We start from the raw sequence: 72,089 nt of genomic DNA, 5'->3' as shown, positions 1-72,089 counted from the left end.
ATTTATTTAAATATAACAAATACATTGCAAATATATATTCAACACGTACATTTACATTTACATTTATTTTTGCACCACAACAGGCCAGGAGGCCCAATTACAGCGGTGAATTACATCACGGAACACCCAGGCTTGAGAAAAATCACATATTAATTTTTGTGTTCTCACCGGGAATCGAACCCGGAACCTTCTGTGCGTGAGTCAAGCGTCTTGACCACTACACCACAGAGGCCGCATACATATTATAAAAGATACACGAAAGAGACTCATGTCAAAGTACTAGGAGAATCCTGCTCCGGAAAACCCCTTCGGATACATGGAACAAATCAATATCCAGAGCGATGTTGTTCAGCATAGCGGTTACCCTTCAAACAGGCTCCTGATTCCATAAGCTCCTGCCGTCACTGCAACCTGAGTAAATCTATTGTGACGGGTCGCCATAAGTTATTTCTCGCCCTTTGAGCTTAGATCTTTGAAGATCCTGGCTGCTGATTAGAGGGCGAATAATTTTTAAATCTCCTCCCAAGCCCAAGCCCAAGTATAGCCGGCCTAACCGCAAATGTGATTTTTTAAATTCTCGAGTGGCATTACCTCTCAACATTCAATTTGATGGGTCGTGTTTGATAAGAATAGCTTCTATAGTGAATTCCTAACTCGCACCAAACAAACGAATTTTACTATTTAATCTGTATTTTTGTCTATCATAAAACTTTCCAATTTCTGTTTTAGTTCATTTCTTACTTATTGAGATTTCTGTTAAGCGATAATTCTAGCATTTTATCTAGAATGTGCGAAAAAATTGTATGCATTTATTTTTAATGTTGTTTGTACGATTTAAAATAATACCAATAATTATTAATTATTTTTAATTCTTATTTTAATTTCAAAATTATTCATTATCATCCTAAAATTGCTGAGTTTTTTTCAATTTAGAAGTTTTTTGATTTTGATTTCAATTAAAACATGCGAACAAAATTAAAATGTGTTCAGAATAAACTGTGCATTTTTAATCATGATTTAATGGGTTTAAACTTAAAAGCACCTTGATTCATTTATTACAACCGAGATGTAAAACATTTTAAGAAGGAGATATAGAAGTCTAGGCATTAACATTATGACATGTTATTGGCTGGTTTCAGGGGCCATGATAACATACCCCTTAAAGGGGCCACTTTAAGCACTGTGAAACATTCACCATTCTGCCTATATTTGAACATCCATATTACTTTAATTCTTCCATCTGTTGATCTTTGGGAGAGCTCTCACCTTTATTGATATTCCCTTCTATTAAATGTTTTTCATCTCTGTTAGATCTTAATGTTTTAATTGATTTATTTTAATCTTAAGAACTCCCTAGGGCGTTGAATTTTCTTTGATTTTTAAAATTGACATAACGCAGTTATAAAGGACCATAGAAGTTTGGGCTTTTACAGGGTTTATGTCCCGCCGTAGGCTTCCATATTCCTTGAAATATTCCACCTGTTGATTTTTTAATCTGTCTTTATTTTAGATCTAATTATGCATGTTTGTCTCTTGAATTTTTCAAAGTTAAGTTTTTATATCATTTGATTATGTGTTTTTAATAAATATGAAACACTTATTTATGAATTTCATGTTTTTATATTACTATTTACATTGTATTGTGAAATTTAATGTTTTTTTTTAAATGAGGAAGTCTAGTAACTGAAATAATATTTTATAACTGTTTTTTTGGACAAATTAGTAATATATTTATGTAATTATTTATTAATTTGTTCATTACAACAGTATACAGTCAAACTCGGTTTTAACGATCGCAGAAATAGCGTGATCTCGGATGTGACGAGGAAACATTAGTTGACATTTTAGTTCATGGTTTTCTCCATACAATTATTCACTGTTATAATGAGCTACTTCTCGGACATACCGAACAAAAATATCGTCAAAAATTACACAAAAAATCTTCAATTGTTAAAATCATCATTCTCGAAATAAGAACCCAAGTAATAAAATCCAAACGGTCGGCTAAGGTAAAAGTTAAATAGTGCCGGGCGTTGGGATCGGATTATGTTTATGATAGCTATGTAAGTGTCTAAGTTACCTAATTGGATGTTTCGCCCACAATATTGAAAAATGAATACACATGGTTTTTAAAAAATCCAATCTTTGTGAACTTAGTAAGTGCCGGTTCGGCACATTGTTACAATTTACAGTTGCTTTTGTAGTTTATGAATAACATGCTTGTTTCGGGGGTTTTTACGGGGTTTCTTTTAAATTTTTAATGTTCTATGCTTATTTTAATACACAATAAACATATGTGGGTGATGTCAAATGAGTTCTAGACCAGATCGGTTAAAACCGAACCCCTGAATTATAAACATGTCTACTAACAAGAGGAAGTGTCTCTTAATTCGTGAAAAAGAGGCAATTTTCCCTAAATTTTTTTAAAAATTTTCTGTATGAATTATATGTACACATATGTATTTACTTGTTTACTTAGTGACAATGTGCTAAAGCGATTGTATAAAAAACCTTTCTCTGGTATAACGAGTAACGTTCATAACGAGCAAATTCAATCGGTCCCATCTTCCTCGTAATAACCAAGTTCGACTGACAAACTCAATGAGACTCTGAAGAAGAAGATCGGTGTTGTAACATAGTGGAAAATGAAAGCGTACGTTCTTAAAAATAAACACTCTTTTAATAAAATACTTTTATTATTATTTATTACAATAAGTATTATTTAATAATAAATTATTTACCGATACGTAAATTTATAAAGGAGGAATACCTAAATTTTAAAATATTAAAGTTATTAAATGCAATGTGTACTGGCTACACATCACCGGAAAGGAAGGGTTAGTAAATATTTTTATATTTTAAACACTAGACTTCCTCATATTGTTAAAAAAAAAACAATATTCTCTCATAAACATCGAATATTCATAATATTTAGAATGTAATTTTTCTCATATTTGAAAATTAGATTTATAAAAACAAAAAATGTTTGAATATTGTCTCATTCAAATTTGAAAACCATAGATTTTTTACTGTTTAGTGTTGCAAGGTGCATACATTTATAATTCGCAATTTATTTAAGTACTTAACCTGATACAATTTTTCTTTAATTCACAAGGCCCAATTTTTATACATAATTTGAACATTTAATGAATTACTATAATAAGTTCAAATATTATTTAACTGTATTTGAAGCTGATCTAGAACAATTTATATTAATTTATAATACCAGTTTAAACATTTAACTACAATCTGAAAATAGGGAAATATCACTCATTTCAAGTAATAGGGATCTTTGAAATACTGACGAAAAAAAAAATCCTACTTATTTGTAGCGTAATTTTTTTTTAAATTTACAATTTTGAATTCCCGCAAAAACGGCCCTAATACGTCACGATTCATGTGGTTTTGAACTTTGTTCGAATCCGTTAAAATTTTTATAGAACATCATCACGAATCTTGACGTCAATTATCAATGCCAATCATGCTGCGTTTTTATAGAGACATATTTTTTTTATAATTTATTTTTTAAAATGCAATTAATTATTCTAAATCCATTTCATATATATTATGTATCTTTTTTGGGTGATACCGTGTATGTTGGATTTGATCCGACGTTTCGGCTACCATTGCAGGAGCCATCTTCAGAGAAAACTGTGAAACGTCGGATCAAATCCAACATACACGGTATCACCCAAAAAAGATACATAATATTGATAACAGTGACCGTGAAAACCTTCGCACCCATTTCATATATTTTGTATCAGTATTTGTAGTATGTGATATTCCCCTATTATGGTTTTGGCATATATAATATTTGGTTTTAAATAAATACGAAATTTCCCAATGACATTTTGTTGTTTTTTTTTTTTAACTGAATCATCTTAACATTAACATTATATTATTCTGTTGATTTTAATAATTTGTATTTCAAGGGCAAATGGAAACATCTCTTGCCAGGTTGCAACATAGATAAAAAACATTTTTGAGAAGGAATTTGGACAGAGCCGGACCCTACCATATATTAAGTTGGCAAAAAAAAACTATTCACTTACTTTCAAGGGAAGAGAGAATAATATGCCTCTGTAATTTTATAATATGTATATTCCCGTCCCCATTTCAGTAAGTGATGGGGCCCTAGATCCTGTTATTCTTTTATTTATCCTTTACTCTTTTTTTGCATAAAAACAATAAAAATAATGTGTCCCCACAGGAGTAACCCGTGCCGAGGACGCTCACAACCTGTTTTTTATTTTACATGTGAGAATATATTAAGTGTTATATGCTAACATAATTTGTGTCTGTTTTTTTCTAAGTGAAAAGAACAAAAGATAAAAAAAATAGTCAATAATGTATTCTCCTCCGTTATTTTATCACAAATTAGTCAAAAATGTATTCTCCTCCATTATTTTTTTACAACAAATTAGTCGATAATTCATAACATCTTTACCGTACACTGTGCAAATATCTTATTTTCCTTCATTCCCTTTCTGCAGCTAATGATGCATAGAACACTGCATTGGTACACCAATTGCAGCGTATCTTAATCATTTTTGTTACATGAAGGTAAGATGATCAGTCTTACGCTTCAGGTGCCAGTCCAGGGACTAAGAAATATTCTATTGTAAAAACACCTTTTTAAATAAATATTTTACATCAACCATGTCAGGAATCGAACCCGAGACCTCTTGCATGGCAGGCAAACGCGCTGACCACCACACGGCGAGGCTGACAAATATCTAAAGCAGCTTCCTCGATTGAACGCGAAAAGAAGGTTTCGAAAATGCGTTCGAAATTTTCAAAATACTTAATGCTATAAGTCATGTCCCATCTCTGTTGCAGTCAATTTCTTTTCGTGTTCCCAACCGTGTCACCGGAAGTCAAAATCTGCTATTTATTAAATCTTCTAAGAGCAACTTTTGTTTTTATGCCCCAATGTCCAGAATGTGTAGATTAGTCAATTCATCACACGACTTGGAATTCTTTGGGATAGATCTTCCGGCTTTTCGTAGATCTCTTCGCGACTAAACAGTGCGGGATGAAGTTGGATTGGCGTGGTTTAACTCGAAGTCTTATGTCTTTCGTTTTTGTGAATATATTGTATACCATTATTGTTTTGCCCTTGTTTGTCTTTGCTACATAGTTTTATGTTCTTTTTTTTTCTTTCTTGCATTTATGTTTCTTCATGTAACTGTTGTAATTGGCTTAGGCCGTATATATATTATAAATAAATTAGATCCGGCACTGAATATGAAGATCTGTCATCGGCTGATTTCAGACTTCAGAATGCCCTTCTCAAAAATGTTCTGCATCTCTGTTCATTCTCATATTGTAATGAGGAGTATCTGACTGGGAAATCTCCGACTCCGCCCCCAGAACCTGTATAATATTGTAAACATTTATTGTATTAAAATAGTACTTAACATTGTCCATTCTGTATAATTACCTTTGTCATAACTCGTAAAAACCTTCCATAAAACATAGGCGTAAGTAAATTAATTGGAAATATTTTTGTACAATCTTTAAAAGAGAAAAAAGTTTCATTTGCACCCTTTACTATATAAAATCTCATCAGCACACTTCCTTTTTATAAATTAGCCATAGAGTTACAAAACTTAAGAGCTGGACCTACCATCCAGTTGTCACAAGGAACTAGACACTTATTAAAAAGGGGAGAATATTATGCTCCTGTTAGTTTTGAAAAATAAAAATATTAAACTTTCTCATTTAAATTAAATCTTATTTTAACATTTAAATGTTCAGTTTTTCCTTTTAATCTGATAATCATTGAGACTCTTACCAACGTACGAAGGTTGATTGACATGCTTTGCTCCTGACCTCTTTCAAGGTGGATGAGAATTTTTTTTCATGTAATATTTTTCAATTTTGTCCCCCTGGACTTGTATGCACTTTTTCCAGCGATGCTCCGACATGTGCACAGCTCCCAGTAGCTCAATCACAAATAACTATGGACGTGCTAATAAGCGACGTGATAACAATTTCTCACCATGGTTGTTTATCGTATTCGCGATCACAATGCAACATCCGCAAACACCTAATATTAAATGACAAAATATTTACGTTTCGCGATGTATGATCCTGCTGCACAATCACATATTTGAATTTCACCAGTGTAAATATGGAAAATATTCCAAAACTGCCATTTCTTTATATTTTTTTATTATTTATCATGATATTCATTGCATTTATCTGGCGTTTGGCAAGCCAAATGTCAAGAGAAGCAGTCGCCATAGAAATTTAAATTTAATTTTCACCTTTTTGTATAAGATACTCCTTACTATTTTGCAAATGCAATATATTGTATTATTTTTTTATAGTAAATGCCGATTTTTTGCCAGTGAACTGTATTTATTTACGATGAAAACAAAAAACAAACCAATATTTAGAGATTACACACGCGTTGACTTATGACTGCGATAACTTAAGCATGTTCATTATTGTTTGTTGTGATCGCTCAAATTCTTAGCGTGTTTTTAAGCACGTCGATAGTTATTTGTGATTGAGCTACAGGGGTGCAATTATGAATCTTCTCTGTCCTCTTGAGTTTGGTTAATTTGGGGATATTTATATTTTCCATGCGGCTAATTTTTGCTTCTTATATGGCCACACTGATGATTAAATGAAATCAAACATGATGATTTTCATTTAGAACATTATTGCGATCTTAAGCATTACCCAAAACACTTAATTAGGCTGAATTGACCAAACCATTTTTTTTTCCAGTTTTTAAAGCAGCTTTATACACCATTTGACGTTTAATCATCGGTGTGGCCACTATATGAAGCAGAGTGTTGTCGCATTAATAAAATAATAATCTTCAAATAAATCACTCCCTAGGGGGTAGAGAAGATTCAGAATATTACCCCAGTGGTTGATTTAGGTTTTTTTTCAAATGTTACTACACTTTGCTTTATATAATGGCCACACTGATGATTAAACGTCAAATGATGTACAAAACTGTTTAATAAATGGAAAATAAAATAGTGGAAATGGAAATAAGTGTTTTGGGTCAACCTAAATGCTTATGGCGGCAATAATTTTCTAAATTAAAATCATTATGTTTTATTTCATGTTTTCAAATTTATTTGAATTTTAATCATCAGTGTGGCCATATATAAAGCAAAATGTAAACACATGCAAAAAAATAAAATCCCTAAATAAATCACTCCCCAGGGGAGAGGAGATTCAGAATACCAGCCCTGGGGTGGTATTCTGAACGCGAAAGCGCTTGTAGAAAACACATTTTTAACGCGTATTTATCTACTAAATACACGCTAACATACCAATCTCTTCGCGCGCAATTCCGCTCAGAATACCAGCCCAGGTAGAACATTTGTCCGACCCCTGCTAACCACTCATTTACACAGCACATGACCTCATTGTTGTTTAAAAATTTCTTTCCACGGAAATGTTCCTTGACTTTGAAGCCTAGTCGGTAGTCACTGAGAGCTAGAACAGGTGAATATGAGGGTCAATTCGAATCCAGCTTCATAAATAGTAGCCGTTGACACTAAAGTCTTATGTGCTGGAGCATTGTTTAGCATTTTGCAGTGGTCAGCGACCTGTTGTAACTGAACTGTTGCAGGTTTAAACTTGTCGCTCGGTACTTAAGACGTAGCCATATTAGGCTACATAATGCATACACGTCAGCTTGACTGGTCAACTTAAAGCAGGTCAGTGTGGAGCATATCTTTTATATTTATAATCAGATATTAATTACATGTAACTTGCAAAAAGTGCCATTATATTTGTTATGTAAGAACTGTTATTAATTATCTTGATTCTTAATTTAAAATAACAGGGCCAAAACAAAAGCAAAAAAATGTTTTGTTGATAAATTAAGGGGGGTCAGTGCTTAATAAGGTCTTTCAATTCAATTAAATTTTTCAATTCAATTAATTTGTTTAAAATATAACATATACATTACAAACATATATTCAATACGTACATATTATAAAAAAGAAAAAATACATAAAAGAGACTCATGTCAAAGTAGTAGGAGAATCCTGCTCCGGAAAACCCCTTCGGATACATGGAACAGATCAACATCCAGAGCGATGTTGTTCAGCGTAGCGGTAGCCCTTCCAACGGCAGGGTGGTCCTGTATATCGGAATATTAAACAATCTATGCTGACGCTGTCTTAGGTAATTATCAGGAACATACAAACCAATGCTCATCATAATCTCAGAATTATCGATCATACCGCGCAACAATGGATAAAAATGTGTAGTCAAATACACATTCCTTCTAGTCTCTAAACTGTTGTAGCCGAGCATACCCTGGAGAAACTCGGTCGGGTAGAGCCAAGGATAATAGATGAAGATATCTCAGAAACTTCTTTTGGATTTTCTCTATCATAAGAAAAAAAAGACTCGAAATGTTTACTGTCAATATAAACTACTTATAAAATATTTTATCCGCTTTTGTTTGGGCCTATATGATTCACAATTTATTTGTTAAGTAGTTTAAGGAAAAATATAATATTTAAGAATTTAAAAATTTCACATTTCAATCAATGTCAAATTTACAATATGAAAAAACACCAGTTTTTTAAATCATGTAGGTACAGTTTAGTACTATTTCGGTAAATTAACTAAAATTGATTATTAACTTGACAAATTAAAATTTTATGAATTGTTAGTATTCCTAGTCATCAAAAGAACAAATTTTCAAATAATTAAAAAAATATTTTTTTTTGTCTATGGAATTCAATCTAGTAAAATAAATAATCTGTCAAATTTAAGTCTGAACAGATTGTATTGTAAGGGGGTCCATGCACCTCTTGAAATTAAAATGCCTTTGAGTGATAAAATCGCACCTCAGGAATATTAGTGGCACATCTCATAAAACTCATTTTTTACATGAGTGCAGTTACACACGCACCTGCACGATCAGTAAACTAATATTAATTCTCAAAAACATAGGCACAATTCAAAGTTATAGATATAAACAAGTTATAGATGTAGATTATAGATATATACAAGAAATATCAATGGCAAAATATTCAAGATTTTGCTTCTAAGACCACATAAATATTTTAAAGAATTATGCCGTTAATTATGTAGATAGAAGATATACTAAAAACTACAATTTTGGACTTGTGCCACTATTATCGCCCAGGTGCGAAATAAATAGTCGTAAAAGTTAACATTTCAACAAAATTTAATTTGTACTTTGTTTAATGAAAATATTCAGCATTCATTGATCACTATAATAATAAAGCAAACATTTGTAAATAGAGTTATTGTTACCCACGGTCAAAACTCATTCGCGCTGTGACGTCTGGCTAGTATGTTTTCTCAGAAATTTGAGGCTCCATTACTTTCTGAAACGATATTAATTTACCCCAAATTCAACCTTATGTAAATTAAAAGAAAGATGTGATGAAAAAATTGTATTTTGGACAAAGAAATGGGTTGTATTTGTTGATATATTTTTATTAACATAATACAACAGAGAGTCTAGGCATCCACAGGGCTTATGACCTGTCATTGGTTGGTTTAAGTGGCCACTTTACACACTGTAACGTTCACCATTCTGCTTCTATTTGAACCATATCTATAATCTAAATTCCTTCGATTCTTCCATCTGTTGACGTTCTAAGACAGTTTTAAAAACTATGTATTTAAGTTTATATTTAATTTATATACACCTATATTATTTATATCATAAAACACACAACAAAAGAACAAAAACAACATAAACTGTACATTTGTGGAACAGTTGATTCATTATTGGTTTGGGCGAATGAAACAATCTCTCTCCTAATTAATTTTTCCCGATGATTTTAATGACATAGCTCAGTGTTCGGCAGTTCTCAGTGGACTCTTAAAGTTAATATTATAAACCGCCTTAAAGCATTTGAAATGTGGATCCACCGTAGAATGTTAAGAACATCTTAGACTGATATGATAACCAACAATGAAGTATTACGTAGAGCCAATACGAATAGAGAACTTTTCACCTCCGTTAAGCTCCGTAAGAATTCATATTTTGGCCATGCGTTGAGAGGTGATAAATATGCCATACTTCAGCTTGTCACGAAGGGGAAGATCGAGGGACATAGAAGTGTTGGGAGAAAACAGCTTTCTTGGCTTTGAAACATCCGAGCATGGACCAGGATTAGAACTGTTGAGCTGTTTCGCACCGCTCAGGATAGGGAAGCTTTTTTCCAAGTGATCATCAACATCGCGGGGACCCTACAAACAGCAAACTCACCAGTCAAAAGAGCCAAACATCAGCAGTACGACGATTTAGATTTCTTTTAAAAGCCAGATTTCTTTATATAAGCCCTGTTTTTAGAACTCAGATAAAGCTAGATGTCCACACTCACTGCATTAAATTGATGGAACCGGTCACTGGTTATTACAAATTTGTGGATTCAAGAGGAAACGTGGTCTGACTTTTCTTCATACCAACGCATTCCCATATTTTCTCCCTGGATTATGGCACTAGAGCAATAATTATTTAATTATTTATTAACGGACATTGTCCATTTATACAGTTTAAATATTACAATAAAAGAATACTTAAAAACATTTTAAAAAAGGAAAAGAAGCATTGACAAACATAAGGGATGTCAAGACAAGATCTGGACTATTTATTTAGTGCTTGTTTAAATCACTGTAAACTTAAACCAAAAAATTCCAGATGATCTTGTCTCGAGTTAACAATATGACAAAGACGGGTCATTGGAGAATTAAGGCCATAGTTTTTTCTATGATGATCGATGAACAGTACTTCATCGTTTCTCAACCTACAAATCGGAATATATAATTTTACTGTCCCAGTAATGATGGCACATCAATTATACCTATGCCGAACATGGAATCAATATTAGTTCTACGTTTTTGTAGACTAGAAATATTTAACATTGACTATATTTCAGCATAAGAATAATTACCTCTCTCTAGTCCAAGCATCCACGCTACTTTTCGAAGCAAGCGATGTTGGACTGATTCAATGTGATTTATGCAATTGACATAGAATGGAGACCAGACCACGGAGGCATATTCTAGAAGAGGGTGAAAATTTTTACACATAGATGTTTACCATTGGCGTGTCCTTGTCGTTTGTTTTTTGTTTTTGTTGATAAACTGTTTTTTATTGGAGCTAGTACCATCCAAAACCCTTAAAAGCGCCCAGTTTTATCTGCTGTCTTACACAAATATGATAAATATTTTTGAAAAACGCAAAAGGTACCTACAAAAAAAATGACATTCTGATATTCTTTTTTTAAAAAAAAAACATAATTGGTTCAGTTTTGTGGTGTGAAAATCGGGAAAATGAGAACTTATTTTTGCACAGTATCGGCACCTGCTTGAAAGTGACAGAAAAACTATGTTTAGATACACATTATTCAAATTGCTCTACCTCTGCATGTCCTCTTAAGTATCACTCGTCTTTTATTTCTATAACAAATCACGATGAACTTCAACCTTGAATTACAATGTTTGTTCTGTTATTATTATTATGATCTTCGTGTATGTGAAATATTACATTTTCCATTAGGGAATGAAAATAGGGTAACCAAATTAATATTAATAATATTTAAAGCATTAACTTTGTGGTCAAACATTTTAATAAATATTATTAAATATCTGTATATAAAACCACCTACCGACTTTTCTATGTCTTCCAGGTTCAAGACGTCCCAATCGTTCGTTCAAATCGGCATGTTGGTTTTCATATTTTTGTGCAACTATGGTGAAGGTGTATAATGTGTTTTGCATGTTAGTTTAATTGGTGTCCTGACGAAAAGAGGGGTACGTCTCAAAACCGAAGACATAGAAAAGTCGGCGTGGTTATATACAAATATTTAATAACATTAAGTAACCAAATTAAAGCTTCAGATAGCCAAACCAAATAATGTTTTGTACAAAGAATCTTCCCATATATTATAAATACATTAACGTAGCATTATCGGTTAATTACATACATAACTAACATAACCACATTTGTATATTAAGGTATTGTACTGTTTGTGTATTGGTATTGTTATCAAAGAATATGTAATAAACAAATATTATTAATATTTCAACGAAAATATGTCTTATTATTCAACCTATATATTTATTTGTAAACGCCCAGAGGGCTCTTACAATATTTGGTTAAGAAGTACATAAAGTATTATAGTAATCGACACAAAATATAATCAGAATTATTTCACTAACATGTTAATTATAAAAATTAAAAGTAAAAGGAAATGAGCAAAGATGAATAGAAATCAAAAAGAGGAGAATTGAGGGGATGGCCGTTCAATGGAAAGGATAGCTAACTTAATCAGGTTACAGCGGGAGTGGTGTGGAGCCAGCCAGGAGTCCAACAGCTTGGCATAATTATTCGCTGTTCTGTGGATGCTCACTGGGGGAGAGGAGAATGGTGGGTGAAGTTTGTCCTATTGTACTCCCACTGGAACATGTGTCGGAGTCTGGTGGTCCTTGTGGGTACACGAAAGTTTATCAGGGACAATAATTTTGGGCAATTGTCCTTCTGGTGGAGAGCAATGGTAACCTCAACTCAATATATCGGTCTTTCCTTATTTATTTATTTTAAAAATATATAAAACATAAGAAAATAATGATTCCTCACCGGTGCCGAGGTCACTTTCCAATAGTATAGGAATCATGCCTGAGGATACATGGAAGCTCCTTCCCAGTTGTGCTTAGACAGAAGAAAATGATGTTGATACTTCGAATGCGTTTATTATAGCACACCTCAAGTGTAAAACCATAGTATGTGCAAATTCCTCATTATTCCCAAACTAAGGACCACATCGGCCCAATGCTGTAGTGGAATAAAACTATACATATTCTTGTAAATATATGTATTACAAAAAAAACACATATCCCTAACTCTATGAGGCCAAGAGTCCTGTGTTGAGTTGGGATATAATAAATGACGTCATCAATTAGAGATATAAAATCACTACAGAGGTCTTCAAGAGCTGTGGCGATGTGGCTCTTGAACATGACATAATGCCCTTAAAAACGTCGTATATTATTTGTGTATCATTCTTATTTTTACTGCAGATATGTATATTTGTTTATGTACTTATGGATAGCTGTGATAGCGGGGTGGTCCACTGTCATTCGTTTAAATATAAAAATATTTGAGCAAGTGATCATGGACCGCCTTACTGTGTTGCCTACGGGTGCGATACCCTACCAATACCACACCATACACATACAACTTGCGTCTATCTTGGTACGGGTTTACCTACATAGATAGATGCAACTAAAACTAATTTTGGAAAATATACTATTGTACTGCACTATTAAGGCTGTAGTCTGGTAAAACGAACGCAAAATTAGGAAATCATACGATTTTGCCATTTTAAAACGAATGTTTGTTAAAAATCGCGCAATAAAAAAAATTAAAAATTATATATGAGATAAAAACAATACTTTTTATAGGTATTTCTATCAAAAAATGTACTTCAAAGTTTCATATAACTAAAATATAATTACTTTTAGACCGGCAGATTACGCCATTTCAAATTTAGACTAAGCTTATTAATCTGGGATCTCAATAAAGACTAAGTATTGAACTGATTTTTCTTAAAATGATTTAAAGATAATAAATTTAAAAAGGAGATGGCCGCGGCAGAATTTTATTTTTTTGTTTTTGAAAAGAAATATAAGCATTTTAAAGCACATAAATTTTTGTAAAATTTTCCTTTATTTCTACGTAAATTATGCAATCAGTAATACCATAAAAAATTTAAAAATATTGAAATAGTTTAGTTAAAACCTTTTTTTAACAATAAATGTTTTTTCTAACGTATACAGTGAATATTATATTATTTTGTGCTATGTAAATGTGATGTTTTTTTAAATGCCAATTAAATACATTATCATTAAATACTGTAGTTTAGAGATACGGGAGTTTGAAATTTTCACTATGCTTGAAAAGTTGAGGTTTAAAAATGTTTTTTTTAATCTGTTAATGGCTTCAAAGTATGGTGTTCATTTTTTTATGTATTTTTATTTTCTTAAACTTTGTTTTTAATTGTTGTTTAAAATTGTAAGATTCAATATGTCCATGTACCTACTTGTAATTTTCTCAAACTGACCGGTTTGGGTAGGTAGGAAGAAATTGCCTTAAGGCAATATGCCCGCCCTTATATGTATATAAAGTGTTAAAATAAATAATGTTTTAATTTAAATGTACTTCCTTTTTACATTTTAAAGCTTATGAAAAATGTGATTGTTTTGCATTTAAACCTCAAAAATGAGAAATTTACACTTTGGTTACACTCACAGTGCGACATGTTGTATAAACAGGGTGACGGAGAGGTAGATGTTCTACTTGTGCAACAAAGGAAATAAGGACTGAACTACATGTTGTATCTGACTGTATGAACAATGAACGTCCGACTGAGTAACTAAAGATGCTACTGCTTATATATTGTCCAGTGTTCATTTTACTTCTAAGTGGGGTCTTAAGGTCGTGTATTAATTATTTCCTTGGCTCTTAGCAATTTGATATACATTTTATAATATCGGTAATTCAAAAATAAACTTTATTCATTTTATTACGGAATGTATCCTTCAACAATATAATTTAATCAAATTTCATAATTCTTGCACAAAAGGGTTGAAATAATATTTATTAAAAATAATGTAATGTAAAAATAATGGGTGATTTAAATGTCAATTGTCATTTGTATGCTGACGATGCCGTGCTTCTCGCTAATAACAAAGAAGAACTGTAATTCTTGGTAACAAAGGTCTACGATGTATGCGAGAGAAGCAATTTTGCTGATGAATGTCGATAAATCGAATTTGATGGTTTTTGAAAGAAATTAAAGTATGACTAAATGTGAAATCACTATGAATATGAATAGAGTAATACTAAAACAAGTAGAGGAATTTGTGTATCTGGAGAGTATGTTTACTAGGGATGGAATGACTGAGAAAGATATTGAAAGGAGAGTGAGTGCCGGGAACAGAGTGAACGGTGCAATTAAATCAACCTTGGCAAATAAATGTTTGTCGCAAGAGGCAAAATTAGCAGTTCACAATGGCGTCCTGGTCCTGACCCTGATGTATGGAAGCGAAGTATGGACTTGGAAAAACAGGGATGAAAGTAGGCTGAATGCTATCGAAATGCGATCTCTCAGGCGAATGTGTGGTAAAACTATGTACGATAGATGCATAAATGTTGAGATCCGTACATTATGTAAGGCTGAGACAAGCATTATTGACAAAATCAAGAAAGGAGCTGTGCACTGGTTTGGACATGTAGAGCAAATGGACAGCGAAAGAATGGCTAAGAATATTTACAATGCAGAAATAGAGGAAGACCGAGAAAAATATGGCATGACCAAATTCAACAAATACTTGAAGAAGGACATGTCAAAAGTTGGAATAATCGGCGCGCGTGCATGAGAAGATGTATGAATGTAGAGGAAGCGAGATCTGTATGCAAAGATAGAGTGCTGTGGCGTTCTATCCTCTCTGCCTACCGCTACGTGGAAACAGCGTGATGGTTTGTTGTTGTTAAAAATAATGTACGCAAATGAATTTGAAAAGGAATTAAATTTCAGGATTAAATTTTTAGATTTATGCTTATCATGCATTAACAAACAAATTGTTGTCTTTCTGAATAGTCCAGTAAGTAAGTATTTATAATTAGGTATGTTATTTATTATTAGCAACTGCTATATTCAAATTATTTTGTGACTAATCTCTGCTTACTCTATGTGAAAACAGCGTAATTGATTGTTTTCTTTCTGTACGGAGATTTACCAAAACCACCTCTTTGTGGATTTACACACTAGTGGAGAAGATTTAGAGTTTTAAAACGCGATATCTAAAACAATCTGCCCCGTTTATTTTGTAACTAGGTAGATAAAATTTTGTTAGGTTATACAATTTTATCACTAGCCGCCTACTCCTGACGACCAATGAGAGGTGGGATTTTATTTGTTTACAAAAATTCTGTTGACAAGTTCGCGCGTTCGGGTAACTATAACAAACCGAGGGGACGATAAGAAATGTTTCGCGACATTTTATGAAAATGGGAAATTGTTTCGCTACGTGTTTCGGCAGAAAGCGATCGGACAGGCGCATAGTTTTACTGCTCGTCGGGCTTGACAATGCCGGGAAATCCAAAACTGCGAATCATTTGATCGGCGAGGGGGACCGCGACGTTCTTCCCACGGTCGGATTTAAAGCGATTAACTTGGTCCACGAGAATAACCCCGTTATTATTTACGATCTGGGCGGAGGACCGCAGTTCAGAGAAATCTGGGAGCAGTATTATACGGACGTACATGGCGTGATTTTCGTAGTGGACTCGACGGACTTCGAAAGAATCGGCGAATGCAGAGACGTCCTCGATCATGTTTTGTCACATGAAAAGATATCCGGTAAGCCTTTATCAAAATACCGCGCATTTTTATTCTAATATGTGTCCAGGCGGATGAATAATACAGTTCTGGGTGCATAGAATTAAGAATAGTCCAGAAACCGCATACGCGCATCAAACAGAAGGCGACTAAACTACTCTTAAACGAGTAGTTTTACGTTTTGACCCATTAGTTTCTTTGTAGACGTCGCTCAGTACGCAACTCCCGATTTGAATTCAACTATGCTGTGTTGTGTCGTTTTAAAGCGTAGAAATACTGCTGGGATCTTAAATAAAAGGGATGGGATCATATTTCATGTATAATTAACAAATGCATGTGTAAGTAGCAAATGCATTACTTAAAAATTGAATTATTTTTCATCTGTCAGATTGTCAAAGAAAACAAAATGGACATTTCGTTAGTGTTGCCAGGGTAGTAATTTTTTTTACCCTACTTTGCTCATCTAATAAGAGAACTAATGAAAATTGGATCCGGATTAAATAACGCCGTGGTGGACATTTGACCGACATTATCTTTAAAACATCAAATATTATTTAACATTATATAAAAATATCCGTTGTCTGTAAAATATAATTTGTTTTATATTTTAAGTTCATAGTTCATTAATTCAATTACTCTTATTAAATAACCCTTTACTTATCTACTCTGTTGTGTCAAACAATATTTCCGCGTGCACAATAAAATTTTAGAGAAATTAACAAATTATGCCTATTAGAAGGGCTACCGCTACGCTGAACAACATCGCTCTGGATGTTGATCTGTTCCATGTATCCGAAGGGGTTTTTCGGAGCAGGGTTCCGCCTACTACTTTGACTTGAGTCTCTTTCATGTATTTTTATCTTTTTTATAATATGTACGTATTGAATGTATGTTTGTAATGTATATGTTATATTCAAATAAATTAATTGAATTAAATAAACAAATTAAATAGTTATTGTAGTATGTAGTGCTGGGAACCTTTTGAATAAATCCGTAGCATGTGATATCAAAATAAATTGTTTTAATTAAATTACAAATTTAAAAGCTTCAATTAAATTGATGTATATTTAGAATCACTCTGTAAAGCGCCCTTGAGGTATAATATTACAAAATGGCACCATATAAGTTATCCATAATAATAATTTTATTTATTTATCATTTATCATTTATTTATTCATATATATGTACATTACAAAATAAAATATCTTATTTCATACATATAGAAATAATTAGGTAAAATTAGGTATTTGTAAAAAAAACACATTAGTATACATAATATCCAAAGAATAATATGTTAAAAAAGTAAGAGAATCTTGTAACAAAAAACTCCCTCAGAGACGTGAAAAATGTCAATGTCCAAAGTGATATTGTTCAACATAGAGATAGCCCTTCCAACAGGCATAACCATTGGCAGGTTGGTCCTGTATATTGGAATGTGAAACAGTCTATGTTGACGCTGTCTAAGGTAATTATCAGGAACATAAAAGCTAATGCTCCGCATAATTTCAGGGTTGTCAATAATACCGCGCAACAATTGAAAGAAGTGCATTGTTAAATACACATTCCTTCTAGTCGTCAAACTGCTGTAACCAAGCATACCCTGGAGAAACTCTGTGGGATAAAGCCATGGATAATATCCGCACTCCCTCATGTAGAGAAACCGAAGAAATTTCTTCTGAACCCTCTCCACCATAAGAGACTTAATAATAATAGTATCACCTGAAGTGTAAGACTGCCTACCCCTGCAGGGAAATAATGGCGTGATGGTATTAGCAGTAGTACTAAAGTTGTATTATATATTATAATGTGCAACTGTGTGACCAATGTTATTTATTTATTTATTTATTTATTTATTTATTTATCTATTTATTTATTTATTTATTTATTTATTTATTTATTAACAGACATTGTCCATGTATACAATTTATAAGGTTTAAATATTACAAATAAAAGAGTAGTTTAAAACATTTAAAGAAAAAAGAAAGAAGCATTGACAAACATAAGGGACATCGAGACAAGATCTGGACTATTTATTTAGTGCTCGTTTAAATCGTTGTAAACTTAAACCAAAAAAGTCCAGATCCTGTCTTGAGTTAACAATACGACAAAGGCGGGTCATTGGAGAATTTAGGCCATAGTTTGTTCTATGCTGATCGATGAACAGTACTTCATTGTTTCTCAATCTACGAGTCGGAATATTGAATTTTACTTGTCCCAGTAATGATGGAACATCGATTATACCATTTAGTATGCCGAACATATATATTGAGTCAATATTAGTTCTACGTTTTTGTAGACTAGAAATATTTAACATTGACTCTATTTCGGCATAAGAATAATTATCTATCTCTAGTCCAAGCATCCACGCTATTTTTCGAAGCAAGCGATGTTGGACTGATTCAATGTGATTTATGCGATTGACATAGAATGGAGACCAGACCACTGAGGCATATTCAAGAAGAGGGCGAACAGTTGAGCAATAAAGAGTTTTGATTGTACGGACATTAGTAAAATCAGAGGATATTCTGTTAATGAAGCCAAGTAATTTCAGTGATTTATTTACTGTATTATTATTACTAATGTTCAAAAGTAGATATGTATTTTAGTAATGTCATAAGTTTTGTATGATTAGTTAGGTATTTTATGTGAGAACATTTACAATACCAATATTATGTGGAAGCCTCTAATTGGCTTTCCAATGAAATATAATAAAAGAAAATAAAATAAAGTAGTTGTAGTAAAAAAATATCATATTTCTTTACCTAGATTGTACGATTCGTGGAAACCTGCCGTCGGTTCTGAGCCCACGCGATATTTCTACGGTGTTTAACTAAAAATATGTAGTACTGTATATAAAATGTGTTTTTCAGGAAAACCTGTTTTGGTTTTGGCCAACAAACAGGATATGGAAGGCGCCATGGACGATCTAGAGCTTGTTGAAAACCTGCATATAGAGGCCATTGTCAATAGGTAAAAAACATTGTCTAGCATTCTCCATTAAAACGTTCTCCATATCTGTTGTAATATAATGTGCCACCAACACGCTTGTATGTGCTTGTTTTTAAAGCCGAAAGTTTTAAATGAAAACTAATTACAGTGGAACTTGGTTATTACGAGGAAGACGGGACCGACTGAATTTGCTCGTTATAAGCATTACTCGTTATACCAGAGAAAGGTTTGTTAAATCCAATCGCCATTGCATACGAGGTGTGGCAGAAAAAGTAATGGGACAGATTTTTTATTTACAAAAGTTTTTATTTTTTTTCAAACATCAATGTTATCCCCTTCAAAGTAGTTCCCTTGGGCAACTACACACCGATGGAGACGTTGTTCCCACTGTTGGGAGCAGCGCTGGTCTTCAACCGGTATGGTCTTTAGCATGTCTGTTACACTTTTTTAAATATTATCTAAAGTCTCGAAATGACGTCCTTTGAGGACATTTTTCAGTTTAAGGAGAAGGAAGAAGTCACAGGGACTGAGGTCAGGTGAATGGGGGGCTGGGGAACCACAGGAATACCTTGCCTAGCAGTGTGACATGGGGCGTTGTCATGATGGAGCATCCATTTGCCTGCAATGTCTCACGCGAATGACCCTTTTTCTGAGCCTTTCAAGGACGTCTTTATAAAAAACTTGGTTTACAGTTTGTCCTGGAGGAACAAATTCTTTATGGACGATTCCCCTTCTGTCTAAAAAACTAATCGGCATCGATTTGCTCATTCCAGCTTTCTTTGGTCGAGGAGAGTTTGCAGTGTGCCATTCCTCACATTGCCTCTTGGTCTCAGGATCGTATTAAAAAATCCATGATTCATCACACCACTAAAGAAATCTTGCTCATTAGCGATTCTGTCAAGAAGATCAAGACACTTGTTTTTTCGAATCTCCTTCTGCTTGATTCAAATTGTGAGGTTTTTCGGCACCATCTTGGCACAGATCTTTCTCTTGTGCAAATGTTCAGTCAAAATTTGATGAACGGTTTAAATTTAATTGTTCACTCAACATTCTTAATGTTAACCGACGGTCTGATCTCACAAGAGTGTTCACATGTTCGATGTTTTTGTCGGTTTTCGAAGTTGAAGGCCTCCCTGAACGATGTTCGTCTTCAACGTGTTATCTGCCTTCCAAAAATGATTTGTGCCACCGAAAAACCTGTGCTCGGGATAAAGAATGTTCCCCATAGGCCTGTTTTAACTTTTCAAACGTCACACTTGCCGGTTCTCCAAGCTTAACACAAAATTTAAAGGCACAACGTTGCTCCGAATTCTGCTGTTCCATTTTGCGTGACATACAACCAAAACACAACTTCACTTATAGCAGCCACAAAAATCACGTGGTTAATGTAAGGAGTTGAAACTCGCACTGGACTATGAGAGGTTACTGATACACGTGCTCTATAAAGGGCAACAACACATTGTTGCCAGATCGCTAGCAGTGTTGCCAGTCTCATTACTTTTCTACCACACCTCGTATTGTCGCTATTGAAAGTTATAATAAATGCTTATAAACATATCAGTTTCTAAATTTCAAATTCAGATAAATAAATATTCGTATTTTTCACAATGTGATAAGAATAGAGAAAACTTTTAAAATGCTGCAACATATTTCGCGTCACGTTCTATTTTACAAATAATTGCCACTTTTTCGCAAATTGAAACACTTCTGCTTGTCGGTGGTCATGTTTACAATTAAAGAGTTAGGTTTTAACTTATCTCCTTATCTGACATCACCCACTTGTAACACCCACTTGTTGTTTTTGACAAAACGCTTTTTATGTTCCCAATAAGCATTAATTATTTAATTTAAAAAAACATATTTATCGATACGTAAATGTGTAAAGGAATAGGAAAAATCTCAACCCATCATTTATTATATTAATGGAGATATTAAAGTTATTAGATGCAATGTGTACTGGCTACACATCACCGGGAAGGGAGAGTTAATTATGTTATTTTTTTCATTTTAGGTGTCGCTGCCCGACAAGAGTAGAGGCTTACACTGCAAATGCTCCACTGATTGGTTCCAAGAAGCAACCCATAGATCCTGGCCTACACAACGGATATATCTGGCTCTTGAACTACGTATTCCGACACTACGGCGACTTGAATCTCAGAGTGCAAACGGATCTCAACCATGAAAAACTCAAAAGACTAAAAAAGACTAACACATTGAACGACGAGCTGCTAACTGCGTTTGAAAATCCAAACTATAAATTAGAAACTAGTAAAGACAACTCCGAAAGAATCGATGGCGGCATAATAATAGTCAAGGAAGCACCTAAAACAATAGACTACGATAAAATAGAAAACTTGACCCCGAGAAGTGTTCAACTGTCGCCGCTGTTCGGAAAAAAGAACGAAAATGTGTCAGTCGAGAGCCGAGTCATCGAGTTAGAAGCGCGGACGAACGTTCGGAAGCTTTCGCCGATCTTTCGCAAGAAGTTCAACACGTCCGTCAGCATCGAGAGCCCGTCCAGGGAGGCGCGTCCCCGGTCTAGTCCTAGCGGCAGAAACTTCGAGAAAGTCGGCGGCCATGACGACGAGGGTTTCACAGTTTCCGCCGGGAATTCCAACTTCGTGGAGATCTCCCTCGGTGATGGGGTCGATCGAGAGATCGGCGCTTCCAAGAAGGTTCTGTTGCCTCCGATCGCGAGGTCTGTCAGAGCTATGAAAAGCGCGGCGGCCAAAATTGGAGGTAAATATAATTATTCATAATTTCTCTGCAATTACTCTATTGCGCCCGTACGTATAACATTTTGCGCTGTTGTTTTTTATTTGTTAATAGACCAACTAAGCCAAAAATATTCTGTATATATGTACAGCCAGACGACAGAATTAGATTCAGGATACGGCACTACCCGATGTAAGGAGTACCGCTTTACCCACCGTTAAACTACTGGGAGTCATCCTTCATTCTGACCTTTCTCTTGACGCTCAAATTAGTAGAACGATAAGTTCATGCTTTTACCAGCTGAGACAGATTTAATGCATACGCAAAAATTTGCCAGTTGATGCCGCCCGTCAATTAATAAATGCGTTTGTAGTGTCTAGAGTCGATTATTGTAATGGTATCTACGCAGGTCTACCAATGAATAAAATTATTCGCCTACTCGTCTGTATTGAATGCCGCTGCGAGGCTTATTTTTGGAATCTCTAAGTTCAGTCATATCACTCCACTATTTCGGGAATTGCACTGGCTACGTTTTCCACAGAGGGTGAAATACAAACTCTGCTTATGTATAAGTCACTGCACAACTCTGCTCCAGAATATCTAAGGGAACTCTGCATTCCAGATGAGCTAGCTGACAGACGTCTTACGCTTAGATCAGCTACATCTACGTCGAAAGGAAAAGTTATTATACCTCTACGCAAACAGCGCACTAAATTTGGCGAACGTGCATTTGCGGTCGCAGGCCCTACGGCATGAAATGCTCTCCCAGCATAAGTCCGAAACTGTGTGAGAGAAGTGATGTTTCGGAAGAAACTTAAAACCCACTTGTTCTCTAAATCATTTGAATAAATTCTTAGCATATGTTGACAAAGTAAATTATTTTTCTTAAATAACAAATTAAAAAAGTAGAAATTAAATTTATTTCTTTATATAATCACTTTGTAAAGTGCCCTTGAGGTATTATATTACGAAAATGGCGCTATATAAGTTATCCATAATAATAATAATAGAATGTGTATAGGTGTTCGTCAGATTGTCACGGCCTCTGTTAGCAATATGTGTCATTTTTATGTCACAAATAATAAAAGAGGCAATTGAAATACCCAAATAACGTTAACAGAAAACATAACATAAAAATTTTAACTTTAAAATTAAATTTATATCTTTAAATAATCACTTTGTAAAGCGCCCTTGAGGTATTATATTACGAAAATGGCGCTATATAAGTTATCCATAATTATTATTATTATTATCATCACTTTGATTTTTTAAAGTTTTGTAATTTTGAAATTACTCCGCCTGTGACGTCGCGAGTTGTCGTCGGTGAGTTGCGCTGACATTTAAAAGTAGAACCCTGTAGCGCAAAAATAAACTAAACATCGAAAGAAATGGCTACCCCTGGAAGCCAGAAATCTATCGCAACACTGCAATTGATTGGTTAATCCACAAGAACTAGTGACGTTGTTCAGAGTAGCACATTTTTATGAATTTTCTCACACATTTTTGAGAATTTTCATCTCACAATTAAATGCTCTAAATAAAAGAACATTTTTATATTTTTATTTATATCCCTACAGAGATGAGGTAGAATTTTTTCAAATTCAGGATTATGGATATTCGAGCGTTTACAGGGCTTATGACCTGTCATTGGCTGGGTTAAGTGGCCACTTTAAGTACTACAACATTCCCCATTCCCCATTTAAGTACTACAACATTCCCCATTCATCTCTGGGATATAAATAAAAATATATACCTACTCCCCCTTGGGAGAAAATCCAGATTTGTGTGTTCAAGTACACGTACCAAAAATAATGTTGAACATTTTTATATTCAATTTTCTTTGATATGTCGTAGCGACGTGAAATTACAAAAATATATTCTTTTTATCAATGCATGATTAAACACAATCACAAATTAGGAAATTAGTCTTATTTGGCATTTGAAAATGTAATCAATAATAGAGAACCAAACAAGTTTGATAAGGCTGTGGTATAAATTTGATTGCTTACTAAACCATAGTAAAATTAATTTGATGCATACATTATAAATTGATTTTAAGTCTAATACAAAAAAAATCTATTTGATTGGATGGAACCTTTCCTCTGCCATTATTCTTTTAGTATAATCTTTTTACTCCATTCTATTATTATTATTATTATTAATAATACACTTATTATTAACAATATTTTGAGTTTGTCCAAATTTTTGTAGACAAGGACTGGATTCATCTCCCTGGGGAGCTGTTTATATTAACATATTACAACAGAGATGAAGAACATTTAAGAGAAGGTAATATAGAAGTCCAGGCATCTACAGGGCTTATGACCTGTCAATGGCTGGTTTAAGTGGCCACTTTACACACTGTGTAACATTCTTGTCTACAAAAATTTGGACAAACTCAAAATGTTGTTGATAAATTACCTGGTCCATGAAGAAGTATAGAAATTGAAAAAATAATATTTTCAGGCGTTGCCCAGTATGTAGGTGAAATATTTCAATTAGATGAATCTCACCCGCATAAATAAAAGTTTCAGCTCTTTAACTTCACAAACATCAACAGATGAAAGAATTGAAGGAATATAGATGTTCAAATATAGGCAGAATGGTGAATGTTACACAGTGTGTAAAGTGGCCACTTAAACCAGCCATTGACAGGTCATAAGCCCTGTAGATGCCTGGACTTCTATATTACCTTCTCTTAAATGTTCTTCATCTCTGTTGTAATATGTTAACACTTATTATTATTAATAATATCTTCATCTGTATATATCGAGACGGTATACTTAACTGGTGTACTATCTGTATCTACCTCAGTATGTTCTACCTACTTGTCATATCCACATCATATGATCGAAACTAGCCAATGGGATGACCGCAAACAATTAGTCCGCGTTCCTTACGTCATACATATTTAAAATAGTTCTTATTTATATTTTAAATAGGCTTCCGTAATAAAAAGTGCTCACTTCGAAGCGATTATAAACTCTAATAAATCCCAATTCAAGCAAAAAATGCTCGCTTGAACATGAATTTTGCATGACTTTTAGAAATTGCCTAGACGGTACGCTTAGCGATCGTCTGTATGTATCTACCGATCTGTACCGATCGACTACAAAGCCGGCTCCTATGACGTCTCAATACATACACTCGGAGAGATAGTAAAACAGATGGAAAAAATATAATAACTAAATTATTTTTTTAGAGTGGTAACTTTCTGACACATATAATATGTGTCTGACGCCTAGATACTCTTATTTGTTAATAGGACAGAACCTGGTGACATTATTTTCACATCTAGGCGTTCATTTTATTAAAGTGACAGTTATGTCGGAATTTAATTCGACTTCAAAACGTACTTATTTCTCTCTCATATTTTCAATAGGCTTTTAAGAAAAAAAGTGCCAACCTCAAAACGATTAAAATTTTTAATAATTCATCAAAACTTGATGGTGGACGTATCAATACTATACCGTTGTAGTCCATCGGGAGACTTTTATCGTCAACTATGACGTCATACTGAAGCTATGTCATTTTAGAGCGTAGATATGTGCACCGTGACGTACGCTTCCCCTTGATTCATATCGATGTACCTACCCAAAATTTGAAGGGGGGGTCGGTAGTATATCTTTATAATCGCTAGAGGGAATTTATCTTCAACTATACCGTCAAGGTGAAGGTATGACTTCTTTATCTTCCCATCATAATCGAGGCCCTGATGCGTGTATATCAAGTGTACACGGTTATTAAACATTCACCGATCACTTTCTCGGGAAGGCCATTCCATTTCTCCACGACTCCATTTGTCAGGAAGTTCTTCCCGGGGTTGGATGAGAAAGAGGCAGTGTTAAGTTTCAATGAATGACCTCTGAGATGGCGGTTTTCATCCATAGTGAACATTGGTTTCAACTTGGGTACATTATATTGCTCAGTTAAGATGGAGTCACCACGCTGCCTCCGCTCTCTTCCTGTGAACTTAACCCGATCTCCCTTAAGCGGTCCTCGTATAATTTATTTCTTAGAGAAACTACCATTTTAGTTGCTCTTCTCTGGACTCTCTCCAACAACTCTGTCTTTTTAAAAATAGGGACTCCAGATTTGTTAGGCATACTCCAGGAGTGGACGAACATATGTTTTATAAATTTTGAGGAACAAATCTTGGGTGATGTGAGCGAATGTTTTCCTTATTAAGTATAAGCATCGCTTACTTCGAAAAGTAGCGTGGATGCTTGGACTAAAGAGAGGTAATTATTCTTATGCTGATATAGAGTCAATGTTAAATATTTCTAGTCTACAAAAACGTAGAACTAATATTGACTCCATATATATGTTCGGCATACTAAATGGTATAATCGATGTTCCATCATAACTGGGACAAGTAAAATTCAATATTCCGACTCGTAGGTTGAGAAACAATGAAGTACTGTTCATCGATCAGCATAGAACAAACTATGGCCTTAATTCTCTAATGACCCGTCTTTGTCGTATTGTTAACTCAAGACAAGATCTGGACTTTTTTGGTTTAAGTTTACAAGGATTTAAACGAGCACTAAATAAATAGTCCAGATCTTGTCTCGATGTCCCTTATGTTTGTCAATGCTTCTTTTCTTTTTTTAAATGTTTTAAACTATTATTTTATTGTAATATTTAAACCCTATACATTGTATACATGGACAATGTCCGTTAATAAATAAATAAATAAGAGATTGGTGCGTTTGACAATTTGGATAATATGTGATTACCATTTAAGATCGCAAGTAATCACAACTCCGAGATCTTTTTATGACGTTACTGCTTGCACTTGATTTCCATCCACGGTATATATTATTTTCGAATTTCTAGAGCCAATGTGTAGGACGGTGCATTTCTCAGGGTTTAGCGTTAGGAGCCATTTTGGAACTTATCCCCCGTGAAGAGCAGGAGTTCGGTGCATATGATTTGGCTATCTATTCCAGGGTCAGAGGGAGGCTGGAGCAGCCCCAAGGGCAGCCACTCCGAGCCCGCAGTGGGGGGCGCAGACACAGGGGCGGAGCGCCGAGTCCGGAGCGCCCAGGCTGTGCGTAGTCAGCTGGAAAAGCACAAGACTGCTACCAGCAAACGGAAACTAAGTCTCAAAAGTAAACTATTTGTTTTTATTCATTATTTATGTATGAGGCGTGTAAAAAAAATTACAGCAATCTCCACCATTGATCTGAATTCAGTTTGATATGGCATTGGATCAAATTATTAATCTATCTATCTATCTAATTGATTAAATATGTTTTTTTTTTTGTTTTTATTATAGAATTTATTTATTTATTTAACTTTTTGTACGTAATGTTATTTGTACATTGGCGGGCTTATTGCCAAATGGCAATTTCTTCCAACCAACCAATAAAATAAAAGTTCTATTTTTATAATTCAAGTTACAGAACATATTTAATAGAAAATAAAGATTTAAAAGCTAAAGATATATAAAAATAGAAATAAACGTATTTGTATTTGTTATATATATTTACTGTAAACTAATTTTTATTTTTTGTTTTTAACAATAATGTGTTAATACCATTTTTTTATACGTATAAGTATATGTAAACATATATATATTTTTGTTTAAATTCTTTACAACTTATTTACAATTTGATTTTTAATTCAATTACTTTTCTTATATCCATATTTTTTTTTTCTTTTTTACTATGTAAAGTTTTTTATTGTTTCTACATGTATGTAAAAAGCGTTGTTTGTCTTTTAAATTATTACTTACTATGTTTGTACTTACCTGTATATTTTTTGTAAATGCCCCTTGGGCGTATTGTAAAATTAAATGAAATAAAAATTAATTAAAATCTTACCTTCATATAACAAAAAATATCAAGCTACACTAGTCGGTATATAAATGCAGTGCCGTATGCACCATTAGGTGCAGAAAGGGAATAATAAAATGAATCAAACCTAGCCTGCCATATTCCCTTCTCAAAGTATTTCTCGGTCTGTTTTGTGTTATCTCTTAACAACTTTTAAATTTTCAGGTCTTCGCAAGAACCGTACGTCGCCAGAGAGCGGACGCAGTATATTTGCTTACGACCCCCCGTCATCCAAACTCACGTCGGCCAATCGTGAAATAGGCGATTTCTCAACCAAGACCGAGTTTGAACGCCAAACCAACAAGTCTGACGCGGTCATATAGACTAGATGTCCCCAGGGGCAGAGGCGTTGAACAGTCGTCTTTATTCCACCATAAAAAGTGCCGTACTTACAATTTTTTTTATATTCCTAATAATTTTTTTTATAATTTCTAACATAAAACAACGCGGTATCTGTACTCTTATCTTAAAATCATCACTTGCATTATAAAATCTCGCATCTCAATTTAAACATGTTTTCAGGACAATCAATAAATCTTCTTTAATAATAAGCAGTCCTCCTTACAACAGGTTTTCAAGACAGTCAATAAACCTTCTTTGATTATAAACAGTCCTCCTTAGAACAGGTTTTTAGGACAATTAATAAACCTAATTTGCTAATAAACAGTCCTTAGAACAGGTTTCCTTAGTGAGAAGAACTCTTAAATTAATATTATATAAAAATTTACATAAATACCTAAAAAATATGAAAAAAAAACGTAGTTTGCAGATGCCGAACTTTTCCTTAAAAGGCCGTGTGGTCGCGTTGTTTTCAACTAACAGGCATTATAAAATAATTTTTAATTTACTGTCCATATACCTACAATAGGTCTGTATGTTTTTTTATATTAGTTTTTTATTGGTAATAGGGAAATATCACATTTTTTACATTTTGAAAGTAATCAGGGTCTATGAAATACTGTCGAGTAAGAAATATTTTTTTACTATTTGTTAGTAGCATAAAAAATATTTTTTAATTTGTAACTTTTAATTCTGGCACTGGCCACGCCCCTAATACGTCACGATTCATGTTCATTTTCAACTTTGTTCCTAACCGTTAAAATATTTTTAGCGGTATTCGTAGTATGTGATATTTTCCTTTTTACCCCATGAAGGATGATTTCTGCCATCCATGTAAATAATTTTACTAAGACTGTGATTTTTGAAAGATCCAAGTAGGAATAGCAGCCTCCTAAAAGTTCCATTCATAATTATAAATTCAACAATGTTTTGAGCATGTCCAAATATTTGCAGACTGGCTGGATTTCCTCCCTAGGGAGTTGTTTAGAACTAAATTTGTTGCAGCAGAAAGGGAACACATTTTGAGAAGGGTATGAGTAAGTCTAGGCATTTACAGGGCTTACGACCTGTCGTTGGCTAGTTTAAGCGGTCACTTTACACACTGTGTAACATTCATAATTCTGCCTACATTTAAACATCCACTCTTACTTCACAAAAGTCAACTAAAGTGGCCATTTGAACCAGCCAATGACAGGTCGTGAGTCCTGTAAATGCCTAGAGCTCCATATTCTTTTCTCAATTTTTTTTCCTTCTCTGTTGCAATATATTTAGATCTGAATGGAACCCTGGGGAGAAAATCCAGCCTGTCTGCAAACATTTGGACATACTCAAAACATCTCCTTTTGTTTTTCGTTTCCTGGTAACGTTTTGGATATTTGGGAATCCGGATGGGTTTGGATATTTGGAAATCCGGATGGGTTTGGATATTTGGAAATCCGGATGGGTTTGGATATTTGGAAATCCGGATGGGTTTAAATATTTGGAAATCCGGATGGGTTTGGATATTTGGAAATCTGGATGGGTTTGGATATTTAGAAATCCGGATGAGTTTGGATATTTGGAAATCCGGATGAGTTCGGAGTTCTGCTGTGTTTGTATCTTCCTTCAGGAATGTTACAAACAGGCTAGTTGTGATGCATTAAAATCATATTATGAGGATTTGAAGGCATGACTTGTCTTTATGCAGCATTCATGGAGGACGATAAAAATGTGTCAGTGGACGACTCACAAATGCTGATTTTAAAGTTACCTAGCTGTAATAATTACCCTGCCATTTTATGTTTTAGCAATGTTAAGTTTGTTTTTATTTGTTTAATTTTCGTTACTGTAAAAATTTGTCACATTGACGTTAAAATAAAAGGTGAATTTTACAAAACAGACCTATCATAACCGAATAATAATTTAGAGAACATTTTTGAGAATGGATTGGGTGGGGATGTCTAGAAGGGAATTAGCGACCTGTCATTGGCTGGTTCCAATAATAAGACTTGAAGGAATGTTACCTTTTCCAAGGCATGGGCATTGGCAGCACCGTAGCGGCAAAATTAGCTTAATGATGCCACGAGTCTTTACCGTAAGGCCAAACGGTCATACTTCAGGAAACATATTCGGCTGATCAAACCACATTAAAAGTGGTAAATCACTTAATAATAACTGTTAATTATTGTGAAAACTATTCTCTAGCAGAATAGTTCTCGCCCTCCAATGCCAGGTCTATAAAGAGCCTAGCTACTGTGTGGAAGGCGAGAGTTTACATTTCGCTAAATCTCCCCCTCCAAGCCCAGATCCGTAAGGTATCAAGCTATTAGGTAGGGGGCGAGCTCTTTAACATCCTCAGGTTTAACCAGCGGTCCCCCGAGGATGAGGCTCCTTTTATGATGCAAAGCATCACGTTCACATACAATGTATAGGTGTTTCCTCATCTGCATTGCAGAACCTACATCTAGAAGTTTGGGGAGGTTCATTCTAGCACGGTGTTTGTTCAATCTGCAGTGCCCTGGGCGGGCTCTAGTGAGACAACCCTCACTCGATGAGGCTGAGCTTTATTAGGTTAAAAGCAAAACTTTGCGAGCACCGTTTTATCAGTTCCTTCGCATGGTGCTGGCCGGGTACTTTTTGCCAGAGCATTACGCTCTGTTTCCTGGCCCACGACCTAAGCTCGTTACGAGGAGCACATTTGGGCAAGCCACAGCAGGGCTCGGGGCCTATCGGGCCTGTCTCAGCTCCCAGCCTTGCCAATTCATCAGCTGCCTCGTTACCATCGATGTTTGAGTGTCCAGGTACCCAAATTAATGTCAAACTGTTACACATTTTCCACCCACCCAATACTCCCAGTGTAAATAAAAAAATATTTATGGACTTCCCCATGGCCCCTCGGCAAATTGTACCACTAGGGGCGCTGTCAGTGCTGAGGCCTTTATAGAAGGGGTATTGCCTCGAGTCCAGGTGGTGTTGGTTTCACAGCGCGTAAAGTGGCCACTTGAACCAGCTGATGAGCCTTGTATTTGAACCAGGTGTTACTTTCGTGTACGCATGAACCAAAGCTCTGAGGTTCAAATTCCACTCTAGCACAACTCGATTCCAATTTTTCCAGCAAAAGTTATTTAAATCTTTTAGGGGTCTGAAAATTTCAATACTAGGCTAGACTTACACATCTCCCTCTCTAAAAGGTTTTAATCTCTGTTGAAATGTCTGTTAAAAATAAGTCACTCGTAAAAACGAGCTATTTATGTTTTTTTTTAATATTATTTATTTTTGTATTGATTCAGATGATTTATCTTATTTTTTAAACTTCTTGTAGAATATAAATATTAATATTGGGTTTATTACCAAATGGTAATTTCTTCCAACTAACCAATAAAATTTATTATATAAATAAAAGACGAGTGATACTTTAATCCACAAATTTGGAATATCCAGTGACCGGTTTCATCACTTTCGCGACATCTTCGAGACTGGTATCTTTATTAAGGAGTTCAATGTATTTATACAAAACAGAGGTAAGGATAGATAATTCAAAATCATATGAAAGTAAATTAAATGAAGTTATTTTTATTTTAACGAGTTTAAGTATTTTATTTTTAGTGTTCAAATTTGTGGATTATCACTCGTCTTTTATTTATATAATAAATTACAGTGAACTTCCATTAAATGTTTTAATTATACAAGGTTACATAATTTTTCAAAAATGTTAAAGATGGGACAAATTGATCAATGTAAATCCATCGAATAAAAAAATTATAATTTATTTGATGTTGTTCATGAAAAAAGTATAAATGCCTTATTTTTTGGTAAAAATTGTCTTAAACACACTATAATAGTAAACTTTAACTTCACTAAAATCAACAAATGGAAGGATTGAAGAAATATGGATGTTCAAACATAGGCAACATGGTGAATGTTACAGTGTGTAAAGTGGCCACTTAAACCAGCCAAGGACAGGTCATAAGCCCTGTAAATGCCTTGACTTCCATATTCCCTTATTTAAGGTATTCTCCATCCCTGTTGTAATTTGTTAACACTATAATAGGCTTGTTTTTACGTGTTTATATCAATTTTCGGAAACAAAGTTTCACATTACAAATGATAGAAACGATTTGATCAGTGATCAGTAATTTCCCATCACTAGTCACATTATTTTGGCAGCTGTTATTTTAATCAAGCTATATTTTAAGGACTATAGTATAATTTTCCTTAATAGTTTCATTTTTATAATTATCCATATATATTAAACTTCTTAGATTTTCACGGCCGTTAAGATGCACAATAAGTTTTTCTGGGTTATTATGCCGTGTGTCGTTCGTACTCTCTACAGACGTTTCGGATCGCGTTACAGCGTCCATCATCAGGGTTGATGTTGAAAACCATCTGTAGAGAGTACGAACGACACACGGCATAATAACCCAGAAAAACTTATTGTGTATCCATATATATTTATTTGTTTACTCGGTGACAATATGCAATGGCGATTGGATCAAAAAACAACCTTTCTCTGGCATAACGAGCAATGCTTATGATGATCAAATTCAGTCGCTCCCAACCAAGTTCGATTGTAGTTTAATGTGAAAATCACAAGCTCGTGCCTCAAACATTAACCATATTATATCTAATTTTAACACTGATCTCATTTTTGTTTATGTTTAAGCATTGCACTGACTCTGATCTGTGATTTGGAGTACGTCACTAGTCAACCAAATAATTTATTGAGACTATAAAGAATTAAACCAGAGTTAGCTGCTAGGACGGCCTTATTGGTAATGGTCAGGTTTAGTCTGACATTTTCAAGTAATTGTTTGGTAATAGAAAATTTTAATGTGGTTAGAAACTCTTGGGTTGCTTTTTTATAAAGAAAACTTTACAAGAAACATACCATCACACTTTATGGCCTCTGCTTGCAGCTCCTTGGGTTTGTACATTTCAAAATTATAATATGCTTTTTTTTTTATACCCATGAATAAAATACATTTGTAGAAAATAAACATGTAAAGTTGTCTATTTTAATAATAAAAATGCTTTATTTTGGAATTCTCATTATTTTAATATAAATGTAACCCCTGCCGCTTAAAGCCATCACCCCTGCCATCACATACAAATAATATAATCACTAGATCCTCAACACAAAGACAACTTACACCAATGCAAACTAATACCACTTTCGGACAAAGGGATTGTGAGTATTATTCAATTAAAATCTATAACCTACTTCCACTATCTATTAAAACAATTAGTAACGAGAAAATGTTTAAAAAGGCTATAAAAAAATGGATAGTGGAGCTAGGTAGAAGTAAAATGGATTGTCTCATTCGCCCAAACCAATATTGAATCAACTGTTCCACAAGTGTATAGCTTATGTGTTTTGTAATATAAATAATACAGATGTACATAAATACCTTGTTTTTAAAACTATCTGAATATTTGTTAATTATCTTTGTTTTTTAAGTTAGTCTCATGTTTATTCTCAAATGTAATTTCAAGAAAGTATATTGTTAAGTTTCCCCGGCACGGGAAACCCCAGTGAGGTCACATTATTTTTATAATTAATTATAGTTTGTAAGCGAAAAATATGAATAAATAAATATAGCCGGTCTGTTTCTAAATGCCGACGTACGATATATATCGCCGGGTACTGTACATTCTTTTCATTCTTTCTATCCGTTGATTTTTGTGACGTAAAACGACTGAAACCTTTACTGACGCGAGTGAGATCCTCGGCTTTTTAGGGCGTCATGGAAATGAAAATCACAATCACAACAGGTTAAAATTTCGAGATAAATATAATATAAGGTTTTAGTGTTTCATCTCCTAAGCTGGTATTATCAGATCTTTGTGAGGGGCGCTGTTTAAGCCAGAAGAATTTTCCAGGATGAAGGTTCTGGAAACAAGAAAATGAGAAGGTTAATTTTAATCGACATTAAAGTCTATTTTTCAATAAACAGAATCCTCAAAAAAAGTGTGATTACTCTATAATGTCAGGCAGTTGTGGCGCTTTGAAGATGTTCTTATGTCCCAGTTTAGCTTCAAACGTCACCATATCGAGTGGTCCGAAATGCTTAGGACATTTTCTTCCTGCTTCCAGCAACTGTTGGCAGACGCAAAGAAAACAAACATTAGCACCCAATGTTGTCTGACAAAAGACAAATTATACAATTAGAAAAATAAATATTTCAATTTTATTTATTTTATTTTTATTTTATTTATTTCGAATACAAACAGATGTATAGGTTAAATTAATATTTAAAAAAAAAACTATATAAAATGTATACATAGTAGGGCCTGCCATCCAATTATATGTATTCACTAAATAATACTGTAATAAAGCGACGACGGCTTGAAGTTTAAACTATATAAATAATAATTATACTATATGTTAAAATAAGATAAATATGGACAAAACAAGGAGATAGTGGAAAGGAAAAGAAGGAAATTGATAAGGAGTGGTAAAGGATGATTGAAGGAAAGTAAGAGTGGAAAATTGCATTTGATATAACGATTAAATGAATTATGAATGAAGAGCATGAATCAAGCCTATTAATTCTCTAATTAATACATTTTGGCGGATGCAGAAAACGAGGAAGACCAAGAAACTCGATACTGGACGAGTTCCACACAAATATGGAATGCTTTTGGTTGAGCCGATAATTTGTTTCAATGTATTTTAGCCAGAAGAATCGCATGTAAGTAGATACTGGCTAATTTTGATTTGTGAGGTTGCCACGCCTGACGGACATTTTGTTGGTTGGCAACACTGCTTGTCTTCCGCGCGACTCTTCGCTTTTTCAACGAGTTATGTTCGCACGCCTTTCTAATTGTTGAAAAGTATTTTTCGCCGTAAAAGTTAATATAACGCCGCAAACATTTTATCATCCATCGCCATTGATCAGACTCCTCCAGACTCCAGACAATTGTGTGCATGCAGTTTTCCTGAGCACCAGTTTCCCCGTTAGCGCGTGAGCTGATCGCCGACAAGGAAGAAGACTCAACACCAGGTTAGTCAGTGTTTTTACATATTGATTTTCTCTGGTTCGGTACATTTTAATAGATTGTTGGCTGCATAATCCACTAGCTCACATTGGCAGTTTTGAAGAAAATAATTTGATTTTTCGCTAAAATACATATTTAAATCGCAAAAGAAGAATTCTATTTACACGGATTCTCCAGCTTTTTTACACTAAAATATAACTTTTTAGTTAAAAATGGATCATGAAGATCATTCTCAAAAAACCCTCGAGGTATCCAACGGAAGATCTATTCGCTGAGTTAAAGATATTGGATGTAAGACAATTGTTTGTGAGGCGTCTACTACTTAAATATTATGATAAATTAAGTGAGGTCAAAAGAACCCAACAAAATATAAACACTCGTTCAGCAACACAAATGAACTGTATTGTCCCATTTGTATCAACCGCCTTTGGTAAAAAGCAATACAATGTAATTGCTCTAAAAGTATTTAATTATTTATTGCCAAATATAAAAGACTCAAAATGTAAAACAAATTTATTAATAATAGTGTAGCGAGAGATTTTTTTGAAAAATATGAGTAGATCAATAAATGTAGTACTTTATATAATTGGTACACATATTATTTATATTCTTATGTATTACATTACTTTATATTTGTTTTTTTTTATTGTATACCATACTATATTATTTATGTTTAAGTAACATGTATTCTTGGCACATATATCTACTTTATATTTGTATAATAACGATTTTTAATTTCTTACATTTGATTAGCTATGCATTTATAGTTAAGTAGTTTTAGTTTTTTTTTTGTTATTGTTATATTAGTATAGAACTACTTATGCTTGAAAAAATAAAAAATCTCCATCTTAGAACAGGCTGAGCCATGTTGGATGGAGACTATCCTAAACAGAGAACACTCCGTTTTCGTTTTATATAGATTCCCTGTTACTAAATATGTAAGATAATTATATTTAAAAAAAAGCAATTTGTTAATTTCTCTAAAATTGTATTGTACACGCGGTAAAATTGATTGACACAACTTTTTTTGCTTTGCCGATTCCATAGAATTAAGAATAGTCCAGAAACCGCATATGCGCATCAAACAGAATGCGACTAAACTACTCTTAAAAGAGTAGTTTTACATTTTGACCCTTTAGTTTCTTTGTAGACATCGCTCAATACGCAACTCCCGATTCGAATTCAACTGTGCCGTATTGTGTCGTTTTAAAGTGTAGAAATACTGCTGGGATCTTTAAAAAACAGGATGGGATCAAATTTCATGCGTAATTAGCAAATGCATGTGTAAGTAGCAAAAGCGTTACTTAAAAATTGAATTATTTTTCCATCTGTCAAATTGTGAAAGAAAACAAAATGGACATTACGTTAGTGTTGCCAGGGTGGTAAATTTTTTTTTACCCTACTTTGCTCATCTAATGAGAGAACTAATAAAAATTGGACCGCGAAATTAACAACGCCGTGGTGGACATTTGACCGACATTATCTTTAAAACATCAAATATTATTTAACATAATATTTTATTTGAAAATTTATTTATTTATAAACCCTTACGGATTATTACATTCATTTTACATAAAATAATATATACATTTTTCATTCATACTCTGTTGTTCAAAATAATATTTTTTACATCTTTTGAAAAGTTTGTCTTAGTCTTTTGTTTAGTTTTGTCTGGTAGTTTATTGTATAATTTCAGTCCCTGGTTCATTAGTCTTGATTGTCCTTGTCTTGTTTTAGAAAGTTGTATATGGTATTTGTCTGATATTCTCGTATTATGTCCATGTTGACTACAATTTTTTACTAGTTTTAGTTATTCGTCTACAATTACATTAGTGGCTAATTTATGGATAAATTTAAATGATTCTAGTTGAAAGAGTTCAGTTATATTTAATTGCTTAGTTTGTTTAAAAAGTATAAAAAAATCTAGTTTGTTTATCATCATCTAAGCATTCACAAACGTCTTTAAACCTCTTATACCATTCGTATGCCCGTGTTTTCGACATACACGATTCTCCAAAGGCTTGATTCGGCACACGAAATTTCATTAGCAGCACAAAATTTGAGGCACGCTCGTTGTGCCAATTTTTTATCCATTGTAAAAATCACCACACAGCAATTTTTCGACTCACTCAAACAGGCGCTGACAGAATACTGAGCATCCGATCGCTGTCAAATTATGACAGTTTGTCAAAAACAGTGCTGCCAACATGGCTATAAAAGAGAACACCGGATCATATAATAACAATACATGTGCCAGCCAGGATTTGTAGACGGTACCACCTGTTTCATGTACCAACAAGTAAAACATCGTATGTTAAAAATGCTTTTTTTCGTAGGACTTTTTCAATGTACAATACAAAATTTAAAAATATAGATTATACAAACATCACTCTGTCAGATTTAAAATTTAAACTAAAAATGTATTATTTATTTATTTATTTATTTTGTTCATTAACGCCCAAAAGGCATTTACAAAAAATAAAAATGAATTACATGCTAACATACTAAATAATAAACAGAATATACAGAAAAAATATGTGAAATTAGTTAGAAAGAATATGATAAAAAGTTTTACAAAGTAAAAAAAAACAATAATAACAAAGGTATGCAAGAAAAAACAGTAAGCATATAAACAAAAAATGCAAAGATATAAGCTTATGAAATAAATTCTGTAAGGCAAACAATAAATAAAGTATTACGGTAAGCAAGAAAGACATTTTTAAGTTAAATTAATAAACAAGCAAGCATATATTATTACGAAAAAATAAGAAATAAAAATATGTATCTATGAAATACGTATTTGCCAATACTACAGTGCAATTTGATATAATGGTAAAAAATAAAAAAACAAGTATAAGGTAATAAAAATAAACAAGTAAGTATTTTTTTTAAATTATGAAATTGAATTGTCAATAATGGTTTGACGAGCAGCTACAAATAAACTTGATATTGTGGACTTATAAGATGGTAAAGAATTGGACAGAATGTCTGCAGCCGTTCCATAAGTGTTACCTAACCTACGCACTATGCAGTCTCGGTATCAATGAATTGTTTTGTTGGTTGGAAGAAGTACTGGAGCAATGAAACAATAAAGTACTCCTAGTGTTGACAGCCGGTACTCTAAAATTAATCAATTCAAGTATTTTTGGTGCGTCAAAAAGAGAGTTTACAATTTTATACAGTACAATGAGATCATTAATAGTTCTTCTTTCAGAAAGTGTTGTTAGGTTAAGCAGTGTTAATAAATAGTCATAATTCACATTTTGAATTGGAATGTTTAGTTTGTAGTTTATATATCGTAGAAATTTATGTTGAATGTTTTCTATATTATAAACATGAACATTATAGCAGGGTGACCATATTGATGAATTAAAATCTAAATTACTTCTTACAAGAGAACAGTATAATATTTTCAATGATCGGATGGACTTGAAGTTTTTTGTATTTCTCAAAATAAAGCCCAACATTTTTAATGCCTTGCTTGAAATTTCATTGACATGATAAACAAAAGACAATTTTTCATCAAAAAATACCCCGAGATCCTTTATCATTGATACGGTAGAAAGATTGACACCGCCAATACTGTAACAAAAAATGAGCGGTTTTTTTATTCGATGAAAACGAATGATCTGACATTTTTTAGTGTTTAAGTACATTTTATTTTCTTTACACCACTCATCTAGAGAATTGAGGTTCTGTTGAACGGACAGACAATCTTCAACTCAATTATGTAACTTAGTAGACATTATAATAATAAATATGTACATCTCCCCCCCCCCCCCTCCTTATCCTATCTTCAAGCATTTTTGTCCTTATCCCGCCCAATTTACAGTAACTTAATGTTCTTAAAATTAATATTTAAAAAATCTTTGATTATTGAGTACTTGAATATAACATTTTTATATGTATAAATTGTATGTATTTATTTGATATGTAATATATATATTCTTTACTAACTTTGTATACTATGTGGAAATCTGTTATTGGTTCTGAGTTTATACACTATATCTGTTTGTTTACTAAAAATATGTATGTAGAACTGTTGATTTCCCTAATAAAATAAAAATAAAATAAATAAATAAAATATGGTATGAACAGGAAATTAAATATATCAACATTTAAAACAATTGCTGACCTTGACAGCGAGTTCGTATGGAACTATGATATCGTCTTTAGCCTGCAGCACGAGCACGGCTCCGGAGTACACCCTGATGTGTTCGTCAGACTTAAATTCCACACCATTTTGTAACACAGGGTTTACGATCCAGCAATGAAACAGGGGCACCCATCCATATATCTGAAAACACCATGAGACACATTATATTTATATTTTATATTTAATTTTATTCAGAAAAACATACAGTCATACATAATAAGTATTGAAAACAACAATTTTTTAACATAAAAAGACCAATTAAGTTTTCATAAATTATGCAAAAGATATAAACATTAAATGTGACAAAAAAATAAGAATTTTAAGTGAGAAAAGAATAATTATTAACATTTGCGTTTTCCATGGAGGTAATAAATTAAAATAAATAAAAATACCGAATGTACACTCCGAGCCATCCACGCACACACATGAACGCACATACACAAACTTATACATTACATGCGGCACATATACATAGCAAGATGCACATTCAGCAACTATCCCAAATAATCGACCCCATGAAGAAATTTTCTGTACTATCTGTTCCTTCCATGCTGATCCAAGACCTCAAACCTGCTTTAAACTGTACAAGTGATTTGATGTTTTGTAATACTTTAGTTAGGAGATTGAAGGATCTTGGACAAACATGTAAGGAGTGGCTCTGTGCGAACTTAGTTCTGCATCCTGGAGCTGACAGTACACTATCAGATCTATTACTAATACGATTTAAATTATTACTAAACAATTCCCTATTCAAGTAAACATATTTCAGTCACTGAAATAAATATAATTTTCTAAAACTAAGGAATCCACTCTCTACATGAAGGTAAGGTAATCAGTCGTACGCTTCATTAATGAAATATTACGGCAAAAAAAACTTTTAAAATAAATATTTTACATCCACTTTCCAAGAATCTGTTGATTTTAGTGAGGTTAGTAAGTCTGAAGCTGAAACCTTTATTGTTTATTTATTTCAACAATGTTTTGAGTATGTCCAAATGCTTGCAGACTGCCTGGAATTTCTCCCTAGGGAGTTGTTCATATTTAAAATTTTTGCAACAGAGAGGGAAATCATTTTTGAGAAGGGAATATGGGAGTCTAGGCATTTACAGGGCTTATGACCTGTCATTGGCTGGTTTATGTGGCCACTTTACACACTGTGTAACATTCGCCATTCTGCCTGTTACACAAATGTTGAGATCCGTACATTATGCAAGGCTGAGATAAGCATTATTGACAAAATCAGGAAAAGAGCTCTGCGCTGGTTTGGACATGTAGAGCAAATGGACAGCGAAAGAATGGCTAAGAATATTACAATGCGAATGTTGATGGATGCAGAAATAGGGGAAGACCGAGAAAGACATGGCATGACAAAATCCAACAAATACTTAAGACGGACATGTCAAAAGATGGAATAATCGGCGCACGTGCATGAGAAGATGTATTAATGTAGAGGAAGCAAGATCTGTACACATAGATAGAGTGATGTGGCGTTCTATCTTCTCTGCCTACCCTTACGGAGAAACGGCGAGATGGTTTGTTGTTGTTTCACTAAAATGTTCTCCGTTTCTGCTGTAATTTGCTGATCTTAATGACTCCCTAGGGGGCGAAATCCAGTCTTTAAAAATATTGTAAATCATAAGAACACATACAGTTTTTTTTATTTTTTAAATAAAGTAAACATTCCACACCTTTCCTAAAATATGTCCCTCTAGTTCTTCGCGGAAGTTGTTGAAAGGACATTCCAGAATGATCCCGTTAGCCTCCCGCTTGGGCACCACTATGCCGGACTCGTGTTCCCCTTTTGCTAATAGCGCCATCGCGTGATTGCCGACTCCAGTACCTTGGAAAAATTCACAAAACAATCTAAAAAATAATTTTAACATCGCAACATAGAATTAAGGATAGTCGTGAAACCGCATACGCACATCAAACATAAGGCGACTAAACTACTCATAAATGAGTAGGTTTACGTTTTGACCCATTAGTTTCTTTGCAGACGTCGCTCAGTACGCAACTCCTGATTTGAATTCAACTATGCCGTGTTGTGTCCTTTTAAAGTGTAGAAATACTGCTAGGATCTTAAAGAAACAGGATGCAATCACATTTCTGGGGAATTAGCAGATGAATGTGTATGTAACAAATGCATTACTGAAAAATTGAATTATTTTTCCGTCTGTCAGATTGTCGAAGAAACAAAACGAACATTTTGTTAGTGTTGCCAGGGTAGTAAATTTTTTTACCCTACTTTGCTCATCTTATGAGAGAACTAATGAAAATTGGATCTCAGATTAAACAACTCTATCTCTGTAAAATAAAAATTGTTTTATATTTTAAGTTTAAAGTTCATCAATTCAATTACTCTTATTAAATGACCCTTTACTTATCTACTCTGTTGTGTCAATCAATATTTCTGCGTGCACAATAAAATTTTAGAGAAATTAACAGATTGCTTTTTTTTCCCTACATTTGTGTTATAATTGCAACATTACGCGGCGGTATCACGAGTGCGCGCGGCGAAAGTGAGTCATAGTGGGGGAATTATTGGACACAGTCCGGTGTATTCAAATATGATTCTACGCTCCTTCTGGACTATTCTTAATTCTATGCATCGGAACTTATTTGTACACCAACAACTCAGCCACCATACCAGCTGGGCGTGGAATATAGTTCCTTCTTCCTATCGTAACTTAAAATTTGAAAACGAACTGTTAACTGTTGAAAACATTGAGTAAATGTTCATTTTGTTCCCCATATGAATGAGACGGTAAATAGAGCCACAAAAACCCTAGGCTTTGTTATCAGAACAACAAGAGAATTTAAGTCTGTTGATGCATTAAACATATTATACGTGACCTTAGTAAGAAGCCAGTTGGAATATGGGTCCTCAGTTTGGTCTCCTAATATGTCACAGTGTGGAGAAGGTCCAACACAAGTTTTTAAGATTTATGAATTTCAAATCAAACATTCCAATTGAAGAGCTTAACTATAAATGTTTAATAAAGCAGTTAAAATAATATGTATTAGTGATAGAAGGGAAATTTCAGATTTAGTGCTGCTTTTCAAGTTATTCAATAATGTTCTTGACAGTCCCGAACTTATAAATTGAGTGAATTTTATGTGAGACAGCGTGGGACGAGACAAAATACTTCTTTTGCTGTTGATTTGCATAGTTCAAACTATGCCAAATACTCACCTATTCCACGGTTCCACATGTTAGCAAACAAACATGGAAACTTAGATTTATTTCATTTATCTTCATACAAATTAAAATCATTACTTTTTAATCACTTCTCTTCTAAATTATAAAAATGTACTAAGTGTTATACTTGTTTTACTGTTTATGCTATGATACATCGCCTCTGTTACTTCAGTACTTTTTATATTTATTTTATCTTGCGTTCGTAGCAAAAGAGTAATCCTAATATATAATTGTCTTTCACACTCTTTACGTCTCACTCTCGATAATACGGTTATATTTGGGAGTGAGAGAGACAATTTATATGCGTCACACGCACGAACAGCAAAGTTTCTTGTACTTTTCTAAGACGCCCGTTAGCTGCGTGAGTAGCTTCCCGGCTATCGTTGGGGGCGGTTTCTTTGCGCACACGGAGAGTATGAATTAATGTTTTTTTCATGTTTTTAGGAATTAGATTAAAAATATCATCACTTTTGACTTAAACTATAAATAATTAAAGCAATTGCCGATGAATATTACACGTTCATGATTTAAAATCTCTCATTTTTTGCATGTGTAGTGACTACACAGCACCGTAACGCGCGGATGTTTTTAGGACAGTAAGGGAAAGGTTAAACAAATAATTAAGAGAAATTATATAAGTGTCCGATTTATAAATACCCAAGGAATGTCCCCAAAAGAAGATTGGTGTGTTTTTTCCTCCGATCTTTTCCAAAACCCAATTATAGACAGTTAGGGCGTCTTCGACCAATCCCATTTCCACCAGGGGCAAAGGACTTGAATCCCCATAGCCTAAAACATAAAATATTAATTTCATGAACTAATTTCAAATCCAAAATATTTTTGCAGAACTATAAAGAGAATATATTGCATTTGCAAAATAGTAAGGAGTATCTAACACAAAAACTTTTAAAATTAATTACAATTAAAATTAATTACAAGGCTTGCCAACCGCCGGCTAAATGCAATAAATAGCATGATAAATAATAAATAAAAATAGCAGTTTTGGAATATTTTCTATATTTACACCGGTGAAATTGAAATATGTGATTGCGCAGCAGGATTATACGTCGCGAAACGTAAATATTTTGACATTTAATATTAGGTGTTCGCGGATGTTCCATTGTGATCGCGAATACGATAAACAACCACGGTGAGAAATTGTTATCACGTCGCTTATTAGCATGTCGATAGATATTTGTGATTGAGCTACAGATGCGGTGTGCGGTATGTAGTGGGCAAGCAAGCTGCCTACGATAATCAGAAATGTGTTCATATTTCCTAAGGCCAAAAATATACTTTTTTTATTTATTTATTATATATACGGCCTAAGCCAATTACAACAGTTACATGAAGAAACATAAATGCAAGAAACTGAACAAAAAGAACATAAAACTATTTAGCAAAGACAAACAAGGGCAAAACAATAATTGTATACAATATGTAAAACGAAAGACCTAAGACTTCGAGCTAAACCATGCCAATCCAACTTCATCCCACACTGTTTAGTCGCGAAGAGATCTACGAAAAGCCGGAAGATCTATCCCAAAGAATTCCAAGTCGTGTGATGAATTGACTAATCTACACATTCTGGACATTGGGGCATAAAAACCAAAGTTGCTTTTAGAAGATTTTATAAATAGCAGATTTTGAGTTCTGGTGACACGGTTGGGAACATGAAAAGAAATTGATCGCAACAGAGATGGGACATCACTTAAAGCATTAAGTATTTTGAAAATGCATATAAGGTCCATCACAGTTCTATGTCTCTCCAATGAAGACAGATTAAGAGATCGCTCTATTTCAAAATAGGAATAATTACCCCTTTGTAATCCGAGCAACCATGCCACTTTTCTTAGAAAACTTTCTTATTTATTTATTTATTATGGATAACTTATATAGCGCCATTTTCGTAATAAAATACCTCAAGGGCGCTTTACATGGTGATTCTATTGTTAAGTTAATTTAATTGAAGCTTTTAAATTTGTAATTTAATTAAAATAATTTATTTTGTTGTCACGTGCTACGGATTTATTCAAATGATTTAGAGAACAAGTGGGTTTTAAGTTTTTTCCGAAACATCACTTCACTTTCACAGCCTCGCACCTCTGCTGGGAGAGCATTCCATGCCATAGGGCCTGCGACCGCAAATGCGCGTTCACCAAATTTAGTGCGCTGTTTGCGTAGAGGTATAATAACTTTTCCTCTCGCCGTAGACGTAGCTGATCTAAGCGTGAGACGCCTGTCAGCTAGTTCATCTGGAATGCATAGTTCCCTTAGATATTCCGGAGCCGAGTTGTGCAGTGACTTATACATAAGCCAACAGAGTTTGTATTCGACCCTCTGTGGAAAACGTAGCCAGTGTAGTTCCCGAAGTAGTGGAGTGATATGACTGAACTTAGAGATTCCGAAAATAAGTCTCGCTGCGGCATTCAATACAGATTGTAGGCGAGTCATTTTGTTCATTGGTAGACCTGCATAGATACTATTACAATAATCGACTCTAGACACTACAAACGGATTTATGCATGTATTCAGAAGTCGTTCTATTTTATCGAGTTGCTCATAGCTTAAATCAGTCATGGAAAGATCAGCGTAATCTAGAAGTCCTTTCGGGTATGTGGAGAAAGCGCTTTCACTAAATGCGTAGATTTTCTTCCCCTTCTACAAAGTTCTCCGTGACCGTTGAAAGGTGTGAGTATTCAATAAATAAATAACTATTTTACTATACTTACTTCTGTAATCAAAAGTAATTACGTGGTAGTTTAACTTTTGTAATATTTTATACAATTTTATTCTATAATCCGCTGCTCTGTTGTTAGTATTACCTGTTAAATAAAAATAAATAATTAGTATCAGTGTATAATTGTCTATGTTTTTATGAATGTATGTATGTGTATGCGCATGGGTGTATGTACGTGTGTGTGTATGTACATGTGTAAAAATATATAATGTGTGTAATTTTAAACTTAGAATCAGTCATGAATTTTTAAATTACAATTTTTTACTAAAAACATTAAATTTGTTAAAACTTAACGATAGAAGAAAAATTATAGACCTTTAAAATTTATTCAAAATTGTAAATTCAATATGGGATTGCCCTGAACTGTTCTGCCCTCAACTTCAGGGTGCCTGGAAGAATGACTAGACAGGTGCCACCGTTTTGTAGCAACAATTCACAGACAGTGTATACTTGTAATGCAGTATTAAATAGACTTCATGAACTCGGCAATAGTTATTCCCACGTATCTGATATATTTAGTGTAGGGTGTTGTTCCTATAGAACAAACCTTTTGAACTTTTTCAAAGATGGTGAATGGTAATTATATATATTTATTCATGCATTTCATATACAATTTTTTGTTCACTTTGCCTAGCTGTGTGAAACAGTACTTATGATTTTCTTGTTGTTTTACTGTAGAATGTTTTATTATTTAAACTTTCTACTGAATATGCTGTATAATTTTTAGGTTATTTTTTTAAATATACGTCTTGTATAATTTTTGGTGTGATTTTTTTTTTTTTTATATCTTGTTTTTAATATTCATGTTTTTGAAAAAAATAAATATATACTAAGCCAAATATGTTAATATTATAAATATTTGTAAAAGGCAGATTTGCCGTTTATGTTAATAAAATAAATAAATAAATATATGTGTATGTCTGTATGTATGTATCAAAATGTGTATACGAATAAGTTTATCTTTTGTTTGTCTGTGCTCTATATTAATTTGTTAACCATTATAATATATTACAATGTAATCGCCTAGCTTGGAACGGGGTATGTACCCTTGTTAGCTGGGCAAAGTGAACATGGAATTGTATTTTGATAAAGAGTGTAAATAAATAAATAAATAATTATATAGACATGTTTTTTTGAATATATATTTAGACCCCTGTATTTACCCCTGTATACAAGGCTAATGTACTCGGAAAAAATCGTTTTTGTTTGTCTTGGAAATGGGATGTTCGATCACTGATTTTGGTTTGTTACCTTTACGAGTCCAATCACCATTGTTGCAAAGTTCAAGAGAGTTAATATCTTTAGTTTGAATCCAGGATAGTGCGTGTTTTTTAAAAGAAGGAAAATTTTGAAAGTTTGGGATCAGTAAAAAAAGAATTAAAAAATTTCGGGCCTATAAAATATGCATGTCTCTGTGCTAGCCTCGTTTTACAATGTGGTATTTCTTACACACGATTCCTTCTTTGACTTGATCTATTTGAATTACTTGTAAATACATTTTGGTTCTTAAATATATATTTTAAACATTGAAAACGATGTATCAGAGTTTTACTAGGACTTTAAAGATAATTAAATCTTGTCATATACATAATTAAATTATTTTTAGTATCATAAAAAACGAATGCATACATTATTTATCATTTTTCAAAGTAAAAACATTCCAACTGTTGTGAGGATTCGATTATTTACTCTTTTCGCAAAAGTGCTCAAAAATCTCAGTTTCACTTTTCTTTTGCTGGCTGCTTTCTGCATAACTACGTTCAATAGGGAAATATCACATACTACGAATACCAATAAAAATATATGAAATGGATTTGGAATAATTTATTGTATTTTCAAAATCAATATGGATATTGTGTAAAAATGCTTTCATACATAAATGTAAAAAATAAATTTAAAAAAAATATGTTTGTAAAAAAACGCGACGTGTTCGACCTTGGTTGTTGTGACATCAAGATTTGTGATATTGTTCTACACAAATTTCAATGGCCACAAACAAATAAACATGAATCATGACGAATTAGGGGCGTGGCCAATGGAATCACCATTTTTGCGGGAATTCAAAATTACAAATCTAAAAGTAGTTTTTATGCTGGCAATTTTTTTATTTATTTACTGGACAGTATTTCATATTTCGATGTCGCCCTCGTGGTTTGCTGGGCAGCGCGTTTGCCTACCATGAAGGAGGTCTCATCTTCGATTCCCGAGATGGTTGATATGAAATATTTATTTAAAAGGGTGTTTTTACACTAAACATATTTCATAGTCCCTGGACTGGTACCTGCAGTGTGAGACTGATCATCGTACCTTCATGTAACAAAAATGATCAAGATACGCTGCAATTGGTGTGCCAATGCAGCGCCCTATGCACCATTAGGTGCGGAAAGGGAATGATGATGATTTTATAGACCTTTATTACTTTGAAAATGTAAAAAAATGTGATATTTCCCTGTTAGAATTAATAAAACAAATAAAAAACTTTACCATGTAAATATATAATGATGGGTCTTAGTCCGTTGTGCAGAAAGGAATCAAAAATATCATCGGTATCTTTGTCGACATTATCTTTGGAGTTTAGCAAATCCAAATAATTTGACGGAAGCACATGCCAGACACCTAAAACAACAAAATCGATATATAACAATTCTATACGAAATAGACACGTCGCATAATTTTGAATTTACCTACTCGGAGGATCGCAGGAAAATAACTGACCTAATATTTTCATATAAAATCATGATTTAGATTTTTTTTATACCACGCCCGCTGATGATCAAGTCTTGTGTTTTGAAAAAGAATTAACAATTAAAAATTCAAATAATGATTAGTTCTTCACTTTTGTTTCAACTCTTTACTCTTGTGTGTATAATTATTTTTTAAATTTATTATTGTTAAATATTAATATTTATTATTATTAATAGTATGGAGTGAATGGCAACCTGACAAGGGCTATTGCGTCACTGTATAAGGACAGCACAGCATGTGTGAAGGTGAATGGGTCATTCACATCGTGGTTTAATATTCCGAAAGGAGTCAAACAGGGATGTGTAATGTCGCCATGGTTGTTCAACATATACATCGATAACTGTATGAAAGAACTGAAAGATTTAAGAATGGGAGCAAAAATGAATGGTATAACTGTTAACTGTCTTCTGTATGCGGATGATGCCGTGCTTCTTGCTAGCAGCAAAGAAGACCTTCAATTCTTAGTAACAAAAGTCTACGAGGTATGCAAGAAAAGCGATTTGCTTATGAATGTTGATAAATCGAAAGTGATGGTTTTTGAAAATATAACTAAATGTGAGATCAGCGTGAACGGAGATATTCTGAATCAGGTAGAAGAATTTGTGTACCTGGGAAGTATGTTTACTAGGGACGGAAAGGCCGATAAAGATATTGAAAGGAGGGTGAGTGCCGGGAACAGGGTGAACGGTGCACTAAAATCTTCAATTATACCCTGAATTCATTCATTAGACGTACCTGTAGAAATTATAATGGCCTCAGTATTGACGTAGACATTTTTAACTGCACGTTGCATTTGTACAGAAAATTTCTTCATGGGGTCGATTATTTGGGATAGTTGCTGAATGTGCATCTTGAGTGGTTTATGCTATGTATATGTGCCGCATGTAATGTATATGTTTGTGTATGTTTTATATGTGCGTTCATGTGTGTGCGTGGATGGCTCGGAGTGTACATTCGGTATTTTTATTTATTTTAATTTATTACCTCCATGGAAAACGCAAATGTCAACAATTATTCTTTTCTCACTTAAAACTCTTTTTTATTTTTTATTTCTTTGTCACATTTAATGTTTATATCTTTTTAATTTATGAAAACTTAATTGGTCTTTTTATGTTAAAAAATTGTTGTTTTTAATACTTATTTTGTATGACTGTATGTTTTCTGAATAAAATAAATAAATAAAGAGACCAATTGAGTTTACATAAATTATGCAAAATATTTAAACACTAAATGTGATAAAAAAAAATAAATAAGAAACTCAAGTGAGAAAATAATAATTGGTAACATTTGCGTTTTCCATGGAGGTTATCGTTGGTAATAAATCAAAATACCGAATGCATACCCGAGTCATCCACACACACACACATGAACGCACATATAAGACATACACAAACATATAAATTACATGCGGCACATATACATAGCACAAACCACTCAAGATGTACATTCAGCAACTATCCCAAATAATCAACTCCATGAAGAAATTTTCTGTACAAATACATGCAGTTAAAAATGCCTATATAAACACTAAGTCCATTGTATTTTCTACAGGTACGTCTAATGAATGAATTTGTGGTATAATTGTTTTTACAAGTTGATATATAAATAAGGAAATTTAATCTGGTATAGCGAAGAGAACAACGGAAACCAATATTTTTTACAAGGTACGGCGAATCAACCATATTATTTAGAATTTTGAAAAGAAAAATCAAATCACATGTAAGACACCTTTTTTGGAGTGATTCTATATTAAAATTAATCAAAGATGCGCCGCAATGATTTTCAATATTACCAAAACGATATTCCAGGCTCCTTATAAATTTCTTTTGAATGTTCTCGATTTGATTAATATATACATTATACTGAGGGGACCATACTACAGATAACAGATAGGAGATTATATCATGTCTTGCTGCTACAGAGCGCATGGACGGCATCCATTCACATTATTTAAAAATTGAATTTGAAGATAACACCATCTGTCTGAAAAGAGCCAGAACTTATTCAAGTCCCAATTATATAAATGTATCTTCATCAAGAACAGTATTTCATTATCTTTGGGATGTATGACTTACCTAGAACTAATTTCTTTTGATGGACTTTTGACCACGATTCTATGTAAAGGTTTCTGGTCCCTTCTATTCCCAGCTCTTTCGGCTTGCGAAGGTGTCGACTTAAAGGCCATTGGACTGGAAAAATGTACAAAAATCAGCATGTTACTTCGAAGTCAAACTTGGTTACATGAGGAAGACGAGACCGACTGAATTTTCTCGTCATAAGCATTACTCGTACCAGAGGAAGGTTAAATCCAATCGCCATTGCATATTGTCATTATTGAAAATTATAATAAATGCTTACAAACATACAACAACAACAACAACAAAAAATATCACGCCATTTCTCCATAAGGGTAGGCAGAGAGGATAGAACGCCACATCACTCTATCTCCAGCCATCTACAGGGCTTATAACCAGTCATTGGCTGGTTTGAGTGGCCATTTTACACACTGTGTAACATGCACTCTTCTGCCTATATTTAAACATCCATATTCCTTCAATTCTTTCACCTGTTGATGTTTGTGAAGTTAAAGAGCTGATTTATGCTTAAGCCAGCCAATGACAGGTCATAAGCCCTGTATCTACAGGGCTTATGACATCTACATAGGCATCTGCCTAGACTTCTCTCTTCCTTTCCCAAAAGCGTACTTCATCTCTGTTGCAATGTGTTTTTAAAAAAAATATTTATTAAAATATTTTATCGTATTTACATAAACAAAACAAAACAAACGAACCATCACGCCGTTTCCTCAAAAGGGTAGGCAGAGAGGATAGATTGCCACATTCCTCTACATTCATACATCTTCTCATGCACGCGCGCCGATTATTCCGACTTTTGACATGTCCATCTTCAAGTATTTGTTGGATTTGGTCATGCCATGTCTTTCTCGGTCTTCCTCTATTTCTGCATCCATCAACATTTGCATTGATAATGCTTGTCTCAGCCTTACATAATGTACGGATCTCAATATTTGTGCATCTATCGTACATAGTTTTACCACACATTCGCCTGAGAGATCGCATTTTGACAGCATTCAGCCTACTTTCATCCCTGTTTTTCCATACTTCGCTCCAGTACATCAGGGTCGGGACCAGGACTCCATTGTGAACTGCTAATTTTGCCTCTTGTGACAAACATTTACTTGCCAGATTATACTTAGTTAAATATTTACACATGTGTTAGTACTATATATACAAGTTAGTGTGTTAGTATCTAATATTATATACACTATACATTACAATATTTGAGTTTGTCCAAATGTTCGTAGACAAAAGACTGGATTTCACCCCCTCGGGAGTCATTAAGGTCAACAAATTACAACAGGGATGGAGAATACCTTAAATAAGGGAATATGGAAGTCTAGGCATTTACAGGGCTTGTGACCTGTCATTGGCTGGTTTAAGTGGCCACTTTACACACTGTGTAACATTCACCATTTTGCCTATGTTTGACCAAGAAGTTTAAAAATTGGAAATTGTCATAAATGATTGAACTTAATAAACAAGTTACAAGTTGACAAAATGTAAAGAAATGCACTGTCAATGTTTTCGGTCAGGAGCCGCCAGTGTCGCATACATAATTCTGATATTCTGAATGAATTCCGTCTATTTGTCCCTGATAATGGAATCCCCAGTATGCCATATATATAAGTAGAACAGAAAATATTCCAAATAAATTTATAAAGTACCTTAAATACAAAACCGGTATTTCTTATGTATCTACTCTCACTGCCTCCACCTTCGACCAACTACTGCTTTACAAAATTATGATAGGAATGGTTGACTGTACAGAGCTGCTTGGTTTAATAACAATACATGTGCCAGCCAGGATTTGTAGACGGTACCACCTGTTTCATGTACCAATAAGTAAAACATCGTATGTTAAAAATGCTTTTTTTCGTAGGACTTTTTCAATATACAATACAAAATTTAAAAATATAGATTACACAAACATCACTCTGTCAGATTTAAAATTTACACTAAAAATGCATTATGTAACTTAGTAGACATTATAATAATAAATATGTACATCTCCCCTCCCCTCCTTATCCTCTCTTCAAGCATTTTTGTCCTAATCCCGCCCAATTTACAGTAACTTAATGTTCTTAAAATAAATGTGAAAAAATTCTTTGATTATTGAGTACATGAAAATAACATTTTTATATGTATAAATAGTATGTATTTATTTGATATGTAATATATTTTCTTTACTAACTTTGTATACTATGTGGAAATCTGTTATTAGTTCTGCGTTTATACACTATATCTGTTTGTTTACTAAAAATATGTATGTAGAACTGTTGATTTCCCAAATAAAATAAAATAAAATAAAATAATTATCTTCGACAAAGGCAACACAGGTTGTTCTACCAACCGCGATGCAGAACCAGCCTGCCAATGGTTATGCCGGTAGGTAGAGCAATCGTATTATTCAATCGCATCGCCTCGGATGTCGATATATTTCATGACAGTGGGATTACTCTTAATAGGGCAATTTCCAAGTTGTAATATGTTTGTCAATTTTACATGACAATTTACATTTTGTTTTTTCTCTCTTCTATTCAATAAATCTGATATGTATATTTTTTAATGTGTTGAGAATTAATTGGATACTCTCTAATGTTCTCAATGTAACTAAAAATAAATAAATTAAATAATCCAGGGAGAAAATACAGAATACATTTTTTATGAAGAAAATTCAGACTGAGCATTCTCTCAACGGAGTTATTCGGAGTAAACTTACAAAAGTTTAAAAAAACGAAAAATCTTCGCATTTGTGGACTCAAGTTAAAGATGGCGGGCAAAATAACAAACAGAATGCCCCCTCCTATAATAGAGCATAGTGCTGTGACGCCTGATCTGAAAAGAAAACAAAAAAATATAACTCGTCATCAAAAATAACAAATCATTTGTACCTACTGTTGGTTTTAGGACATTTAGGGTTTCGTGAGAGACGTGGTGTTATGGCGTCCTAAACTCCAAATCCACAAGCTTGCGCTTGTCAACCCTAGCAGGTGGGCCAATATATATTTTTTCCGAATTTTGAAATGAAAGGGGTCTAAAAAGTTGCCTTTTGGATTACTCGGAATGCAAAAAATATTTAATACTACTTTTGGCCCTTAACCAGAGCTTTAAGTTTTTAAAAAAGTATTTTTTTTGCGCTAAACCGGCTGTGGTTTCGTATTGAAGTAAGAAAATCAGTCCAATTAAATTTTATAATGTACATTAAACCTTATTAAATAAGCATCTAGGGGAGTGAGTTGTACTTTGTTATGTAATAAATGGGTAGCATTGTTTTGATGAGCCATTGTTTTCGTCAATATTAGCCAGGCGCTCAACGGAATCAGTTCTGCGGAGTGTAAACTTTTTGCATTTCGGTAGTTTTAAAACGTGTTTGAATTTTTGATGTGATTAAATTTACTTTACCAACAAAAAATAATTTTATCAATATTGGTAATTAACGAAATGATCAGACAACTGTCGAAAAGTAGAATGGAACATTTTTTAAAATAATTTTTACGTTTAATGTGATCTAAAATGCAACTTTGATGTCTAAAAAATAAAAAAACTTCATACACCATTGGCCCACTCTAGTGTAGAGCCATCTTTGAAAGTATTAAAATAAACTTACGTATCCATACAACACAAACTCAAAATAAATCCAATTATACAATAAATTTTAATGTTCTTCAGTAAAAACATCTTGCACAGAACTCAACACAGTCTATTGTCACAAAAACTTATAGTAAATATGATTAATACTTAAGCAAAACAAACGTATGGATGTTATAAGTGTGTGATACAATCTCCAGTAAAATAAATACATAATTCCAAAGTTTATTAAAATAAAAACAAAGATTAGGTGAATAAATTCATTGACATAAATAATTTTCTAGCTTTAATGAAAAATGGAATATGTCAAAAAGTGTGTAATAATCAATATAATTATTCTTACAATCAGAGGCCCATCTAGTGTTACTTTTTTCTACCTTAGATGATTGCCACCTTCTCCAGTCTGATGTATATAATATATTTGATTGGGGAACTCGGAACCAACTAAATTTTAATGTTTCTAAATGTTATGTTTTGTCATATATTTATTTATTAAGGAAATCATATAGTCTTTATATAAATGCAAGGTACAAAGTAACAATTAAAAAAAAGTAAGGCCAATTACAGATTTCACATTTATTTATTATGAATGCAGGAGGGCAAAAATAATTTAATTCTAAAAAAAAAAAAAAAACATAAATATTAGATAAAAAGTACATAAAAGGGAGAAGATATTGTATAGCTCCAACTCTACTTTCCTCCCTCTCTCTCTGCTTTCATGAACATTTATATTTCGTAATAAAAATTCACAACCAACAATAATTAATTAGATGCAGGTAGTATATGTACATATAAATAAGTATAAATTAAGAGTTGAAAGTAAAAGTTTAAATTAAAATTAAAAGTGTAAATTAAAAGTTAAAATAAAAAGTTAAAATTAAGAATTAACATTAAAAAGTTAAAATTGAAAGATTAAATTAAAAGTCAAAATTAAAAGTTAAGTTGGAGATAAATTTAAAATGTCTTTAACAGATCTGATGAAAATATGGTATTTACAGTGTAATATGTCGATGTCTAGGTCCGAACTATAGGGTGGATGCATAAGAACTTCCCATCCGAGCTTCCGGAGCTTCTGGCGCGTCATCAAAGATGTGTGCGGCCTGGCGTTGTCTTGATAAAACACGATTCCTCCTAGTCGTGTTTTTCACAGTAGAGGGCAGAATTGAGCGTTTGGTCATAGGGGAGCAGCTCTTAGTAGAGTATTCTCTACCAATCCCACCAAACGTATGGCGGAATTTTCTGACATGCCCCTATTTTCACCATTTCCGGAGAATGATCTCTCAGCAAACTTGTCAATAATAATATAATAATACTCTCCATTTTACATACTGACCTACATTAGGGGGTCACATGGCCGGTACAATGTCAAGCGAATCTGCCTCGCAAAATAAAACATTTGACAGAATGACAATTCACTATCTAAAAAATGGATGAATTTGAGCTAAACAACTCATGACTAAGAGAAGGGAGGTCGAGCGTGGAGCTTCATCAACGAGAAAATACCGGGCCTTGAACTTGCCAGGAGAACGTAGCAGTGGCGAGCAGTGATTTATTTTATAGGTAATCTACGAAAAATGTTGATTCATTTATACCACATAATATTTATTTATTTATTTAAACATCAACGGTTCAAAGAACCTTTTACAAAAAAAATAATAATTTACAGAAATAATCACAGCAGTGCACAATAATCATTCAGTACATAGTATGAAATAATTGAATAATTAAAACTAAACAATTTAGTAAACATATAATACAAAAAGTTAAAAAGAAACATAACATTTCTAAATAAAGATAGCAATAACCATGAGAAAATCTTATGTACTGAATATAAATATAGCACAGTAAAGTTGAGAATAACTAGATAATAATAACAAAAAAATTAATACAACATTAGTACTTAAAAAATAAAAGTTTTTTGAGCAATAAAACAACAAAAAAAAAAAGTTGAATTACTAAATAATAATAATACCTCTATTTAGTGAAATCATCATCAGTTGGTTGGAAGAAGTTGCCATTTGGCAATAAATCCACCAATGTACAATTTAAAATTATGTCTAACATGTTAAATAGAAATAAAAAATCACGTATTCCAGGAAACAAAGTTGAATTTAATAATATATTTAAAAATAAATCCATTATTTTTCTAAAAAATAACGAGTGAGAATTCATTTTAATTCATGAACAGAATTTGTATTGAAGATATCGAATATTTGTTCTAATTCATTTCCATACCTGTGTATCCTGGGTACTGGGTATAGGAGAGTACATTTCAAAGTTGGTCCGCGAATTGTTGCAAAAAAATAATTCCTTACTTCTAGTCCACCTACTGGGTATTCGAATTTGAATTAGTTCAAGCAGAGCAGAGCTGTCAATTATCGATTTCATTATTTTAAATAAGGATAATAAATCAGCTATAACTCTACGATCGGATAATTCAAGTAATCTCATTTCGTTTCTAAGGAAATCATAATTTAAGGATTCTACAGGTATTTTCAATTTATAATTTATAAAACAGTAATAACATTTTATATCAGTAATATAATTATAAATGGCTATTTTTTCTGTGATTATGTGGAAATCAACTAACACAACAATTATTATTAACTTCGCGATATATGTAATTTTATTCTACACGATTTTAATGCAACACTGCAAAGGTTTATTAAAAAATACTACAATGACATTCGGCAGATATTTCCATTATGATTGAAATCTCAACGCTGAGCACTGGCCGATACCTTTTAAAATGAATAATGCCAAAAACGGCCACATCGAACACCACGTGTCCAATGTGATACATAACAATTGGGCAAACAATTTAATCGGGTTGTGGTCCTGTGGCTAGTGTCTCGGACTCACGGACCGAAGGTCCGCGGTTCGAATCCCACTCTACCCCAACTCGATTCCATTTTCTAATAGTGAGTTATTTACAACTCGTTGAAAATGGCCCTCAAAATTAAATATTTGGGTAAATCATAAGAACGCAAATATTTCTTTTTACAAAAAAAAAAAAAAAACAAGTCAACGGTATCCTATCGAAGAAAAATAGTCCTTCAGAAATAATGTTTGAAATACTAGTTTCCAAATAGAGAATCTTCAAATAATATTTGTGATCTGCAAGCTTGTTTTAGTACTGAAAAAACGGGACTAGGTTAAAGATGTAATTAGTAATTGGCTAGTTTCATCGTTCACTGAGAACGGGCTGGGCGCACTTTAAAGATTTTTTTGTAGGAAGATATAAACGGTGGGGGTGGTTTATAATAAATAATAATTATTCTATATATTTTCCCATAGATATAGTTACTATAAAACATTATTATGGAAAGTGGAAGTTATTATGGAATATCTGTATTTATTATATTAAGGAATATATAAACAATCGACAAATTAAAATCAATTTATTTTGCATTAGCCCAATCCATATTACAGTATGAAATAATCGGATGGGGCGGTGCTTTTAGACAAATATTTTACCAGTCGAAAAAAAAGCCGTCTACTTTTTCCGCTGTTCAATTATTTTAAAAGTTTAAGGTTTTAAATATAAAATTGTTTTATAAAAAGAATAGTTTGCTTCAAATACATAAAGACAAAATAAATAGTGCTGTTTCTAGGTCTTATTTCCTATATTAAAAACAACTACAGCACAACATCATTATACTTACAGAGGAATATTTTTATTTGATGAAATGAACAATGAAAATAAAAAGTACAGTCAGGAATACAATATATTTAAGAAAGAAGTAAAACGTTACATTTATAATTCTTCTTTGTGTAGCACTGATTAAAAACACCGTTTATACATTTATTTTTTGTAATTTATAAATGTTATTCTAAAAATATTAATAATTAAAAATAAAATAAACAAGTTATTGTAAGACGCCACTCCCCATTATGTACACAAGAATAGTTTATTTCTTTTTTTTTTTTTTTTTTTTTTTATTCCAGTAAAATGGCTATACGTAATGGGAAACATTAATGTAAATATAAGTATTTAATTCATGTAAAAATTGTATTTAGTAGTAATATTGTATTTAACATATTAAAACTGAGATGAAGAACATTTTAGAGAAGGTAATATAGAAGTCCAGGCATCCACAGGGCTTATGACCTGTCATTGGCTGAATAGGTGCGAAGGTTTTCACAGTCACTGTTATCAATATTATGTATCTTTTTTGGGTGATACCGTGTATGTTGGATTGGATCAAATCCAACATACACGGTATCACCCAAAAAAGATACATAATATTGTCATTGGCTGGTTTAAGTGTAATAAGTAATGTTCTTCATCTCAGTTGAAATATGTTGATATAAACAGCTCCCCAAGGAGTTGAATCTAGATTCCTTGCCTACGAAAATTTGGACTGGTCATTCGCGAACTACGCGTGTTTAGTGGCCACGTAAACCAGCAATGACAGGTCATAAGCCATGTAAATACCTAGACCTCCATATTCCCTTCTCCACAATGCTCTTCAGCTCTGTAGCGATACGTATAAAAAACCTTTGTCAAAGTTCTTGTCCTTAATTCAACCAAAGTTGGATGTCATGTAAACTGCGGCTGTGCTAACAATATTAGTTATGCAGATGATATGGTATTATTGACCGAGATTGTTGCTCAATATTTGCGAAAAATATGCAAATGACCACAATATGATATACATTATCCCGGGTATTATCCTTGGCTCTACCCGACCGAGTTTCTCCAGGGTATGCTCGGCTACAACAGTTTAGAGACTAGAAGGAATGTGTATTTGACTACACATTTTTATCGATTGTTGCGCGGTATGATCGATAATTCTGAGATTATGATGAGCATTGGTTTGTATGCTCCTGTTAATACCTAAGACAGCGTCAGCATAGATTGTTTCATATTCCGATATTCAGGACCAACCTGACTATGGTTATGCCTGTTGGAAGGGCTACCGCTATGCTGAACAACATCGCTCTGGATGTTGATCTGTTCCATGTATACGAAGGGGTTTTCCGGAGCAGGATTCTCCTACTACTTTGACATGAGTCTCTTTCATGTATTTTTTTTAAATTTTTTAAAATATGTAAATATTGAATATATGTTTGTAATGTATATGTTATATAAATAAAATAAATTAAAATAAATGAATTGAATTAAAAACAATGCCTTAAAATCTGCCGTATTTATATTTAAACACAAGAGGTCATTTTCTGAATTCGTGCACCGACCACCACCTGTATTCCTGGACAACGACAGTTTAACGGTAACTGCAAAAGTCAAGTATCTAGGGCACATACTGACTGATGATTGTAAAGATGATCAGGACATAGAGAGCCAGAGAAGAGCCTCTGTGCTAGCAAGACGCTTCTTTCAGTGCAGTGACGAAATGAAGAAAATCATCTTTACATCGTATTTGACGTCCATGTATACAGCGGAACTATGGAACAATTATACGCAAGCAGCATGGAATAAATTAAGGGTCACGTATAATAATTCATACAGGCAATCGTTCGGACTGCCTAGGTACTGCAGCGCCTCCGAAATGTTCACAGCTGAACGGGTAAACACCTTCGCTGCCCTACCTCGCCAAAGAGCCTGGAGCCTATGGGAACGCCTGAAAAGCTCCAATAACGCGTTTCTCCAAGCCACCGCATGGTGGATCCATTCACCCTTATTCAAACGATGGCAGGATATGTTGAGACCGCCATAAGTGCTTCAAATATAAATTTTTGTTTTATATGGTAGAATGGGCTCTGCACTATATAGCCATTTTACTTGAATAAAAAAAAATATGAAAAAAGTGAACGGTTTATGATAAAAAATGTCTATACGTCATTTTTTCTTTAAATGTTGTAAATAAAAAATATTTATCTATAAGCTATAAGTTATTTTTGCATAGTAAGGTTAATAACACAAAATGATTAGACTTTGGAACCAGATTATGGAACATTGAACTGTTTTATTTTTATTATTAAAATGGAGATATTATATGACTTAAGACAAAGGAGTAAGATAGACAGAAATACACACATTTTAACAGAGATGAATTTCAAAATATAAAAAATATTAGCTTTTATCCGTGGCTTTGCTTACGTGATATTGTTTGTGGTGTTGCTCGACGCGGGGTGTTGTTTGACGCTCAGTTATCTTTTAATCTTCTGGTCAAACAATAAGGAGAGGTCTCAGCAAAATGTCCATACGAGGTTTTCCCAGAGCATGAATTATGTCATATCCAAAACTCGTACGACTTTTGCTCAGAGACATCTCTCATTTACCGCACCGAGAGTGTTCAATATTTTGGAAGAGCGTATTAAGCTCACAAGGACAAAAACTATTTTCAAGAAAGGAGTTAAGGACTGGATTTTTCTTAGTGGGAGGGATTTGAGTAGGAAACTCCTTGATGATTTTCAGAATGTTCGAGTTTACTGTTTACCATATTGATGTGCCTTGTATAAGTTTTTTTTTAAAATTATTTTTTGTTTCTGATCCTATATTTGTGGTGATACACTCACGTGTCTGTGTCAAGTAATTGCTAGTCCCATCTCAACACAGGACTTTTGGTCCCATGGAGTTGGGACTTATTTCTCAAATAATGTACAATAAACTTATGTATGTAAATAAATATATTTGATCTATGTAATGACTCCCTTAAAATGCTTGGTTTTGTTCTCAGAAATGCTTAGATCTTTTCTAACACTCGGGTTATGAGGACATTAGAGGACGTAAGAAGTCGTTTGGAGTTTAGTTCCATTATTCGATCGCCACATGAGCCTCGATACTCTTTGGTGGAGAGAGTGCAGAAGAAATCTCTGCGCTATCTGTGCCTAGAGGAGTGTGGATATTATCCTTGGCTCTTCCCAACCGACTTTTTACTGGGGATGTTAGGCTATCAGTCATTTTTTTTCATCAATGCTTTGAGTATGTCCAAATGCTCGCAGACTGGCTGGATTTTCTCCCTAGGGAGTTGTTCATATTTAAATTTGTTGCAACAGAGAGGGAAAACATTTTTGAGAAGGGAATATGGGAGTCTAGGCATTTACAGGGCCTATGACCTGTCATAGGCTGGTTTAAGTGGCCACTTAACACACTGTGTAAAATTCACCATTCTGCCCATGTTTAAACATCCACATATCCTCAACTCTTCCATCTGTTGACTTTCGTGAAGTAAAAGAGCTGAAACCTTTATCACGTGGGTGAGATTCATCCGGCTGAACCAATTCTACTAGGCAACGCCTGAAAACGATTTTCCAATTTTGTTTACTTCTTTTTTTACCAGGTAGTTAATTCAACAATGTTTTGAGTATGTCCAAATGCTTGCAGACTGGCTGGATTTTCTCCCTAGGGAGTTGTTTATATTTAAACTTTACACACTTTACAGTGTAAAGTAGCCACTTAAACCAGCCAATGACAGGTCATAAGCCCTGTAAATGCCTAGACTCCCATATTCCCTTCTCAAAAAGTTTTCCCACTCTGTTGCAACAATTTTTTTTTTTCATATTCATGTTTAATATATACATATGTTAAATGCAATTTATGTAAAAATAAGTAAATAAGAAACAAAAAATATTTATGAAAACTTACTTAACAAGAAAATCCCCAATACTCATCCTGGAGGAACTTGGGTAATTTTGAACGATGAAATCTGAAATGGATAAATCATTACATTAAAAATAAGTTCAGATTTAATTGTTTCACAGACCTGAATTAATTCTGTAGATTTATCGTATAAATAAAACACGAGTGATACTTTAATCCACAAAGTTGGAATATCCAGGGACCGGTTTCATCGCTTTCGCGACATCTTCGAGACTGGTATCTTTATAAAAGTTGACCCAAAGAAAATTGGTTGATAATGATCCTTACGATAAAAATAACTTTATTTAATTCACTTACATATAACTTTGAATTATCTATCCTTACCTCTATTTTGTATAAATACATTTAACTGTGTGATATCCTTAACCAAATTAAAACCTTATCATTTTAATTTGATCGTATTTTATATCTGGCCATTGGTTGTAATAAAATGATAACATAATATTTATGCATATTTATTGTCGTGTGATTGTGTAGTGTTTTTCTAGCACTGGTTCTGTTGCATTTGGAGAGCTCCGTTATTTATTTGAATTCTTTGAATCATTTATTATATTGTGAAAAATGTTCGAAATAAATAGACAAATAAATAGACAACTCTTTAATAAAGATACCAGTCTCGAAGATGTCGCGAAAGCGATGAAACCGGTCACTGGATATTCCAAATTTGTGGATTAAAGTATCACTCGTGTTTTATTTATATAATAAATTACAATGAACTTCCATCAAGAATTTTCACTTACAAACTTAAATTCTGTAGATGTAAAAAATATTTTATATTATTATCATTTTTAATACACTAGCAGCTATTAAGCAAGTTGTAGACGGCAAAGACTGTGAAACCTTACAAATCCTTAGTTGTTAAGGTCACACATCTACCTACACAAAAAACATCAACCCTGATGATAGACGCTGTTATGTGATCCGAAACATCGGTAAATAGTACAAACGACACACGACATAATGACCCAGAAAACTTATTGTGCAAACATTTATTTGCCAAGGTAGATTTAGATAGATACTTAGAAGGTTGCAAAAATTCTTACCCATTAATACTAAATGCACTCTAGTACAAGCATTACTACTACCCATTCTAGATTACGCTGATGTTTCCATGACTGATTTAAGCTGTGAGCAACTCGATAAACTTCAACGACTTCAGAATTCATGCATAAGGTACATTTTTGTTCTTAGGAAATATGAGCACATTTCTGATTATTGTAGGCAACTGAAATGGCTCAAAATTAGACAGCGGAGAGACTATCACTCCCTCTCACTTCTGTTCAATGTACTTCATAGTCCTAACGCTCTTATATACCTGTGTGAAAAATTTCAACGCTTATCAGTTCATGATTTACCTCTTCGTTCTAATTCTCAAGGCACTCTCTTAATACCCATCCACAATTCCTCTTTCTTCTCTAACTCATATAGTGTCCATGCGGCTTGACTGTGGAATCATCTCCCATCTACCATCAAAGATGTTACTACAGTATTTCTATTTAAATCACGTCTGAAGAAACATCTTCCTTCTCTTCCTTAATCTCTCCTCCTTGCCTCTTTTTTTATAAACAAATACGTTTATTTCTATTTTTATATATCTTAAGATTTTTAATCTTTATTTTCTATTGAATATGTTCTGTAACTTGAATTATAAAAATAAAACTATTATTTTATTGGTCGGTTGGAAGAAATCGCCACTTGGCAATAAGCCTGCCGATGTACAAATAACATTATGTACAAAAAGTTAAATAAATAAATAGATTTCAGTGCAATGTCCACCCTCCTTTCAATAGTTTTCTGAACCCTTCCATCTCTAGTAAACATACTTCCCAGAAAGAGTACTAAACATGTTTGTAAAACTCACTGCAACATCTTTGTAACATGCTTATATATTTTGTAACAAATATAATTATGAATGCATACTTCAAAAAAATCCCTTTTCAATGTAAGAATATTGTTTTTCTCTCAGTCCAAAGGGTCATTGTTTTTGTATAAATATTTTTTTGTAATACAAGAAAAAACTATATTAAATTCTAGATGACATCATATAATTCAGGTAAGTTTATACTTTGAACCCATGTATACAGTTTACGTGACTGAAAACATAAATACCAGTTAAGTATTAATGTAGAATGCGGTATCTTTGTTGTATTGATTGCCATTTTAAATTATAGAAATATAATGGATTCCCTGTTATTAAATGTGTGTACTTATTTTATGCAAAATAATAATAATAAAATAAAATAAAATAAATCAACAATAATATTATCTAAGTCGGTATTTTATTAATAAAGTATCCATGATAAGTGCGCAGAAAGAAAAATAACAATATTTTTGGGCGATTTTACTCACTAAAACATGAATTTGTAAACGTTTTACATTCATTTTAGGAAGCTACATACCGGTTTCTCGACTGTTCTTGACAATTATTGATGCTTGTTGACAGCTGACACGCTGACAGGACTGGCCACAGATTATGCTGCAGATTATTTATTCAATCCAATATAAAATGCAAATACATAGTTAACAAAAGAAAATGTTTATACAATAGGTACATTAAATATAATTTTATTTTTGTCTATGGATGTAGCCACTTCACTGGCCCACAGGCACGTTTCGGAGTGTCAGTGTATTATTTATTTCATACATAATTGTACATACTTTCACATCAATTGTTGTGTAAAAATGCAAAAAAAATATGAAAAAAGATTTTAAAACATACCTACATCAATAAAACGAGAAAGGACTTTCAAGAAACTAAAATTATATTCTGATATATGAAACATATTCCTCAGCTTCCTGTTTAGTCTTTTTAGCAAACTATTTATGGATTCGAGCTTTGAAAATATTGTTTTTCATTTTGTTCACCAATATGTCTTTGCTCAAAAAGTTGTATAGCTTAGGGGCCAGAAAAGTATAATGCCTTTGTTCGTAATTTGTTTTTTTCTTTGAGACCAGAAGTATTATTTGTTGTCTTTGCCCAGTGTTGTAAATTTGTTGTCCGTCATTATGTCTGTCAGAATTTTGATGGAAGTGTCTTAAATTTGTTTTATATCTAGTAATGGAAATTCTGTAAAAAGTCTGTCGGTAGATTATTAACTGTAATAGATTTTGATTTTTTTTTCTGCATAATTGTCTATTCTTTTTAGTTATTCACAGAATGTATGTAATATACATAAATACATATTTGATCTATGGTCGATAACAAAATGGCGTTTGAGTTGACAGTTGACAGTATGACAGTGGCCGACAAGTGTCACTAAGCAGTAGTATTACATGGTATTAGTGTCAGTGTGTGATATTTCTTACTTTCGTAGCTTGCTTCGACTTGTACTGATGACACTCTTCTGTTTTGTATATTGAAATAATGTATTAAATGACGGATGGAGCCCATTTCAGTGAGTGTCAAAGCTGAAATTGTGGAGACGGACGATGGTCTCCATATTCGGGATGAAGCACTATATCCTTTCAAAAGAGAGATACAGCATGGTATTATTATTAAAAAAGAACCAGGGACGGTTGACATAGAAGCTAATAGCCTTCATAATAGTAATGTGGTACTAAATCTCGTCAAAAAAGAAGTGCAATGTGTTATTCCCGTTAAAGATGAGCCAGAAACTTGTAATATAGTAGCGAATAATCCTTATAATAGTGGCGTTGTGCTTAACTCCGCTAAAAGAGACGTGAAATGTATTATCGTTAAAGATGAACCGGAGACTAATGTAGAAGCGGATAATCTTCATAATAGTGATGCGATAAACCCCCTCAAAGGAGACGTGAAATATATTACCTTTGAAAATGAGCTGGAGACGAGGGATATAGAAACTAATAGAGTTCATTGTAGGGACGAAGCGATTAATCCCGTGAAGGTGGTGCCAAATCGTATTATCGCTAAATCTGAATTAGGGAGTAGCGAAGTAAAACGTGAGATTCTCCATTTTGAAAAAGAGGCATCCAAGAAGACACAAGGTGTCGCCAAATCTGAATCGGGAAATATTACTGACAAATTAAATCCATGCAGCGATTTTGTAATCAAAAATGATGTCGATATTGATTATCCTGACATAAAACGAGAATGTTTGGAATCTACTCGAAAAGTCAAGGGTAATTATATTAATTTGAACTTTTTTCCAGTGGCGGCTGAAGGGGTTACAAATGCGGGGGGATCATTATTTTTTAACAAATAGGTACATGTGTATTTCACAATAATTTTCACACAATTTTTTTTTCTAAAAATATATCCATGTTATATAGATTTTTCTAATATGTTACACAAATTTACAAAATATCTTGGCTCATAGTTTCTTGAAAAGGTCTTAATTCGCTTCAGCGTCGAAAAATATCTTTCACTGTCAACTGTCGTCGTGATTCCACAAATTAAAATTACTAGTAAATTTTACTTTTAAAACACAAACAAATTACTAAAAATGTACCGGATTTAAATTTTACGAGTCAATATGAGTTTAGTGCATACGAAACAGGACCCTAACAAATACTAGGTAATTGGACACGTGTCAGAAACAATATATCATAATAATATTAATTCTTGAAGCTCATTTAAATCTTGTATAAACGGACGAGAACATATAAACTTATGTTAATCCTTTCCATTGAGAATTCGTCGTTTTTAAGTTTAGATATGCAAAATACATGGGAATTAATTTACCATCGTTACTCTTCCAGACTAGACCAATGACAATATGATATCATTATTATCAATCTTATTCTTATCTTCCTTGTTTCATATTGTTATCTCTACCGGGACAATGCCCGCGTTCGAATTAATTTTGGGCGAAATGTTCCATGAACGCACGGTACGTTTCATCTCTTTCTTTCTCATGAATAAATCTAGAGATAAGACATTCGCTTTGGGACAGTTACATAAATGACCCGCGCATTCGACATAACATGAATATTTGAAGCTACACGTACTTAATAGTATTCTAGATAACATCTATAAAAATATGAAGATTAATAGGTCCTTACATATATTTGAATGAATGATTTTTTTTAAATATTTTAAAACCGAATTGCATTATATTGTATACTTTCTTTATAATGTATTTTTAGTAAATTATTTTAATTGGTGGTAAATTTTGGGGGGTCATTGACCCAATGGACACAAGAGAAAGCCGCCACTGCTTTTGTTAAAGGCGAATTCTTAAATACCTAGCCGAACATGTAAATTTATTGATTTATTTAAGGAACATACCCAAAAATATATATTTCCAATAATTTTTCGGCAAAAAAACTCATCAGGGACAGACGAAATAATGTTTTGATATTGTGTAAACTATTACGAATGAACAAGAACGCTAATGAGCAAAATACCTATTTAAAAAAAAAACATAAAAATAACTGCTAATAAAATAAATCGGCTAGTCACTTTGTTTAGAAATATCTTGATCGACGTAAAAAATGATTTTTTTATATTTTTATTTTATATAAATGGTATATATTTGTACCTATGTCTACCGGTTTGGTTAGGACACTAATTACATTAAGTACCTTCTCCGGTAACTAATTTCAAAACCAATTGAATATGTTTCGAAAAAAACGCACAAATATACACATTTTTGCACATAATTCGATTTGACTTTATATACGATTGAAAATAACTCTTTTCGCTTCCCACTGTACTCGGAGCCCTGTTCTTATATTTGGAAATCGGTACCTACTCTTAATAAATAATTGTCGTTCTAAAAATATCAATTTTAAGAATATGTATACATATTTATGACATTTTAAGGTTAATGTCATAATGCTTAGGGCTTAGACGCCGTGGTTTCAGGTTCTTCTTTTTGTTTTAGGTTCCGAAAAGTGCGGAATCGAGTCGAAGCAATCTGTTAATATAAAAAAAACACAGACAATTTACCATTGTCCCGAATGCGAATATACAAGTGTTTTGAAAGGAAACTTGAAGAAACATTCAATTATCCATAATAGGAAGAATTCTCTCCCTTGTACGCTGTGTACATACATAAGTTCACACAAAAGTAATTTAAAGAGACACATGAAATCTCATAATAGTGGGAAATCGTTCTTTTGCCATGTATGCAAGTACACGGCCACAGTGAGAAGGGAGCTAAAAAGACACATGCTAGCAGAACATGCCAATGTGAAACCATTTCCCTGCCCAGAGTGTAAACACTCATTTTCCCATAAAGGTGCTTTGAAAAGGCACATGCCAGTTCATACAGGTGAATTGTTTTCGTGTGATGATTGTCAATACACTTGTTTACAAAAAGGCAGCTTACAAAACCACATAATGTTTAATCACACACGTCTAAAACCCTACTCCTGCTCATCCTGTGAATACTCATGTACGAGGTTAAGCCATTTAAAAAGACACTCGTTTGTTCACACTGGTGAAAAGCCATTCTCGTGTTCAGAATGCCACTACATTTGTTCGCAGAAGGCAGATCTTAAAAGACACATGGTAACACACACCGATGTCAAACCATTTTCTTGCACAGAGTGTAATTATTCCTGTTCCCAAAACACCGATTTAAAAAGACACTTCATTGCAATTCACACAAACGAAAAGCCGTTTTCGTGTCCAGAATGTACATACAAATGTTCGCTGAAAAAATATCTGAAAATACATATCATGTTGATTCATAGCGCCAAGAAATGAATGATTAAAAATAAAGTGGTCGTAAATTAAAACATATTTTATTGTTCCCGGACTAGTACCCAAATCACCTGATCTTCATGCAACAGATGATCAAAATACGTCATATTGGGTTTACCAGTGCAGTGCACTACAAGGTGCGGAAAGGGTAATGATGACGAAAGCAAAAAATCATATCGATTGGAATGCAATATTGTCCACCGATTGATAGTATAAAAAATCTAAATTCGACAATTATTTTGGATTATTATTATGGATAACTTATATAGCGCCATTTTTGTAATATAATACTTCAAGGGCCCACAATATTTCGAATATGTGCAAATATTTGTTGGCAAGTAATAGTATTTCTTAGGATTTTATAAAAACTTGTAAAAACAATTGAACGTAGTTATGCAGAAAGCAGCCAACCAAAGAAAAGGGAAACTGAGATAATAACACCTCAGTGAAAAGACTGAATTTTTCAAATCTACAAACTAGTTGGAATGTTTTTGACTTTAACAAATAATAAACAATGAATATATTAGTTTTTATTTATATTACAAGCAATAATTTTATTATGTAATTGACCAGTTTTAATGATTTTTAAATTACTGTGAGATTTTTTCTAGTGGTGTGGGTATTTTTCGCAAATTAAGAAATGCCGTTTTTAAGGTCGACACTATTTTCAGGTGGTGATTCATACAGTTTTTTGTATGAAAGCGGCCATGCCATGTATTCAGGGTGTTCTTTAAACCCTGTCACATCCGAAACTACGATGATCAGTATGAGCAAGAAGACATACAAAAAAACAAATGGTTGCTTACTTCTGCAGGGGAGAAACATGAAGGGGGAGGGGGGAGTCTGATATAACGTCAACCGCGCGGCGGCGCCCCCTCGCTTCTTCCATACAGAAGTACGCAACCATTTTTTTTATATCTTCTTTTAAAAAAAAATGTTCGTTTTAAATATTTTTTTCAATATGCTAATATGTCTTCTTGCCCACACTGATCATCGTGGTTTCGGATGTGACAGGGATTAAAGAACACCCTGTGTGTGCCGCATGAAATGTATATGTTTGTGTATGTTTTATATATGCGTTCATGTGTGTGCGCGTGGATGGCTCGGAGTGTGCATTCGGTATTTTTATTTATTCTAATTTATTACCAACGATAACCTCCATGGAAAATGCAAATGTTAACAGATATTCTTTTCTCACTTGAATTTCTTATTTATTTTTGTCATATTTAATATTTATATCTGGGGTGGCGATTATAATTTTGCGTGGATATTATTTGACTGAATCGTTGATCTGTGTTAATTTTTGTGAGGAAAGAAAAGATGCGTTGCGCGGAGATGGAAAATGCGGAAAAGAACAGTATGCGGCTAAACGAACAACGGTAGACAAAAATTCCACATAAAGGTAAGATAGGTAGGTTCCTAAAGGAAGAGAGGAAAGGGAATCAGGGACAGGAATTCGGATGATATCTCCAAGTCTTAGCTTCTGGGTAGTTTTTTCCTTTTTTGGTGAACACGGCACTTTCATTATAGTTATTTGCAAAATATAAAGATGAATGTGGCGGAGCGGCGCAGCGGTCAGATGATGTAAAAATGTTCAGATGCGGGCAGATGATGATAGGACGAGCAGATGCGGGCAGATAAAATTTTGAGCATGCGGTAGTTGGCAGAAATTATTAAAAAGATAAAAAATGTGTCATTGTTGATGTTGGTTGCTATGGATATGGAAAATTGTTCTCATAGCAACCGTAGCTACCCATGGCCATAGAGACGAGGAGAATAACAAACGTTGAAAGTTGGGAGATCACAGGATGGGTAGGATAGGTGGACCTTCATCCACTGGCGGTCCATCCAGCCACAAACCACTCAATCCTACCAACCACTCGCGCAACCAATATCTTTTGCATAATTTATGAAAACTTAATTGGTCTTTTCATGTTAAAAAATTGTTGTTTTTAATACTTAGGTATTATGTATGATTGTATGTTTTCTGAATAAAATAAAATAAAATAAATGAAGGATTTATTATGAAATACGAAGCCTAGGAAGGTCCTACAACTTACAGTCAATATGCACACAAAGGTTTATGGAACGGAAGATACTTGGTGTGAGTTTTGAATAAGAAACGGAGATTAAACAGAGAACCAAGGTTGCTGATGTTATGAACCGCGTGGCAGTAAGCAGGACATATGGCTCAGCGGGGACATCAGGTGGGCGCCACGAATATGATGGGAAGATAAAGACGTCATACCTTCACCTTGACGGTATAGTTGAAGATAAATTCTCTCTAGCGATTACGAAGATACACTACCGACCCTCCACCTTCAAATTGTGGGTCGGTACATCGATATGAATCGAGGGGAAGCGTACGTCACCGCACACATATCTACGCTCTAAAATGACATAGCTTCAGTATGACGTCACAGTTGAAGATAAAAGTTTCCCGACCGACTACAAAGGTACACTACCGATACCATCAAGTTTTGATGTAAGTACATCGGTTTATACCAACGGGTCTAGAACCTGTCGATACGTTTATCTATGCATTAAAATGGTCAAAAATTTTGTTCCACCGAGCAATTTTTCCTTTAATTATGATTTATTAAAATCTTTAATCGTTTTGAGGTTGGCACTTTTTTTCTTAAAAGCCTATTAAAAATATGAGAGAGAAATAAGTAAATTTTGAAGTCGAATTAAATTCCGACATAACTGTCACTTTAATAAAACGAACGCCCAGATGTGAAAATAATGTCGCTAGGTTCTGTCCTATCAACAAATAAGAGTATCTTGGCGTTAGAAAATTACCACTCTAAAAAAAGAATTTAGTTATTATATTTTTTTCCATCTGTTTTATTATCTTTCCGAGTGTATGTATCGAGACGTTAAAGGAGCTGACTTTGTAGTCGATCGGTAGATACATACATACGATCGTTAAGCGTACCATCTAGGTGATTTCCAAAAGTCATACAAAATTCATGTTCAAGTGTGCATTTTTTGCTTGAATTGGGATTTATTGGAGTTTATAATCGCTTTGGAATAGGCAATTTTTATTACAAAAGCCTGTTTAAACTATAAATGAGAACTATTTTTAATATTAATGAGGTAAGGAACGCGGACTAATTGTTTGCGGTTATTCCATTGGCTTGTTTCGATCATACGATGTCGATATGACAAGTAGGTAGAACATACAGAAGGTAAGTAGTAAGTATACCTACCGTCTCGATATATACAGATGAAGATAATCTAGGCACAGGTGGGTGTCACGAATATTAGAAGTAAAAGGAGTGTCGGTAGGCCACTATAGAGATGGACTGGCAACATTGTGCAGATAGCTAGTGGTACCCAGATGCGGAGAGGTCAAGAGTCAAGACACAGACGAGTGGAAAGAGTTGGAAGTTGGAAGAGGCCTACATCCAACTGTGGAGCAAAGAAGGCTAGAGAAGAAGAAAATTATAAAGTCTAGGCGTTTGTGGAACTTATGGTATGGCGTTAGCTCGTTTAAGTTGTGCTTCTCAAGTTTCTCTAGTTCGTCGTTGCTACAAAAATAAATCCACTTGGTTTCATAAAGTGCATGTCAATAAACGTTAGTAGCCAAAGCGCGCGGTTCTATATGAATTAGCCATGGATAATGAAGTTAGGAATTAGCGGCTGCCCAACATCCTGTATTTTAAATGACGTCTTATTTTTTAGCCATAAATTTGTCAATTTCCTGTATTTTAATAAGAAATGTACGGGACCATACACGATAAAATAAACACAGTGTCAGATCTGCGTCTCGTGGATCCCGCTGTTTGGACGAAAACTCCCGACGAATTGTCACAAACTGTACTTATAATAGGTATAGAATTTATATACTCGCTCATTTTTGCTTTCATAATATGTAGTTATATCTGTGATATATTTTAATTGGATTTGTAACTATGTAATTTGGGTTTTATTATATTTAAATATTTTCCGAAATAAATAATATGAAAAACGTTGATTTTCCCCCTTTCTTTTCATCTCGAATGTAATATCAATTGTTTCGAATAACGTTTTAAATATTAAAGAATAAATTGACAAACACACAAGTTCGGGAGTTCAGAATTATTCATCCTCAGGTGTAAATATGCCACCCGCACCGAAAATAAATGCACCAACACGCAGCGGTCTTTCCAACAATTCTCCTTCACGTGTCGTGTCAGATCC

The 72,089-nt window shown here is 33.4% G+C and overlaps 4 protein-coding genes across 4 annotated transcripts in view; 3 read left to right on the top strand and 1 right to left on the bottom strand.

The window, feature by feature from the left end:
* LOC148273603 (deubiquitinase DESI2) overlaps positions 1-254 on the top strand; it is a 14,922-nt gene extending 14,668 nt beyond the window's left edge. The window contains exon 8 of the mRNA XM_088238446.1: positions 1-254. This exon is cut by the window's left edge and continues 613 nt beyond it. The gene's annotated coding sequence lies outside the window, so the exon portion shown is untranslated.
* A 15,684-nt stretch (positions 255-15,938) lies between these two features.
* LOC148273602 (uncharacterized) lies at positions 15,939-28,321 on the top strand. Its single transcript, XM_088238443.1, has 5 exons — positions 15,939-16,394; positions 19,244-19,343; positions 21,334-22,061; positions 26,990-27,151; positions 28,043-28,321. The coding sequence occupies exons 1-5, from the start codon at positions 16,037-16,039 to the stop codon at positions 28,198-28,200; spliced, it is 1,506 nt and encodes a 501-aa protein (XP_088094569.1). The 5' UTR covers positions 15,939-16,036; the 3' UTR covers positions 28,201-28,321.
* A 4,908-nt stretch (positions 28,322-33,229) lies between these two features.
* LOC148273601 (lysophosphatidylserine lipase ABHD12) lies at positions 33,230-63,735 on the bottom strand. The gene is made up of 11 exons (XM_088238444.1): positions 63,673-63,735; positions 61,259-61,319; positions 52,838-52,953; positions 50,113-50,226; positions 47,777-47,908; positions 45,285-45,377; positions 43,210-43,341; positions 41,042-41,193; positions 39,333-39,494; positions 34,177-34,295; positions 33,230-34,088 (listed from the first exon to the last, which is right to left on the bottom strand). The coding sequence occupies exons 2-11, from the start codon at positions 61,282-61,284 to the stop codon at positions 34,019-34,021; spliced, it is 1,116 nt and encodes a 371-aa protein (XP_088094570.1). The 5' UTR covers positions 61,285-61,319; positions 63,673-63,735; the 3' UTR covers positions 33,230-34,018.
* A 733-nt stretch (positions 63,736-64,468) lies between these two features.
* LOC148273600 (uncharacterized) lies at positions 64,469-67,939 on the top strand. Its single transcript, XM_088238448.1, has 2 exons — positions 64,469-65,374; positions 67,081-67,939. Exons 1-2 carry the CDS (start codon positions 64,654-64,656, stop codon positions 67,905-67,907), a joined length of 1,548 nt encoding a protein of 515 aa, XP_088094574.1. The 5' UTR covers positions 64,469-64,653; the 3' UTR covers positions 67,908-67,939.
* Positions 67,940-72,089: the final 4,150 nt, after the last annotated feature.

This window comes from Micrasema longulum, unplaced genomic scaffold, assembly GCF_059751315.1.
Source record: "Micrasema longulum isolate JH-2025_06_02 unplaced genomic scaffold, ASM5975131v1 h1tg001899l, whole genome shotgun sequence".
Classification (NCBI taxonomy): Eukaryota; Metazoa; Arthropoda; class Insecta; order Trichoptera; family Brachycentridae; genus Micrasema; species Micrasema longulum.
This window is presented reverse-complemented; position numbering and strand designations above follow the sequence as displayed.

Excerpts from the sequence above, each read along its gene's own strand:
- LOC148273602 (XM_088238443.1), top strand. The coding sequence starts at position 16,037 with ATGAAAATGGGAAATTGTTTCGCTACGTGTTTCGGCAGAAAGCGATCG. Across the intron at positions 22,062-26,989 it reads CGCGGCGGCCAAAATTGGAG|GGTCAGAGGGAGGCTGGAGC; the intron begins GTAAATATAATT and ends TATCTATTCCAG. Across the intron at positions 27,152-28,042 it reads ACGGAAACTAAGTCTCAAAA|GTCTTCGCAAGAACCGTACG; the intron begins GTAAACTATTTG and ends TTAAATTTTCAG.
- LOC148273601 (XM_088238444.1), bottom strand. The coding sequence starts at position 61,284 with ATGAGTATTGGGGATTTTCTTGTTAA. Across the intron at positions 43,342-45,284 it reads AATTACTTTTGATTACAGAA|GCTATGGGGATTCAAGTCCT; the intron begins GTAAGTATAGTA and ends TTTATGTTTTAG. Across the intron at positions 39,495-41,041 it reads AGGGACATATTTTAGGAAAG|ATATATGGATGGGTGCCCCT; the intron begins GTGTGGAATGTT and ends TGGTGTTTTCAG.
- LOC148273600 (XM_088238448.1), top strand. The coding sequence starts at position 64,654 with ATGGAGCCCATTTCAGTGAGTGTCAAAGCTGAAATTGTGGAGACGGAC. Across the intron at positions 65,375-67,080 it reads ATCTACTCGAAAAGTCAAGG|GTTCCGAAAAGTGCGGAATC; the intron begins GTAATTATATTA and ends TTTTTGTTTTAG.